The sequence below is a fragment of the Denticeps clupeoides genome, chromosome 5 (genome assembly GCF_900700375.1).
Source record: "Denticeps clupeoides chromosome 5, fDenClu1.1, whole genome shotgun sequence".
Taxonomy (NCBI): domain Eukaryota; kingdom Metazoa; phylum Chordata; class Actinopteri; order Clupeiformes; family Denticipitidae; genus Denticeps; species Denticeps clupeoides.
The window spans coordinates 1,090,877-1,162,965 of NC_041711.1; the positions used below are offsets into that span (position 1 = coordinate 1,090,877).

At 44.4% G+C, this 72,089-nt stretch overlaps 1 pseudogene; it reads right to left on the minus strand.

Annotated features, from left to right (window-relative positions):
• Positions 1-10,009: 10,009 nt before the first annotated feature.
• LOC114789811 (actin-related protein 6-like) lies at positions 10,010-55,668 on the minus strand (annotated as a pseudogene).
• Positions 55,669-72,089: the final 16,421 nt, after the last annotated feature.

The window sequence follows — 72,089 nt, forward strand, 5'->3', positions numbered from 1 at the left end:
TCATGTCATGGTCATCAATATTTCGCATATTCACAAACCTAGGGATGTCAATTGGTTAAAAAGAAACTTATTAATCACGGTGTAATACTGGGCCATTGGTTGGCCTAGCGGGTTAGGAAACCGGTTGCCGGTTCGAGTCCCGAGTCGCCAAGGTGCCACTGAGGTGCCACCGAGTAAAGCACCGTCCCCACACACTGCTCCCCGGGCACCTGTCATGATGGTTAAATATAGAGGACACGTTTCACCATGACACCGTGTTCTGTGCTGCAGTGTTTCACGATGACAATCACTTCACTTTCACTATAGCATCCACCATTCATAAACTTCTAATTAACTAACACATTTGTCAGGGAAGAAAGGGCACAAATGAAAGGACACACAAATAGGGGGTTTTAATGAAAACATGGACATCTATGCACAGCGCAAGGTGAAATACAAATACTGGATGAGGATGAGACACAATCAGGATACATTTATACACTTAACAACTGGCGATTACAATCAGGGCATCAGGAACACACGCAAGGAACATCAAACTCCGGCCGGGAACGTGGAGCTGGAGCACCCAGAAAAGTCAGGCTATGACTATCATCATATGTGAATATGATTTGGCTTCATGCCTTTTGTAAAGTCATCAGACTACCTGAGTTTTTACAGCTACAGCAGCATGTAACTGATGGAACAGTAATGCATGAACCCAGAGGTGTTTGGGGTTAAATTGTCCAGACATGAAGAACATTCAGGCGTTCCTCATATCTGGACGATTTTAACGTTCAAGACAGCTTGAAGACATACGAAATCCCCGCCACCCATACAATCAATATTGCCACCCAGCAACTAGGATACGCCCAGCCCGGGTTAATCATATTGCAGGATAATATTAGATGCCACATTGAAATGTCAAGATCTTTAGGAGGCAAATATCTTTCAAATGTCAGTGGAGGGGGATCACAAGCTACTTCAAACTTCATCCAGAAGAGTTATTCTTTCCATTTCGTCATTACAGACCAATTTTTTTTTATTATTATAAAATATTAGGTTTGGACTCACACAGCAGTCATGGAAATAAAAACTAGGGGCTGTATTTCATAAAATGTGGGGCATGTTAACTAATGGTTATTTACAGCATTTATCAGACGCCCTTATCCAAAGCGACTTACAATCATTAGTTACATAGGTGTATGTACGTGTCTAGTGGGCATGGTCATGTTCACTAGGAATTAAAGTGCCTGACAACTTGCATGTCGGTGTTGGTAGTGGGCGTGGTCACGTTGCATGTTGGTGTTGGTAGTGAGCGTGGTCACGGTCGCTGGAATTAAAACGCCTGTGTAAGAATGGACATCACAGGAGCCTGCTTTTGCCTTGCATAACAAATGTCTGCAGGGGGAAGTGTGACATTCCTTTGTCGATGGTTGTACGTGAAGATTCGACACCTCTGTTTTACATGTCTTTTGTCTGACGGTTACGTGTGAAGTATCAGCCGTCAGGATCGCCCACCCTCTTTGTCTTCCCCAAATGGGAGGCACCGGGGGCGTGACATCAGAAACAACTGATTGGTCAGTGACAACTTCCTGTAGGCCAGTGACAACTTCCTGTAGGCCAGGGGTATAAAAGTCTGCTCACATGTGAAAAAGGACCTCTGAGCTTCTTGCTCAGTGGGGTTTTCCATCGGAAGCCGGGAGGCTTCTGAGCCTTTCTCTCCCCCTCTCTTTCTCTTCTCCCTCTTTACTCTTTCTTCTCATTTTTATGTTCTCTGTAACCTTGGTACCTTTTTACATTCAATATTCACATGTAACTACAATAATTATTTACCGGTGTTAATAAATTAGAAACTGTTAATTTTTAACCTCTATTGTGCCATGTAGTGGGTGTGGTCACGTTGCATGTTGGTGTTTGTAGTGGGCGTGGTCACGATCGCTTGAAAAATTAAAACACCTGATAACCTGCATGTTGGTGTTGCTAGTGGGCATGGTCACGTTGCATGTTAGTGTTGGTAGTGGGCGTGGTCACGGTCGCTGGAATTAGAATGCCTGATAACCTGCTTGTTGGCTCAAACCCCACCTACTATCATTGTGTTCCTAAGCAAAACATTATTTACATTTACATTTATGGCATTTGGCAGACGCCCTTATCCAGAGCGACTTACAACGTACTTCGATGTTACATTTACATTTACAGCATTTATCAGACGCCCTTATCCAGAGCGACTTACAATCAGTAGTTACAGGGACAGTCTCCCTGGAGCAACTTAAGTTAAGTGAAGTGATTGTCACATGTGATACACAGCAGCACAGCACACGATGCACACAGTGAAATTTGACCTCTGCATTTAACCCATCACCCTGAGTGAGCAGTGGGCAGCCATGACAGGTGCCCGGGGAGCAGTGTGTGGGGACGGTGCTTTGCTCAGTGGCACCTCAGTGGCACCTTGGCGGATCGGGATTCGAACCGGCAACCTTCTGATTACAGGGCCGCTTCCTTAACCGCTAGGCCACCACTGCCCCAACTTAGTGTTAAGTGTCTTGCTCAGGGACACAATGGTAGTAAGAGGGATCTGAACCTGGGTCTTCTGATTCACAGGCGAGCATCTTAACCACTAAGCTACTACCACCACACCACATGTTACCATGGATGAAGTGGTCAGTTCTGGTTCACCAGGACCCCCAACTATGAATACAATCTTTTTATTCACTCTGATCTAGTTTCTATACAGAAGTCAGACAAGAAGCAGGTTACAAGTTCATCTAAATCTTCTCTAAAGAGGAAGGTCTTGAGCTGCCGTGTGAAGGTGCTCAGTTAAAGTGAAGTGATTGTCACATGTGATACACAGCAGCACAGCACACGGTGTACATGGTGAAATTTGTCCTCTGCCTTTGACCATCACCCTGAGTGAGCAGTGGGCACCATGACCGGCGCCCGGGGAGCATTTACATTTACATTTACATTTACGGCATTTATCAGACGCCCTTATCCAGAGCGACTTACAATCAGTAGTTTCAGGGGACAGTCTCCCTGGAGCAACTTAGGGTTAAGTGTCTTGCTCAGGGACACAATGGTAGTAAGCGGGATTTGAACCCGGGTCTTCTGGTTCATAGGCGAGTGTGTTACCCACTAGGCTACTACCACCCAGCAGTGTGTGGGGACGGTGCTTTGCTCAGTGGCACCTCAGTGGCACCTTGGCAGATTGGGATTCGAACCGGCAACCTTCTGATTACGGGGCCGCTTCCTTAACTGCTAGGCCACCACTGCCCCCTCAAGGGGAAGTTCATTCCACCACCGAGGGGCCAAGACGGAGAAGAGTCTAGATGAGCGTCTTCCTTTTACCTTCAGAGATGGTGCAGTGTGAGGTGTAATATGGGCTGTGAGGTAGGATGGTGCTACTCCATGTTTGGCTTTGTAGGCCAGCATCAGTATTTTGAATCTGATGTGCAGTTACTGGGAGCCAGTGGAGGGAACGTAGCAGAGGGGGGGTGTGGAGAATGTGGGAAGGTTGAAGATGATATATATAACCCTGAATGTCTCCAGGGGGACTGTACCTGTCATTACTAGTTGTAAGGTTGTCTGATAAATGCTGTAAAAATGCAAATATGTAAATATAAATGACAGGAGGAGCTTTAAATTGTCCAGAATGAGAAAGTAGGGTGTGTGAGAGCTGTCAATCATGCCTAAAGGCTTTAACATTTTTGATAAAAACATCATTAAATTTCATCCTCTGGGCGCCAGAAATAATTACTCACCAATAAACCTGTCTGGGTAGGTAGCTAGTTCCTCCTCTACAACAGTCAGCCAGTTCCTGTTTCTATTTGATTATATCTGGAAATACTGACATAAATGTTTATATATTAGCGAACATGAGCCATTTCATACATTTTACAGGAAAAGATTCTTACATGCACAGCCTTGACCAGACGTCCTTAACCAGAGCGCCTTACAATCAGTAGTTACAGGGACAGTCCCCCCCTGGAGACACTCAGGGTTAAGTGTCTTGCTCAGGGACACAATGGTTTTTGAACCAATGGGGTTTGAACCTGGGTCTTTGTGGTTTCTGGTTTGTAGGCAAGTGTCTTACTCACTAGGTTGTGAAACATGGCTAAAAATGACAGATCTTTCTCAGTGGTGGCCCTTCCGTAATCAGAAGGTTGCCGGTTCGAATCCCACACACTGCTCCCCGGGCGCCTGTCATGGCTGCCCACTGCTCACTCAGGGTGATGGGTTAAATGCAGAGGACAAATTTCACTGTGTGCACCGTGTGCTGTGCTGCTGTGTGTCACAATGACAATCACTTCACTTTCTGACTTTCTGAAAATGCTGCTTTCAGGATGCAGAATAAACACAGATCTGAAGAACAGTGCAGCGGTGCAGGAAAACCATCCCCTGCATCACCCCCTCAAACATGGAGCAATTGGACAGCGTTTGTATTGTCCCTGCAGAACCTGTGACGTCTCAGCTTGGGTTCTCCATTCTGCACATTAGTCATGGCGAGTGTGCTGCCCCCGCCACAACCGTCACACGTCTCTCTGAAGGCCACATTAGAGGAGCAATTAACACGGTCGAGCTCAGGCTTGGGTCATGATTAATGGCTGGTGACATCACAGGGGCAGTTTTTCCATTGTGGGGGCTGTCTAGCATCTACTACAAGGCAGGACCTCAGTAAAATGTAAAAATGAAATGTTCCAGGAAGGTACGGTCTTTGGGTGCGAGTACTGATAGACAGAGAGAAATGAAATGATCGTCCCCAAAAAGATGGACCTCGATGACACCGTCTGATTGAGAGTTGTAATAATTATTAGATCTGTGAGAAGAAGCAGGACGCATCTCCTCAGGTGATCACTTCCATTGCCATAGAAACCAGAAGCCATCAGTAAAATCTTGTCTAGTGGCTTCCTGCCTCCAAAGCACTCTGCGCTCTTTAGGCAATTTGATATTCTTGAGTGAGCATCTGTGCCATGTTGCCAGGTGACAGGACCCCTGCACGCTGAGATATTTGTCTGTCAGTGTCCATAAGCATGAGGAATTCTGGTAGACTGCTCTCCCACAGGAAAATCCTGTTTGAAATGGAATAGTCACATCACAGGGAACGCCGGTGGGTCCCGAATGAAGTTCAGCGGCTGTGGACATTTTCCTGTCCACTTGCTCATCGTGGGTTCGATCCATGAGGGACAGCATTATTATTATATAATGTACCATCAGCTCGCTGTTTCTAAACACTGGTTATTATTTCACTGCAATCTTTATTCCTCCTTTTCCTGTTTGTGTCACTGTCAGTGTACTGCGACGCCTGCTGTCACACAGTGCCACCTATTGGTGACAGCTGTTCTTTTGCAGAAGCTTCATGCCTGAATAAGAGCAAATCACTTCTGAACTGGCTGGGAGTGCAGTGGTACCTGGCCAAAATAAAGACGCGCTGAAGGAAAGTCCAATAAATGTGGGGCGGCGGTGGCCTAGCTGGTAAGGAAGCATAATCAGAGGGTTGCCGGTTCGAATCCCGAGCCGCCGAGGTGCCACTGAGGTCCCCTTGATTCCCTCGTCCCCACACACTTCCCCCCGGGCACCTGTCATGGCTGTCCACTGCTCACCAAGGGTGATGGTTAAATACAGAGGACACGTTTCTCCGTGTCACCGTGTGCTGCGCTGCAGTGTCTCATAATGACAATCACGTCACTTTCTTTCAAAAATCCAAAAGAAAGGCCATTACTGGCTACATAGTCATAATCTGAGGAGCTGCAAAGAATGAAGGCCCACACACAGCAGCGTCTGCACATCCGCCCGCTCCGCCCGTAACCCAATCACAGGCGTCTCCTGATAAATCACTGCCTGGCTGTTTATTAACCAAAATGCTGCTGATCCAATTACTGAAGACAGAGATGCATTCAGGTCGCGCCGTGGACCCTGTATTCTGTAGCGTGAGGTAAATGACAGCTGTGTGTGTGTGTGTGTGTGTGTGTTATCAGGTGACAGCCTGTACAGATGATGGCCGACACCAAATCAAACAAGTGGCGATTCCTTCCTGGTCTTCATCAGACCCAGTCTGAAATAATTTCTCTAAATGTCTGTACTGACGAGAGAGGAGGTTTAGAGTCCCCCACGACTGGCCACTGCCACCACCACACGTCCAACACAGACCTTTAATTTACTATACTTTACTTACAAGAGGACACCAGCAATTCTCATGCGGTTTCTATAGACTTTGAGTTACAAAACTAAGAGCCCCGATAAGGAATAACTTGTCAGGAATAGAACATGCTGGGAATTGTTAAGTGCTGGACGAGATTATTTTGTGTGAGTGTGTGTGTGTTAGATTCGTCTGAAATACTTTTTGAGGATGTTCAGCTGCTTCTTAAAGGTAGTGGTAGTCTCGGCTAGTCAAATGGAGCAGGACAAGTTGTCCCACCAGCCAGGGACAACAAAGGAGACCAGAGTGGATTGGGACTGGAGACCCCGTGAAGAGGGACTTTTTAGTCTCGTTTCGTGTGCAGATCTGAGAGGACGTGCAGGAGTGTAGCTGGCTAGTAGTGTGTTGGTGTAAGAGGGAGAACTTCCATTTACAGCCCTGTAGGCAGCATCAAGGATTTAAACTCGATGTGAGCAGCTACCGGGAGCCGGTGGAGAGAGGTGAGAAGAGGCGGGACGTGGGTGTGTTTCGGCTGGTTGAAGATGAGACGGGCTGCTACGTTTTGGACCATCTGGAGGGGTTTTATGGTGACCGCAGAGTCTCCAGCCAGGAGAGAGTTACAATAGTCCAGTTTAGAGATGACCATCACCTGGACGAGGAGCTGCGTAGCCTGTTGTGAATGGAGTTGCTGCTTCTCCTCGCTAAGTGTGCGTGTTTAGTGTTTTTTGTCCCTGTGTGTATGATGCATGTCTTTAATAACCGTACATTGACACTTCTGCTCCTCTAATCCAGTAGAAACGTCTGCTGATGGATGGTGAATCAGGGCCTTGGTTTATTATTCCGTCTGTTTCCCGGGAGACGGCTGGCATCAGGCGCTGCCTTTTCCCTGCTCTCCCTCTCTAGGTTCTTTTGTATGTTCTTGACTCCATCTCTGCTTGTCGGGTTCTGCTTTTCTTTGAAGCCACATATGTGTAAAACCATCTGCGGATTTCAGGCTTCCTCCCCATGATGCATCCTGCCTCCAGACTTCTTCGTCTCACATCAGCAGGAAGTGCCATAAAAAATCTTGTTCCGGCTGCACCAGCAACACAAAGCTCGAGGAGATAGGCCCTTGTGTGTTAAGAATTAGAAATTAAACCTAGTGATGGAACTCATGAGAAATATGAATAATATGTGGAATGACCCAGGCGTGAGCTGCTTCTCATAAAGTCACAGAATAGGTTCTTCATCAGGGGGATTCGGGCTCATTTCTCACCACGTTTCACCAAGGCGAGGAAAGCACTAGACTCAGACTGAAATCTTTAGATGAAACAGAGACTGAGAAACTGAGGAGTAAAAGGTTGGACCCTGAGTGTGGTTTTAAGGCCATGAAAATGTCGATTTGAAACAATAGAAAGTGGAAGGTGCAGCCTGTTCCTCCAGCTGGTGGGGGGCCGGGCGGGGCTGACGTATACCTGGTTTTGCCGCCCGGCGACAGATGGAGCCTGTTTATTGGAAACGTAGCCAGACGCCGCCAGTCCCCTCCCCACGGGCCAAATTAGAGGCCATTAACCAAGTTATATTGAAAATGGAACAAGGGGAATTATGGGCACCTGTCTTCTCACTCGTCTTTTCTGTCTAAATGATAATCATGGCAGCACAACACATGCATGACAGAGACAACGACAAACCGCCCCTCAGCTGTAGGCTTTGCTCCACCACTTCACTGCAGAACCTGAAACTCGACTGTCCGGTGCGGTGGGATTTTCCATCGATCATTTTGCATGAATGTAAGTGTAGGTGTACATCCAGCACGTTGAAGTGATCTCGCCTGACCCTGGTCGGTGTAGACGGGTACGTGGACGAGTTTGGAAGTTGGGTTCTGCTCAGGGTTCTGTTGCTGTTGTAAGACTGCAGCTGTCTGTGCCGCTTTTTGTCTTTCAGGATTTACAGCTCATGCCTCTTCTGCCTCTCCTCTTTACGGGTCTGTTATTGACCATGTGCATCCGACACCAGATTTAAAAAGGAATGTCATTAGACTGGTAAATGATTTGAAATGCCTGTGTTGACCTGGAAAGACCTACAGCCAGGTAGATGTTGTGTATCTGTGCTATCATTATTCATGGCCTTTTTCAAAATGAATTCTTCTTATTTAACTTGCTACTTTCATGACAGACATGACTGGAGGACAGAGGAAAAGGGAGAGAAAAAGAGTATAGTCAACACATAGAGTGGCCACAGACAGTATTCAGACTCCCTTAAATTTGGATTTACTGTGTGTATTTTGTGCAATATTAGTGTATAGGTAAGATACTTTAATTTAAAGGTTTCCATTTGTAGGATGCAGGGCCATGTGATATTTCACTTTTTCTTTGTTAATAAATGAGGAAAAAAAATGAAGGCAGAAGAGGACCTACCAATCCCGTCATCAACAGGAGCCCAGTGGAGAGAGTGGACAGCTTCTGATACCTCAGTGTTCACATCACGCAGGACCTGTCATGGTCCTGTCACATCAACACTGTGGTGAACAAGGCCCAGCAGCGTCTCTACCACCTCAGACGCCTGAGAGACTTCAGACTGCCCTCCAAGGTGCTCAGGAACTTCTACTCCTGCACCATAGAGAGCATCCTGACAGGAAACATCTCAACCTGGTTCGGGAACAGCACCATGCAGGACAGGCGAGCCCTACAGAGGGTGGTTCCATCAGCTGAACGCACCATCTGTACCAAGCTCCCTGACCTTCAATCCATCTACAGCAAGCGGTGCTGTACCAGGGCCAGGAAGATAGTGAAGAACCTCAGCCAGTCCAACAATGGACTCGCGCTTTCGCTCCCTGAAGTCCAACACAGAGAGAATGAGGAGGAGCTTCTTCCCGCAGGCTGTCTGAGCTCTCAACAACAACACTACATAGAACTCCAACACACTCCAGCACTTTCACCTTCAAACACTCTGGACTCAATCTCAATTTTTGCACTAAATCTTTATTCTTTGTACTTGGACTTCACTCATTTGCACACCTTCACCCTACCTGTTACACATATTTTATGTTTTATGTTAAATACATAAAAGTGCAATATTTGCATATTGGTTCATTGTATACTTGCAATATTGAGGTCTGTACAGTCACTAAAGCATTTCACTGCATATCATATCGTGTAGGACTGTGTATGTGACCAGTAAAATTGGAATTTGAATTTAAACAGACGAAAAAAAGAAACAGCAGGAAAAACAGCAACAAGCAGCATCTGCTTAAAACCGAAGCACAGAAAATAACAAATATTAAGCATTATTTAACAGCGCATAGTACTAATGATACATTTACATTTACATTTACAGCATTTACCAGACGCCCTTATCCAGAGCGACTTACAATCAGTACTTACAGGGACAGTCCCCCTGGAGCAACTTAGGGTTAAGTGTCTTGCTCAGGGACACAATGGTAGTAAGTGGGATTCGAACCCGGGTCTTCTGGTTCATAGGCAAGTGTGTTACCCACTAGGCTACTACCACCCCAAGACATGAATATGTGTCTGTGAGTATGTGTTTGTGCACCTGTGTGAGCCCTTATGTGTAGCCCTGACTGCACACCTGAGTGTGTGAATGCGCCCACGAGGTTTCTCCATGTAAGTGGTTAATAGTGTTTGTGTGGAGCCACAGCCCCGCCCACCACAGGTCACAGGCCAACAGGTAGGAGGCCCAGGCAATAGACATCCAGAGACCACACTGCACAGAGAGGGCCACTGCAGGAACAATTGCGACCCCCACCTAGAAAAGGTCAGAGTTGAACCCCGGACACACCCAGGCAGACCAGGTAATGGGCCCATCGACCCAAAGATCCAAGGACCCCGCCGCCTGGCAGTGACCCAACAGAGCCAGGAGGGCCAGGGCCCACCAAGCAGTTCCCGGGAGTGAGCCAGTCTACCACTGGGCAGCCGACCCCAGATGCTGAGAACCACCAACGCACTGGCGGTCAGGGGCATCATCCATCGGCACGGGGTGCCATCCCATGGGGAAGCCTGAGATGGGGAGTCCAGGACCCGACTTGCCAAATAATCCTAGACAAGCAGGCACCCACAAACACAAGCAAATGTTCCCACCCACATTCACACTGGGCAGTGGTGGCCTAGTGGTTGACGTTGAAGAAGCAGTCCCATAATCAGAAGGTTGCCGGTTCGAATCTCAATCCACCAAGGTGCCTAAACATATATACATATTTACAATTTTACAAACAAACAAGAACCCCCATTTACATTTTGTCCGTTGTGAAACTGATAAATGTGAGTCTTTTCCTTTTTGTAATGTGAACTCCAGCTCCAGCCACGTACCTCCCTCCAGACAGGTGAACTCAGTCTGGCCGGAAAACTAGACTGACCCAATATCCTCCCCACATTCCCGACATTTCCGACAGTTTAAGCCCTTACAAACACTAAAAAACAGATTTTGGTCAAATAAAATTACACAGCATATTTAAAAGGAAATAAAAACCAAAAATACATTACTTACATTTCTTCCCTGCAACATAGACATTCATACTTACTCTAATCTCCCACAGATGGGCAGTTTACTCTAGGTCAAGGAGACTGTCTCTCTTCACCCAGAGGCCCTTCACGTACCAGAGAGTCACCACAGCCACCACCACCGTTTCGGCTTAAGCCTCATGGATCTTCAAATGGACCAGTAGCATTATACACGTAATGTATACCATAACACTGGACTAAAACCTACTCTGCACTGTCCAGGACCTCCAAACATGGACAGATGCTCTACTTTGGAGTTTGGACTTTTTTTTCTTTCCTTGGGAAAATCAATTACATTTACAGCATTTACCAGACGCCCTTATCAAGAGCGCCTTTCAGTCAGTAGTTACAGGGACAGTCCCCCCCCTGGAGACACTCAGGGTTAAGTGTCCTGCTCAGGGACACGATGGTAGTAAGTGGGGTTTGAACCTGGGTTTCTGGTTCATAGGCGAGTGTGTTACTCGCTAGGCTACTACCACCCTCTTCCTCCCCTGAATTATTGTAATATATTCCAATTCCTGCAGCTCTTGAAGGTGAAGCTGCCTTTGGCACAATCACCGTCCAACAGAGACCATCTACTGATCAAATGAAGACATCAACTCAAGTTCAGGAATCTCAATCAATATAAAAGTTTTTTAAATATATTGATCCACTCCGTAAATAACAGCAAAATGTATTTCTTTTTGGCCTAGATCGTCCACTTGAGGTGATGGTGGGGATAGTGGACCTCATGGTTGGTCTCATAATGTTTGGGTGTCTCTTACACTGTACAAACAAACAATGCAAGATTAACGTCATCATAATTTCCTGAATAATTCATTATACAATAAAAACAAACCTAAACATGTGACTTCCGAATGAAGATTTTGTTTAAGACAAAAAATGTATTTGAATATGACATATGGAGAAATGCGTGTGGTCAACTAGTGTAACCTGATTCAATATCAAGCACGCCTTGTTGACCACGGCCTTTGTTTAGTAACGGGACAACATCCGAAAAGGAGAAGAACCAACTTTAACAGCAATAAAGGGATTCCTGTTTGCCCCGCGTACGCGAGCTGGCCCGGAAAACCCATGACAGTCCCAGATGTCGGCGTCGCCGAGCTGGACAGATGATGGAGCATAGAGGTCGGCCTGTTACTTGAGTCGAGGTGAGCCGTGCCAAACAACGACAGAGCACCGATCACTGGTGCTTTCTGAACGCTCCACACCAGAACACTGCTTTTCTGCAGGTGGTAAAGATTTTACTTAAAAATGGAATTTTTTTAACGACCAGATCGTTTTTGAATGTCCTGGCGTGAGACCCGACAGAAACAGGACGTCAGAAACAGTGGTGGCCTAGCGGTTAAGGAAGCGGCCCCGTAATCAGAAGGTTGCCGGTTCCAATCCCGATCCGCCAAGGTGCCACTGAGGTGTCACCGAGCAAAGCACCGTCCCCACACACTGCTCCCCGGGCGCCTGTCATGGTGCCCACTGCTCACTCAGGGTGATGGGTTAAATGCAGAGGACAAAATTCACTGTGTGCACCGTGTGCTGTGCTGCTGTGCTTCACTTCACTTCTGCATTGTAAACTTTGATTCTGTTTGGATCCAGTAGTGCATCGTGAAACGTTGCTGACCTCTTTTTAAACCCCAATAATGATAAGGATGAAAAAACTGCCGGTGGACTCGATTATGGACCCCAAATTCCCGGCTGGCGCTGCAGCCCATGAGCCAGAGAAGAAAAGTGGATGTAATTAAAGAGACTCGTAAAAGTCTCGCCAGCCGCCTCATTCGTGTACAAGTGTGACACTGTGTTTTAATGGAGTGTTGGTCTCCACCATCAGCACTTCGGAAGGCCTGGCCTCTTAATAAAACCCGTCTGATGAGCCTGGCACCAAAAAAGACGCTTTTCTCTAACGTTCGTGTAAATGCTGAGATTTCATATTTCGTATTCGGAACAATGGACAAAAATATTAAACGTTTCTGGCATGCGCTTTCACGGCCTGAATAGTTTGATTTGTGAGTTTTATCTGCCTGAAGGAGAACCTGCCGTTTAATCCACAGTAAGTTAACAGCCCGCCCGATGACCGGAGGTTCTGCCAAATGCTCCACAGTCACATTTTACAGCATTTACCAGACGCCCGTATCCAGAGCGACTTACAGTCAGTAGTTACAGGGACAGTCCCCCCCTGGACACACTCAGGGTTAAGTGTCCTGCTCAGGGACACGATGGCAGTAAGTGGGGTTTGAACCTGGGTGTTCGGGCTACCACCACCCTGGATGGGAGTAAAGACTCTGGAGAAGTGTCAGGGCATCACGTTTCACAGCAGAGAAGGAACGCGCCGGAACCCTCATTAGGATGAAGGTAGACAGGCCCGGCGTAAACAGGGAATAAGTGGCTCCTGTCAGAGACGGAGACGGCTCCTGTCACAATTACCCTCCCTAATTAAGATCCTGGTCAACAAAAAAATCTTGATGACTGAGGAAGCGATTTAATTAGCCATGACTTACAGCTCTTAGTTCCAGACAGTCAGGAAACAATTAAGTCCTTCTTAGTCCACGTAATGGCTTCAGAGAGCCTGGGCTATTCAAACTTATTCTATTAATAACACATAGATTATGATTAATCACCAACTTGACTCATTCAGGATGAAAAAAATGAACTTAGGAAATGACGTACAATCCAATTGCTTAAAACTCGATATCTATTGACGTTAATCATGGAGCCCAATAAAAAAAAAAAAACGATCAATCAAAATACAGTAAAAATACCAGAATGCAAGGAAAGGGATTTCCTCCCAAACCTGGGGTCACACTGTCCATCTGCTCCCTGGTCTAGGTCTTCCTGAGGGACGCAGGAGAAGTACTGCAAGCGGATTCCTGACCTAGAAAGCACAGAGTTGTACCAGACGTTGCACCTTTACTAACGTTACAGTATTCCCACAAAGAACTGGACAGAAACAGGACGTGTATCTGCAGTTCTACACGACACTGCCTGGTACGGAGCAGCCACGCAACAGACAGACTAAAAAAGGACTGTCCCTCTGTCCTCCATCCGGGACCTGTTCCTCTCAAACACCAGAAAAAGGGAAGGAAGATCATCGGTCTCCCCCTGTCCTCCATCCAGGACCTGTCCCTCTCAAACACCAGAAAAAGGGAAGGAAGATCAACGGTGTCCCCCTGTCCTCCATCCAGGACCTGTCCCTCTCAAACACCAGAAAAAGGGAAGGAAGATCAACGGTGTCCCCCTGTGCTCCATTCAGGACCTGTCCCTCTCAAAGACCAGAAAAAGGGAAAGGAAGATCATCGGTGTCCCCCTGTCCTCCATCCAGGACCTATTCCTCTCAAAGACCAGAAAAAGGGAAAGGAAGATCAACGGTGTCCCCCTGCGCTCCATTCAGGACCTGTCCTTCTCAAAGACCAGAAAAAGGGAAAGGAAGATCATCGGTCTCCCCCTGTCCTCCATCCAGGACCTGTTCCTCTCAAACACCATAAAAAGGGAAAGGAAGATCATCGGTGTCCCCCTGCGCTCCATCCAGGACCTGTCCCTCTCAAACACCAGAAAAAGGGAAAGGAAGATCATCGGTGTCCCCCTGTCCTCCATCCAGGACCTGTTCCTCTCAAACACCAAAAAAAGGGAAAGGAAGATCATAGGTGTCCCGTTGGGCTCCATCCAGGACCTGTCCCTCTCAAACACCAGAAAAAGGGAAAGGAAGATCATTGGTGTCCCCCTGTCCTCCATCCAGGAACTGTCCCTCTCAAACACCAGAAAAAGGGAAAGGAAGATCATCAGTGTCCCCCTGAGCTCCATCCAGGACCTGTCCCTCTCTAACACCAGAAAAAGGGAAAGGATGATCATCGGTGTCCCCTTGGGCTTCATCCAGGACCTGTCCCTCTACACAGTTATCTATACTTGTGGCATTAATTCTGTAATATTGGTATTTCCTGTACTAGCTCTGATGGAAGATAGTTGTTCAGATTTCTGTGACTTCAGGTTCTGGGGCAGATGGGGACATGCTGAGGGTCCTTGACTGGCTGCACAGCATGGTTCTGAGGTATCTGTATTGGATGCATGGTGTTTGTTGTTTCACATGTGCAATTTGGATGAAATTCTTTTCATAGATCTCACTGATCTACACATATCAGAACTGACATGAAAAACCGCTAGTGGACATTTGGGAAACCCCACAAGAAGAAGGTCAGAGAAGCTCTAGCACTACAAGCACCTTGCACAGTTGAGCATCAGTAACACGTAAAGGAGTAACAGCGCCACCTGGCGGCTCAGATATTCAGTACACTCATGATGTGACAGTACGTTTCACTTTGCTTCTTGAGATCTTGAGTATCATTTCATGTCAAATAGACTAAATAATGCATTCAGTGGTCTGTCTTCAAAGTGTGGCCCCCCGATGTACCAGCTGGTGGCCTGAAACTGAATCCTTCTTTTTCCTTTAGTCCCACTTTCCACCTCTTTCTTCTTCTCTCTCATTCTTTTCTTTTTCGATATTTAAGATATTTGTTGGTTATTATGGATTGATCATTGTTGTATGCCTAAGCACACACCCACACCCACACAGAGGAGACGAGGTCTGTCCTTGAGGCCTCACTTAGCTGGTGCCCACACGGGTCCTGGGAGTGAACATGCAGAAAAACACAGATAACACCGATAATCACACATATTCTTAAGGAAGATTGGTTAAGCACACACACAGTTGCCAGTCTTTTCGGTCTTCTTGATGTTTCCTGTGCATGTGAAAGAGAAATGCAGAGTTATGCAAATAGTCAAATGCAATGATTAAATCATGTAATGTATATATATTTGTATCTATATATGATTGCATTATACATTATTTAACCTGATTAACGTGACACTCATTGTTTCATAATAATTTCCTGAATAATTCATTAAACAATAAAAACAAACCTAAATATGTGACTTCCTAATGAAGATTTTGTGAGTTATGCAGAGAGTTATTATTAAGTGACAGAGTTATGCAAATAGTCAAATGCAATGATTAAATAATTTAATCAGGTTATATAATATAAAATGCAATCATATACAGATACCAGCAATTCGAACCAGCAACCTTCTTCTCAACCGCTAGGCCACCACTGCCCTACTGCCTGCTGCAGTAAACACCAGTAAGAATCGTGTGGAAATGCAAGGCAAGGTCAGGGAGGCTGATGGCCTATAAGATGCTGGTCTAAAACACATTTCGATTGAATTCTTTTATATTACGGTTATGTTTACTGAGTCTCTATTTGTGTATTTTCAGCCTCCTCCAGACCAGACTTTAAATAATAATACAAATGATTTAACTTTCATTTTATAATTTACCTTCCTAAATGTGGTCGGGATGTTATGGGAAATTGTATATATTTCTTATGTGAACTCCAGCTAAACTTACTGTTGTTCTATAAAGCTGTTGTTTTTTCCTGGGTGGGAACATCATTGACTGTGCAGTCAGGGTCGAATTAATGGGGTACCCTGTGGCTCAGTTCGCCTCAGTGTGCTGCAGGACCAGGGAGGGGAGAATTCTCCATATTATCGGCTGTATGTCTTGTCAGTTAAAAACCAAACTGATACCCTAACCTGAATGGGCGCAATAGACGTGGATGGACGCCTGAAACCTGGGGCCGGAGCGTCCTCTGTCCTCCTTAACTCCACCAGAAGGGAAAAAACCCGCAAACGAAAGAAGAAGGGATAAAACATGCATCCAAATGGAAAAAAACTAACTGGGAGGAAAAAGGTACACCCAGAGGCCAAACTGGGGAAGATCCACAACCATGTTTAACCATAAACCAGCCATCCCCCTTAGCTTCTCCTCCAGCCTCTATTACGGCCCAGCTTCAGGCCTGAAAACCTGGGAGCAATCTGGTGCCCCCTTGTGGATGGGATGTGATTGTGAAAGTGTTCTGTCTAGATACTCCACATCCTAACATCCTATGTAGAAACAGAGTAAGGTGTTATGTTACAGGCATAAATTATTGATACGAGTTTAAATGTGTTCATTTATTTCACGTGAGATTAAAAAACTGAAACTGTGCTGGACGGATCAGAGCTGAGAGCTTCAGGAATTTAATCTCAGTAGGCCAGAAACTGGGTGCGGCACATAAAGAAGCAAGACGACGAGTCTTTTCTTCCTAGATACAATATTAATTATCCAAAAGATTGTATTAATACAAAATGATATAATAAATCATTTTAATGAATGTACGTAAAAAGATCTATCTGCCAAAAGTGAGTCTTTTCACCCATAATTAGCCAATCAAGCAAGAGCCCTCTTACAAAACGAACATTAGAACCATAATAAATGACTGTCTGTGAAGATTCTCAGTCATCCAAGTGAAATTGTCTGAGAGTTGAGTCGTGGCCACTGGACTTCGTTCTTCAAGGTAGATATGTTTCATTCTGCATCCGCAGAAACTTCATCCAGATTCACAAAGCTCAACGTAGGAGTACTGAAAAGTAAAAGGATCTTTACTTTGCTTAAATTCTACTCAAGTACAAGTACCCATCTAAAAATCTACTTAAGTAAAAGTAAAAAATTACTTAATTTAAAATTTAGTAAAAATTACTTAGTCATAATTTCAATACAACTCTAGTCATTTGTATTCAACTTTTAGGTGGTATAATGTACAAGTTGTGTTCAGACCACCCTATAAAACGGTTTTAAGCACAGTTGGCCACAAAAGCCCCAAAATTGTGAATAGTACAGGGAGTGCAGAATTATTAGGCTAATGAGTATTTTGTCCACATCATCCTCTTCATGCATGTTGTCTTACTCCAAGTTGTATAGGCTCGAAAGCCTACTACCAATTAAGCATATTAGGTGATGTGCATCTCTGTAATGAGAAGGGGTGTGGTCTAATGACATCAACACCCTATATCAGGTGTGCATAATTATTAGGCAACTTCCTTTCCTTTGGCAAAATGGGTCAAAAGAAGGACTTGACAGGCTCAGAAAAGTAAAAAATAGTGAGATGTCTTGCAGAGGGATGCAGCACTCTTAAAATTGCAAAGCTTCTGAAGCGTGATCATCGAACAATCAAGCGTTTCATTCAAAATAGTCAACAGGGTCGCAAGAAGCGTGTGGAAAAACCAAGGCGCAAAATAACTGCCCATGAACTGAGAAAAGTCAAGCGTGCAGCTGCCAAGATGCCACTTGCCACCAGTTTGGCCATATTTCAGAGCTGCAACATCACTGGAGTGCCAAAAAGCACAAGGTGTGCAATACTCAGAGACATGGCCAAGGTAAGAAAGGCTGAAAGACGACCACCACTGAACAAGACACACAAGCTGAAATGTCAAGACTGGGCCAAGAAATATATCAAGACTGATTTTTCTAAGGTTTTATGGACTGATGAAATGAGACTGAGTCTTGACGGGCCAGATGGATGGGCCCGTGGATGGATTGGTAAAGGGCAGAGAGCTCCAGTCCAACTCAGACGCCAGCAAGGTGGAGGTGGAGTACTGGTTTGGGCTGGTATAATCAAAGATGAGCTTGTGGGGCCTTTTCGGGTTGAGGATGGAGTCAAGCTCAACTCCCAGTCCTACTGCCAGTTTCTGGAAGACACCTTCTTCAAGCAATGGTACAGGAAGAAGTCTGCATCCTTCAAGAAAAACATGATTTTCATGCAGGACAATGCTCCATCACACGCGACCAAGTACTCCACAGCGTGGCTGGCAAGAAAGGGTATAAAAGAAGAAAAACTAATGACATGGCCTCCTTGTTCACCTGATTTGAACCCCATTGAGAACCTGTGGTCCATCATCAAATGTGAGATTTACAAGGAGGGAAAACAGTACACTTCTCTGAACAGTGTCTGGGAGGCTGTGGTTGCTGCTGCACGCAATGTTGATGGTGAACAGATCAAAACACTGACAGAATCCATGGATGGCAGGCTTTTGAGTGTCCTTGCAAAGAAAGGTGGCTATATTGGTCGCTGATTTGTTTTTGTTTTGTTTTTGAATGTCAGAAATGTATATTTGTGAATGTGGAGATGTTATATTGGTTTCACTGGTAAAATAAATAATTGAAATGGGTATATATTTGTTTTTTGTTAAGTTGCCTAATAATTATGCACAGTAATAGTCACCTGCACACACAGATATCCCCCTAAAATAGCTAAAAATAAAAACTAAAAACTACTTCCAAAAACATTCAGCATTGATATTAATGAGTTTTTTGGGTTCATTGAGAACATGGTTATTGTTCAATAATAAAATTATTCCTCAAAAATACAACTTGCCTAATAATTCTGCACTCCCTGTATGGTGCAACTTGAATACTACAATGAAAAAGATAAGAAAATAAAGCCAAAATCAAAGGATCCAAAACTGTGAAAATGTTCAAGGACTTATTAATAAACTGCGCTTTTTGTTCTTTCTACAGCAAATATATCAGTTGTCTTTACTGACAAATGAGCTCACTGACTGCAGATATAAAAATGAAATAAAGCGTCCTGCCCCACAGAATACTACAGTATTAGACTGTAAAGCTCTTGTTCAGATTGAGTAATGTAATGTATGGAATAGTGGAAAATTGATCAAGTTCATTTTATCACCTCAGAATTCAACATACAACACCCCATAATGACAAAGTGAAAAAAGTTTAATCAAAGTTTTAGTAAATATTTAAAAAAAACAAACTTGAAAAGCACATGACAGAAACTGAGCTCTGGTGCCTCCTGTCTCCCCTGATCATCCTTGAGATGTTTCTGCAGCTTAATCGGAGTCCCACCTGTGGAAAAACCACTCGATTGGACCTGATTTGGAAAGACACACACCTGTCCACATACGGTCCACGTCAGAGCACAAAAGCCAAGGAATATTGTAGACCTCAGAGACTCTGGATTATGTTGAGGCACAAATCAGGGGAAGGTTGCGGAATATTTCTGCTGTTTTGAAGGTCCCAATGAGTACTGTAGTGCCGCTCGAATTTGTTCTTCTGTGCCACTTCTTGAAGACAACAAGCATTTGAAACGCGAGTAAGTCCAGATATTTTGTACAAAAAACGCGTTTAATTAAATGAACACGAAATAAATCACTCTGGCAACTCGTTAAAAACTGTGCTGCTTTCAACGTTTCTAGCTTCTAGCTTTCTAGCTATTTACAAGTGACGGACGGGTCTGTCTACCGGAAGCTCAGAAATAAATAAACCAATGAAAATACAGCAACAAATATTAACCAAATCATGCACTTCAACAAATACAATCACTATGCACTCCTACAAACCCCCCCCCCTTGATGCAATTATCACCCCAAATTAATTAAACAATAAATTGGCTCTTACATCACCCAGTCCCTAATTGGTTATCTAGAGGGCTAAGCACTCACAATTTAAAGAGCCAAACCATCATAGCATCTACGTCCATGAACCAGTCACTTTTTCCTTTTCACTCTTCCAGCGCTGCTTCTTCCAACAAGAAGCACAGCTTGTTCACAGGTCTTTCTAGAGTGCTCGTCTTTGTATTTATCTCTACTTTTCGCACCATTCCACTGGAATCTGGTAATCTGGTGTCTTCTGTGTTTTGTTGAGCTACTTCCTGATGGGTCCATTCACAACTCAGCCAAAAGAGGACATGTGGCTATCTCAGCCTGGCGATCTATGAAGTTCACCAAATCAGCAAATTTTGCTCTTGTACCTTTTTGGTCTTTAATCTCATAAGCATCAATATGCCAGCGTTCTTTCATTTTGTGGGGTAGTTTGCATATCGCTATCCGTAAATTTGTAGGATTATCCAAAAATTCCATGTCCTCCATGGAATTGCGACATATTGCAACTAAAAACATTGCATATGCATTTAATGCCTTTCCATCATCGGTCTTCACCTGTGGTCATTTGAGGGCTTTGTTGATGTATGTACTGGCAATCCGTAGCTCATTCCCATAATGCCGATAAAGTAGGCTTTTTGCTTCATGGTATCCTTTACTAGGCATCATATGCACACAACTTGCGCTTCACCAGCTGTAAACTGCTCCAAAAAATTAAGCCTTTTGTTCAATTGCATGCTTGAATGCCCTAATGAAGGACTTGTAAGGCAGTGCATTGCCCTTAAATATAGGAATGTCCTTTGTTGGTAGCTTTAACATGTGCAATAACAGTAGTTTGTTGTGGTAGAATCTCTCTTTCTTTTTATTAATTCTCACTGAAGGCATCAAAACTAGGGCTGCAACTAATGATTATTTTATTAATCGATTAATCTGTCGATTATTTTGATTAATCATAGAAAAAAGAAAAGCATTCATTTCCAACCCTTTATTCAAAAACAGAACCAAAATCTTTAGAAAGTGCACAAATATGTTGCTCCTTGAGCTGTTATAATAATAATAAAATAAAAATGGACTAACACTAGCAGTGTAGCTATACATGACAACAGATTGAAAAGTGAATGGTCCAAAAAAGGCTAGTGAATAAAAACATGTCTTTAGTCTTTTAATGCAAAGTAACTATAGCACCCCTGCTTTACTACTGTTATTAACACGCTAACGCTAACTTGTCATGCCTGTCAATTTATCAGACAACAACAACAACAACATTTATTTCTTATATAACCCAAAATCACATACAGTATGTCTCAATGGGCTTTGACAGGCCCTACAGTTGACACCCCCCACACTTGACCCTTATGCACACAAGAAAAAACTCAACACAAAAAAAACTCTAGGAGAGAGAAAAAAAGAAAGGAAGAAGTGATAGAGAGGGACCCCCTTCCAGGGTAGTGTGAGCCTGCAAATGGTGTCAGTGCAGGGTTTGGGATGATATAATAATAAGTCATACAGTTGTAGGGTTGGAGAAGTCCAGGATGTAGTCAGTGTCATGGTATAGATTACGTGTCCATAATGATGTTACTGGTCCATTTGAAGATGTCACATGACTCAATCATGTGACTAGGAGCAACACGGAAACGAGGTAACGTGTGCCCTATAAATTGACGAGAGAGCAGCTGCCGGCTGCTCGGTCATTGATTGGCACTCGTTGTCAGACCCTGCTCCGCACTCCTCGAACCAAGTAAGCCCGTTCCAGTTTCCCTGTAACCCCGACACCTGATCTCCGTCCTGTCGCCCTGTTCTGTCCTGTCCTGTCCGTTTTGCCTTAGACGCGAACGACAACATCAGCGTGGTGTTGCGGCTCGTGCCGCCCGCGTTCGCAGAGTAACGCGGAGGAGCTTACCTGCCTCCGTGCGTCCCGCCGCACCGAGGTCTCTCGTCTCCTCCTACACGACTCTCTCATTCTGGTCCCGGTTCGCGTGTCAGAAGATCCCTATAGCTGTAGTTGTAACGGTGGTGGTGGCTGTGGTGACTCTCTGGTTTGTTTCATATTTTGTCCTTGTTAAGCAGTTGTCAGGAACCAGGATGTATCTGCTGGTCTGATCACTGGGGTCTGCCAGTAGTCTGGACGCTTGATTCCGTGTCTCGGAGAAAAACAAACAGAAGCAGCGGCAGACGGTTGCACTGTACAACCGATACTGAAATATGTGGTTATAGTGGTATATTGGTGCTACAGTGGCCCGGTACCCTCACTAGGACAGCCTAACTGGTGAATTTAACTTTTGGACTTTATAATTGACAAAAAGAAGTGAAATGAGGAGAAAACAGATAGGTTTTGAGATTGGATTTAAACACTGAGACTGTGTCTGAGTCCCGGACACTGACAGGCAAGCTGTTCCACAACTGCGGAGCTCTATAAGAGAAGGATCTGCTCCCAGCTGTGACCTTCTGCACCTTTGGTACCAGTAGTGACCCCGCACCCATTGATCGAAGGGGGCGTGGCGGTTCGTAAAGAACCAAAAGTTCACTCAGGTACTGTGGGGCGAGACCATTTAGAGCTTTATAGGTTAAAAGTAGGATTTTGTAGTCAATCCTAAATTTGAGGGGTAACCAGTGCAGTGATTGTAAGACTGGGGTGATGTGGTCAAATTTCCTGGTTCTGGTTAGAACTCTGGCTGCAGCATTCTGTACTAGCTGGAGTTTACTCATGCACCTACTAGAGCATCCAGACAATAATGCATTGCAGTAATCTAACCTTGATGTAATAAATGCATGGACCAACTTTTCTGCATCATGCATTGAAATGATATTTCTTATTTTCGCAATATTTCTAAGGTGAAAGAATGCTATCCTAGTGACATTATCTACGTGCGAATTGAATGAGAGACCTGCATCAATGATGACACCTAGATCCTTCACTTCAATACTCGGTGAGATATTGTGTAGTCAGCCAGTTTATGCCTGGCTGCTTGAGGCCCAAGGACAAACGCTTCTGTCTTGTCAGGGTTTAACAGGAGAAAGTTGGTGAGCATCCACTGTCTAATGTCCTTCAGACAATTCTCTATATTGTTCAGCTACTGTCTCTGATCTGGCAATGCTGACAGATACAGCTGTGTGTCGTCAGCGTAGCAATGAAAGCTAATACCGTGTTTGCGGATAACGTCGCCTAAAGGTAACATGTATAGAGAAAAAAGTAACGGACCTAGGACAGAACCTTGTGGAACACCAAACTCTACTTTACTATGTGAAGACGAAACACCATTGATGTCCACAAACTGATATCGGTTGGTCAAATATGATCTGAACCAATCAAGGGCTGTTCCCTTAATCCCGATAACATTCTCTAACCTGGCAAGGAGAATAGCGTGATCAATATTGTCAAACGCTGCACTCAGATCAAGCAGGACAAGCAGCGAGATGCGTCCCTGATCAGAGGCCAACAGCAGGTCATTAACCACTTTAACCAGCGCTGTCTCAGTGCTATGATGAGGTCTAAATCCTGATTGATATACTTCGTGGATATTGTTACAGTCTAGGTATGCGCTCAGCTGCTGGGCTACGACTTTTTCTAAGATTTTTTATATGAACGGAAGGTTGGATATCGGTCTATAATTTGAAAGCTGACTGCGATCAAGATCTGGCTTTTTAATCAGGGGTCTAATGACTGCTACCTTGAACGAACTTGGTACGTGGCCGGTGCTAAGCGACGAGTTAACAATTTTGAGGATAGAATTTATAATATTGGGTGCTATTTGCTTAAGGAACCTTGTTGGAATCGGATCCAAAGCGCAAGTACATTAATTTGACGACGAGATTAATTTGATTAATTCATGCTCTTTAATAAGGTTGAATCGTTCTAATCGGTGGTCGTCTATTAGAAGATTATTATTATTATTATTATTATTATTAACAAACCGTGTGTGAACTTGGCCGCAATGTCGCTCTGAGAAGAAACCGCGTTAGAACCTGGCCGCAAAGTCGTTAGAACCTGGCCACAACGTCGCTCTGCGAAGAAAGCGTGTTAAAACCTGGACGCAACATCCCTCTGAGAAGAAACTGCGTTAGAACTTAGCCGCAACGTCGCTCTGAGAAGAAACCGTGTTAGAACATGGCCGCGCCGTCACTCTGAGAAGAAACTGCGTTAAAACCTGGCCGCAACGTCGCTCTGAGAAGAAACCGTGTAAGAACCAGGCCGCAACATCCCTCTGAGAAGAAACCGTGTTAGAACCAGGCCACAACATCCCTCTGAGAAGAAACCATGTAAGAACATGGCCGCGACGTCCCTCTGAGAAGAAACCGTGTAAGAACATGGCCGCAACATCCATCTGAGAAGAAACCATGTTAGAACCTGGCCGCAACGTCGCTCTGAGAAGAAACTGCGTAAGAACATGGCCGCAGCGTCGCTCTGAGAATAAACCGTGTGAGAACCTGGCCGCAACGTTGCTCTGAGAAGAAACAGTGTTGGAACCTGGTCACAATGTCACTCTGAGAAGAAACTGTGTTAGAACCTGGCCGCAAAAAGTCGCTGTGATAATAAACCATGTCCCTCTGAGAAGAAACTGTGTAAGAACCTGGCCGCAACACCGCTCTGAGAAGAAACCATGTAAGAACATGGCCGCAACATCCCTCTGAGAAAGAACCGTGTTAGAACCTAGCCGCAACAGAAAAATGTGTAAGAACATGGCCACATCGTCCCTCTCAGAAGAAACCATGTTAGAACCTGGCCGCAACGTCGCTCTGACAAAAAAACGCGTGAGAACCTGGCCACAATGTTGCTCTGAGAAGAAACCACGAGAACCTGACCGCAATGTTGCTCTGAGAAGAAACCGTGTAAGAACCTGGCCGCAAAGTCCCTCTGAGAAAAAACCATGTGTGAACTTGGCCGCAATGTTGCTCTGAGAAGAAACCGTGTTAGAACCTGGCCACAACGTTGCTGTGCAAAGAAACCGTGTGAGAACCTGGCCGCGACGTCGCTCTGAGAAGAAACCGTGTTAGAACCTGGCCACAACGTCGCTCTGCGAAGAAAACCGTGTTAGAACCTGGCCGCAACGTCCTTCTGAGCAGAAACCGTGTTAGAACCTGGCCGCAACGTCCCTCTGAGCAGAAACCGTGTTAGAAACTGGCCGCGACGTCCCTCTGTGAAGAAACCATGTAAGAACCTGGCCGCAACGTTCCGTCTGAGAAGACACTGTGTTAGAACCTGGCCGCGATGTCACTCTGATAAGAAACCGTGTTAGAACCTGGCCGCGACGTCGCTCTGAGAAGAATCCATGTTAGAACCTGGCCGCAACGTCGCTCTGAGAAGAAACCGTGTTAGAACCTGGCCGCAACGTCGCTCTGAGAAGAAACCGTGTTAGAACCTGGCCGCGACGTCGCTCTGAGAAGAAACCGTGTTAGAACCTGGCCGCAATGTCCCTCTGAGAAGAAATAGCGTGAGAACCTGGCCGCAATGTCCCTCTGAGAAGAAACCGTGTTAGAACATGGCCGCAATGTCCCACTGAGAAGAAACCGTGTAAGAACATGGCCGCAACGTCCCTCTTAGATGAAACCGTACAAGAACATGGCCGTAAAGTCACTCTGAGAAGAAATTGTGTTAGAACCTGGCCGCGACGTCACTCTGAGAAGAAACTGCGTAAGAACATGGCCGCAGCGTCGCTCTGAGAATAAACCGTGTGAGAACCTGGCCGCAACGTTGCTCTGAGAAGAAACAGTGTTGGAACCTGGTCACAATGTCACTCTGAGAAGAAACTGTGTTAGAACCTGGCCGCAAAAAGTCGCTGTGATAATAAACCATGTCCCTCTGAGAAGAAACTGTGTAAGAACCTGGCCGCAACACCGCTCTGAGAAGAAACCATGTAAGAACATGGCCGCAACATCCCTCTGAGAAAGAACCGTGTTAGAACCTAGCCGCAACAGAAAAATGTGTAAGAACATGGCCACATCGTCCCTCTCAGAAGAAACCATGTTAGAACCTGGCCGCAACGTCGCTCTGACAAAAAAACGCGTGAGAACCTGGCCACAATGTTGCTCTGAGAAGAAACCACGAGAACCTGACCGCAATGTTGCTCTGAGAAGAAACCGTGTAAGAACCTGGCCGCAAAGTCCCTCTGAGAAAAAACCATGTGTGAACTTGGCCGCAATGTTGCTCTGAGAAGAAACCGTGTTAGAACCTGGCCACAACGTTGCTGTGCAAAGAAACCGTGTGAGAACCTGGCCGCGACGTCGCTCTGAGAAGAAACCGTGTTATAACCTGGCCACAACGTCGCTCTGCGAAGAAACCGTGTTAGAACCTGGCCGCAACGTCCTTCTGAGCAGAAACCGTGTTAGAACCTGGCCGCAACGTCCCTCTGAGCAGAAACCGTGTTAGAAACTGGCCGCGACGTCCCTCTGTGAAGAAACCATGTAAGAACCTGGCCGCAACGTTCCGTCTGAGAAGACACTGTGTTAGAACCTGGCCGCGATGTCACTCTGATAAGAAACCGTGTTAGAACCTGGCCGCGACGTCGCTCTGAGAAGAATCCATGTTAGAACCTGGCCGCAAAGTCCCTATGAGAAGAAACCGTGTGTGATCTTGACCGCGACGTCGCTCTGAGATGAAACCGTGTTAGAACCTGGCCGCAACGTCGCTCTGAGAAGAAACCGTGTTAGAACCTGGCCGCGACGTCGCTCTGAGAAGAAACCGTGTTAGAACCTGGCCGCAATGTCCCTCTGAGAAGAAATAGCGTGAGAACCTGGCCGCAATGTCCCTCTGAGAAGAAACCGTGTTAGAACATGGCCGCAATGTCCCACTGAGAAGAAACCGTGTAAGAACATGGCCGCAACGTCCCTCTTAGATGAAACCGTACAAGAACATGGCCGTAAAGTCACTCTGAGAAGAAATTGTGTTAGAACCTGGCCGCGACGTCACTCTGAGAAGAAATTGTGTTAGAACCTGGCCGAGACGTCGCTCTGAGAATAATCCATGTTAGAACCTGGCAGCAAAGTCCCTCTGAGAAGAAACCGTGTGTGATCTTGGCCGCGACGTCGCTCTGAGAAGAAACCGTGTTAGAACCTGGCCGCAACGTTGCTCTGAGAAGAATCCGTGTTAGAACCTGGCCGCAAAGTCGCTTTGAGAATAAACCGTGTCAATCTGAGAAGAAACCGTGTTAAAACCTGGACGCAACGTCCTTCTGAGAAGAAACCATGTTAGAACCTGGCCGCAACGTTGCTCTGAGAAAAAAATGTGTTAGAACCTGGCCGCAACGTCGCTCTGAGGAGAAACCATGTTTGAACCTGGCAGCAACGTTCCCTCTGAGAAGAAGCCATGTTAGAACCTGGCTGCAATGTCCCTCTGGGAAGAAATCGTGTTAGAACCTGGCCGCGACGTCGTCCAGAGAAAATACCATGTTTGAACCTGGCAGCAACGTTCCCTCTGAGAAGAAACCGTGTAAGAACCAGGTTGCAACGTTCCCTCTGAGAAGAAACCGTGTTAGAATCTGGCCGCAACGTCCCTCTGAGAAGAAATGGCGTGAGGACCTGACCGCAAGGTTATTCTGAGAATAAACTGTGTTAGAACCTGGCCGCAATGTCGCTCTGAGAAGAAACAGTGTAAGAACATGGCCGCAATGTCCCACTGAGAAGAAACCGTGTAAGAACATGGCCGCAACGTACCTCTTAGATGAAACCATGTAAGAACCTGGCCGTAAAATCCCTCTGAGAACAAACCGTGTTAGAACCTGGCCGCAACGTCCTTCTGAGAACAAACCGTGTTAGAACCTGGCCGCAACGTCCCTCTGAGACGAAACCGTGTTAGAACCTGGCCGCAACGTCCCTCTGAGACGAAACCGTGTTAGAACCTGGCCGCAACGTCCCTCTGAGACGAAACCGTGTTAGAACATTGCCGCAACGTCCCTCTAAGAAAAAAATGTGTAAGAACATGGCCACATCGTGTAAGACCCTGGCCGCAACGTCGCTCTGAGAAGAAACCGTGTTAGAACCTGGTCGCGACGTCGCTCTGAGAAGAAACCGTGTTAGAACCTGGCCACGACGTCGCTCTGAGAAGAAACCGTGTTAGAACCTGGCCAAAACGTCCCTCTGAGAAGAAACCGTGTTAGAACCTGGCCGCGACGTCGCTCTGAGAAGAAACCGTGTTAGAACCTGGCCACAACGTCGCTCTGAGAAGAAACCGTGTTAGAACCTGGTCGCGACGTCGCTCTGAAAAGAAACCGTGTGTGAACCTGGCCGCGACGTCGCTCTGAGAAGAAACCGTGTTAGAACCTGGTCGCGACGTCGCTCTGAGAAGAAACCGTGTGTGAACCTGACCGCAACGTTATACTGTGAATAAACTGTGTTAGAACGTGGCCGCAACGTCGCTCTGAGAAGAAACTGTGTTAGAACATGGCCGCAATGTCCCACTGAGAAGAAACCGTGTAAGAACATGGCCGCAACGTCCCTCTTAGATGAAACCGTATAAGAACCTGGCCGTAAAGTCACTCTGAGAAGAAACTGTGTTAGAACCTGGCCGCGACGTCGCTCTGAGAAGAAATTGTGTTAGAACCTGGCCGCGACGTCGCTCGGAGAAGAAACCGTGTTAGAACCTGGCCGCAAAGTCGCTTTGAGAAGAAACCGTGTCAATCTGAGAAGAAACCTTGTTAAAACCTGGACGCAACGTACCTCTGAGAAGAAACAGTGTTAGAACCTGGCCGCAACGTCCCTCTGAGAAGAAATAGCGTGAGAACCTGGCCGCAACGTTCCCTCTGAGAAGATACCGTGTTAGAAACTGGCCGTGACGTCCCTCTGTGAAGAAACCGTGTAAGAACCTGGCCGCAACTTCGCTCTGAGAAGAAACCGTGTTAGAACCTGGCCGCAAAGTCGCTTTGAGAATAAACCGTGTCAATCTGAGAAGAAACCTTGTTAAAACCTGGACGCAACGTCCATCTGAGAAGAAGCCGTGTTAGAACCTGGCCACAACGTCGCTCTGAGAAGAAACCGTGTGTGAACCTGGCCGCAACGTCGCTCTGAGACGAAACCGTGTTAAACCTGGCCCCGACGTCGCTCTGAGACGAAACCGTGTTAGAACCTGGCCGCGACGTCTCTCGGAGATGAAACCGTGTGTGAACCTGGCCGCGACGTCTCTCGGAGATGGAACCGTGTTAGAACCTGGCCGCAAAGTCGCTCTGAGAAGAAACCTTGTTAGAACCTGGCCGCGACGTCGCTCGCAGAAGAAACCGTGTTAGAACCTGGCCGCAAAGTCGCTTTGAGAATAAACCGTGTCAATCTGAGAAGAAACCTTGTTAAAACCTGGACGCAACGTCCATCTGAGAAGAAGCCGCGTTAGAACCTGGCCGCAAAGTCGCTTTGAGAATAAACCGTGTCAATCTGAGAAGAAACCTTGTTAAAACCTGGACGCAACGTCCATCTGAGAAGAAGCCGTGTTAGAACCTGGCCGCAATGTCCCTCTGAGAAGAAATAGCGTGAGAACCTGGCCGCAACGTTCTCTCTGAGAAGATACCGTATTAGAAACTGGCCGTGACGTCCCTCTGTGAAGAAACCGTGTAAGAACCTGGCCGCAACTTCGCTCTGAGAAGAAACCGTGTTAGAACCTGGCCGCAACGTCGCTCTGAGAAGAAACCGTGTTAGAACCTGGCTGTGACGTCACTCTGAGAAGAAACCGTGTTAGAACCTGGCCGCAACGTCCCTCTGAGAGGAAATAGCGTGAGAACCTGGCCGCGACGTCCCTCTGAGAAGAAACCGTGTTAGAACCTGGCCACAACGTCGCTCTGAGAAGAAACCGTGTTAGAACCTGGTCGCGACGTCGCTCTGAGAAGAAACCGTGTGTGAACCTGACCGCAACGTTATTCTGTGAATAAACTGTGTTAGAACGTGGCCGCAACGTCGCTCTGAGAAGAAACTGTGTTAGAACATGGCCGCAATGTCCCACTGAGAAGAAACCGTGTAAGAACATGGCCGCAATGTCCCTCTTAGATGAAACCGTATAAGAACCTGGCCGTAAAGTCACTCTGAGAAGAAACTGTGTTAGAACCTGGCCGCGACGTCGCTCTGAGAAGAAACCGTGTTAGAACCTGGCCGCAAAGTCGCTTTGAGAATAAACCGTGTCAATCTGAGAAGAAACCTTGTTAAAACCTGGACGCAACGTCCCTCTGAGAAGAAACCGTGTTAGAACCTGGCCACAACGTCGCTCTGAGAAGAAACCGTGTTAGAACCTGGCCGCGACGTCGCTCGGAGAAGAAACCATGTTAGAACCTGGCCGCAAAGTCGCTTTGAGAAGAAACCGTGTCAATCTGAGAAGAAACCTTGTTAAAACCTGGCCGCAACGTCGCTCTGAGAAGAAAAAGTGTTAGAACCTGGCCGCAACGTCGCTCTGAGAAGAAAAAGTGTTAGAACCTGGCCGCAACGTCGCTCTGAGAATAAACCGTGTTAGAACCTTGATGCAATGTCCCTCTGAGAAGAAACCGTGTTAGAACCTGGCCGCAACATCCCTCTAAGAAAGAACCATGTTAGAACCTAGCCGCAAAGTCGCTGTGAGAAGAAACCGTGTTAGAACCTGGCCGCAAAGTCACTGTGAGAATAAACTGTGTCCCTCTGAGAAGAAACCGTGTTAGAACCTGGCCGCAAAGTCGCTCTGACAAAAAAACGCGTGAAAACCTGTCTACAATGTTGCTCTGAGAAGAAACCGCATGAGAACCTGACCGCAACGTACCTCTTAGATGAAACCGTATAAGAACCTGGCCGTAAAGTCACTCTGAGAAGAAACTGTGTTAGAACCTGGCCGCGACGTCGCTCTGAGAAGAAATTGTGTTAGAACCTGGCCGCGACGTCGCTCTGAGAAGAAACCGTGTTAGAACCTGGCCGCAAAGTCGCTTTGAGAATAAACCGTGTCAATCTGAGAAGAAACCTTGTTAAAACCTGGACGCAACGTCCCTCTGAGAAGAAACAGTGTTAGAACCTGGCCACAACGTCGCTCTGAGAAGAAACCGTGTTAGAACCTGGCCGCGACGTCGCTCGGAGAAGAAACCGTGTTAGAACCTGGCCGCGACGTCGCTCGGAGAAGAAACCGTGTTAGAACCTGGCCGCAAAGTCGCTTTGAGAAGAAACCATGTCAATCTGAGAAGAAACCTTGTTAAAACCTGGACGCAACGTCCCTCTGAGAAGAAACCGTGTTAGAACCTGGCCGCAACGTCCCTCTGAGAAGAAACAGTGTTAGAACCTGGCCGCAACGTCCCTCTGAGAAGAAATAGCGTGAGAACCTGGCCGCAACGTTCCCTCTGAGAAGATACCGTGTTAGAAACTGGCCGTGACGTCCCTCTGTGAAGAAACCGTGTAAGAACCTGGCCGCAACTTCGCTCTGAGAAGAAACCGTGTTAGAACCTGGCCGCAACGTTCCCTCTGAGAAGACACTGTGTTAGAACCTGGCCGCGCTGAGAATAATCCGTGTTAGAACCTAGCCGCAAAGTCCCTCTGAGAAGAAACCGTGTTAGAACCTGGCCGCAACTTCGCTCTGAGAAGAAACCGTGTTAGAACCTGGTCGCGACGTCGCTCTGAGAAGAAACCGTGTGTGAACCTGGCCGCAACGTCGCTCTGAGACGAAACCGTGTTAGAACCTGGCCTCGACGTCGCTCTGAGACGAAACCGTGTTAGAACCTTGCCGCGACGTCTCTCGGAGATGAAACCGTGTTAGAACCTGGCCGCAAAGTCGCTCTGAGAAGAAACCTTGTTAGAACCTGGCCGCGACGTTGCTCGGAGAAGAAACCGTGTTAGAACCTGGCCGCAAAGTCGCTTTGAGAATAAACCGTGTCAATCTAAGAAGAAACCTTGTTAAAACCTGGACGCAACGTCCCTCTGAGAAGAAACCGTGTTAGAACCTGGCCGCAACGTCCCTCTGAGAAGAAACAGTGTTAGAACCTGGACGCAACGTCCATCTGAGAAGAAGCCGTGTTAGAACCTGGCCGCAACGTCCCTCTGAGAAGAAAAAGCGTGAGAACCTGGCCGCAACGTTCTCTCTGAGAAGATACCGTATTAGAAACTGGCCGCGACGTCCCTCTGTGAAGAAACCGTGTAAGAACCTGGCCGCAACGTTCTCTCTGAGAAGAAACCGTGTTAGAACCTGGCCGCAACGTCGCTCTGAGAATAAACCGTGTTAGAACCTTGACGCAATGTCCCTCTGAGAAGAAACCATGTAAGAACATGGCCGCAACATCCCTCTAAGAAAGAACCATGTTAGAACCTAGCCGCAACGTCGCTGTGAGAAGAAACCGTGTTAGAACCTGGCCGCAAAGTCGCTCTGACAAAAAAACGCGTGAGAACCTGTCTACAATGTTGCTCTGAGAAGAAACCGCATGAGAACCTGACCGCAACGTTATTCTGTGAATAAACTTTGTTAGAACGTGGCCGCAACGTCGCTCTGAGAAGAAACCGTGTTAGAACATGGCCGCAATGTCCCACTGAGAAGAAACCGTGTAAGAACATGGCCGCAACGTCCCTCTTAGATGAAACCGTATAAGAACCTGGCCGTAAAGTCACTCTGAGAAGAAACTGTGTTAGAACCTGGCCGCGACGTCGCTCTGAGAAGAAATTGTGTTAGAACCTGGCCGCGACGTCGCTCTGAGAAGAAACCGTGTTAGAACCTGGCCGCAAAGTCGCTTTGAGAATAAACCGTGTCAATCTGAGAAGAAACCTTGTTAAAACCTGGACGCAACGTCCCTCTGAGAAGAAACAGTGTTAGAACCTGGCCACAACGTCGCTCTGAGAAGAAACCGTGTTAGAACCTGGCCGCGACGTCGCTCGGAGAAGAAACCGTGTTAGAACCTGGCCGCAAAGTCGCTTTGAGAATAAACCGTGTCAATCTGAGAAGAAACCTTGTTAAAACCTGGATGCAACGTCCCTCTGAGAAGAAACCGTGTTAGAACCTGGCCACAACGTCGCTCTGAGAAGAAACCGTGTTAGAACCTGGCCGCGACGTCGCTCGGAGAAGAAACCGTGTTAGAACCTGGCCGCAAAGTCGCTTTGAGAAGAAACCGTGTCAATCTGAGAAGAAACCTTGTTAAAACCTGGACGCAACGTCCCTCTGAGAAGAAACCGTGTTAGAACCTGGCCGCAACGTCCCTCTGAGAAGAAATAGCGTGAGAACCTGGCCGCAATGTTCCCTCTGAGAAGATACCGTGTTAGAAACTGGCCGCGACGTCCCTCTGTGAAGAAACCGTGTAAGAATCTGACTGCAACGTTCCCTCTGAGAAAGAACCGTGTTAGAACCTTGCCGCAACGTCGCTGTGAGAAGAAACCGTGATAGAACCTGGCCGCAAAGTCGCTGTGAGAATAAACCGTGTCCCTCTGAGAAGAAACCGTGTGAGAACCTGGCCGCAACGTCCCTCTGAGAAGAAACCGTGTTAGAACCTGGCTGTGACGTCACTCTGAGAAGAAACCGTGTTAGAACCTGGCTGTGACGTCACTCTGAGAAGAAACCATGTTAGAACCTGGCCGCAACGTCCCTATGAGAAGAAATAGCGTGAGAACCTGGCGGCAACGTTCCCTCTGAGAAGAAACCGCTTCAGAACCAGGCCGCGACGTACCTCTGAGAAGAAACAGCATGAGAACCTGGCCGCAACGTTCCCTCTGAGAAGAAACCGCTTTAGAACCAGGCCGCGACGTACCTCTGAGAAGAAACCGTGTTAGAACCTGGCCACAACGTCGCTCTGAGAAGAAACAGTGTTAGAACCTGGCCGCAACGTCTCTCTGAGAAGAAATAGCGTGAGAACCTGGCCGCAACTTCGCTCTGAGAAGAAACCGTGTTAGAACCTGGCCGCAACTTCGCTCTGAGAAGAAACCGTGTTAGAACCTGGCCACAACGTCGCTCTGAGAAGAAACAGTGTTAGAACCTGGCCGCAACGTCCCTCTGAGAAGAAATAGCGTGAGAACCTGGCCGCAACTTCGCTCTGAGAAGAAACCGTGTTAGAACCTGGCTGTGACGTCACTCTGAGAAGAAACCGTGTTAGAACCTGGCCGCAACGTCCCTCTGAGAAGAAATAGCGTGAGAACCTGGCGGCAACGTTCCCTCTGAGAAGAAACCGCTTCAGAACCAGGCCGCGACGTACCTCTGAGAAGAAACAGCATGAGAACCTGGCCGCAACGTTCCCTCTGAGAAGAAACCGTGTCAGAACCTGGCCGAAACGTCCCTCTGAAAAGAAATAGCGTGAGAACCTCTGCCGCAACGTTCTCTCTGAGAAGAAACCGTGTAAGTATAAGTATAAATGTGCAAAACGAGCAGAGATGTGCAATCGTTAGGAGGTCCATAAGGCTTGAAGTGTATTGTTATCCAGGTTAACAGGTTGTTGTAAAGATTATAAAAATTATTTGTCGGAAGGTTAAAAAATGCTGACTTTTTGTATCAAAAAATTGTAAAAAACTAAGAATTAAATAAAAAACTAGAAGCCAAAATTCCAGGGGAAATTTTGATGGGTCTGTCCAGGCATTGGTCACAGCTGCGGGCATGGGATTTGTAAAATGGGGCTTCTTTACTGTGGTACTGCAGTATCACTTCAAAGAAGTTTTATTTTACAAATCCGTTGTTTCTTTACGTTTGACTGTCTTCGCGTGGCGGTCTTTAACGTAAGACATGTTCTTTTTTGCCATTCATAGCACAATAATAAATGGTCTGTCTTCCTGACAGACCCAATAATAATAATTTTCTGCTCAGGCGAAGTTTAAACATCCGTACCAAACAGATTTCAGCTCTTTAAATGACCTTGTGGGAGGAGCAATCGGGTCTTTTCGGATTTAAAGCCTCACGTCGCTTTATTTAAAGTAAAACCAAAAAAATCTTTTAACAAAACCATATGAATAAAATATGAATTTTTTTGAGTCTTTAAAAAACAACGAGCCTATGCAGATAGTTTTCCATTATGCCTGTAAATTCGAACGTTGTGGATTTCTTCCTGCAATCATTTATGGACACTATGAATTCTGTAAATTTGTTTGGAAGATATGGATGAAAACCGAAACTCCCAGTGACATAGTAGCAGTCATGAAAAAGGTAGAAGAGTTTACTTTATTAACAAAAGATGACCAACGTCACGAAGCCATAACCTACTCAAAGTTACTGAGTGACATGCTATAATGTACATCAAACAAACCTTCGCAGTATTTGATTGAAATTATGAATTATGGTTGTGACCCATTATGGTATTTAAAATTTCTCCTTGGATATATGTGGCACTGTACTTATATGTTTTACGAATACAATGATTTTAAGGTCTGGCTGCTGTTACCCCAGTTGGACGTCTTGCTAATGTTCACTCACCAGTCTGACTTATTATCATGTAAAAAGAAGCTGGAGGAGCATCAGGACACCTGGATACAGATACTGGGAAAGGACAGATTCCTGTACCTCACTGGGAAAAGTCCTGGACCACCGAAGTTCCGCACCATGCAGCAACTCCTTCAGTGTCCTCAATACAGGGAATTTATCGATATCCTGAATATTCAACCAATCTTTTTCAGAGGAGAAGAAGAACTCATCGTCTTCCAGATGAATTTTTAGTTACATTAAATTTCCTTAAATGAAACCGAGGAGGGACGTCACAGGGATGTATATAAATATGTTTCCCTACATTCTCCCGAGGAAACGAATCCTACATTGTTTAGAGTTGCGCGGATTGACTGAATTTGTGTTAGTTGTCGCGATCTCAACATCGTTGATAGTTGAAACGAGCTAGTAAAAAGTGCATTAGAAGTAGTCATTTCAGTTGCAGTTGACATTGATTTGCCAATAAGGTTCAAAAGTTAAAGATGCTTTTTATTACGAGGAAAGGAATTGTTCATGAAACAGAGCTGAAACTAATTTGGTGTCGCACAAAGCAGGCCACTCTTAAAACCACGGAAGAAAATTGTGGTGTGAACCCGAGGAACCAATTGGAGGCTCGAGTTTTGGTCATGTGACCCAGTACAGAGACGTTCTGAACTTTGTCTGTAGGTTCCGGTGTTTTACGGGAAATTCAGTTCCCCAATATTCCCCCTGGCGCGCTGATTTCAAATCACACACCACTTTATTTACACGTTTTCGCTTTTTTAATGTCTTTATTCAAAGCGTCTTTGCTTTTTACAGATTATATTCGAGACGATTGAAGTCGCCGGACAGGATATGCGGTAGTTTAGTTGTAAATGTAAATTATGAGTGACAGTTTTCTGTAATCACATGTAAATTATGTAACCGAGTGAATTCCTGACATGTCACATCTAGTTTACACACACACACACACACACACACACACACACACACAATATTCTTATATTACACTGTGCTCCTGTACAATCATTTTCTGGACTAATAAATTATAATATTTATTATCTTATGTGACGTCTGGTCACCCTACCTAAAAATTACCCAGGATGTAACCACCCCTCCTCCAATACTACATCACCCCTGTCCGGGTCGCGCAGTCGTGGAAATAAAAATTATTTGTTTAGCAGAAGAACAATCTCAGCCAAATGGTTCAGAGGAAAATAACAAAGTTTATTGAGAGCTTCTGCTGCACAGATACCTGACTAAGGTACCTTACACACTCTTTCTGGGGCGAAACCCCGATTAGTATGTTTTTCCATCCTGTTGATCAGGGGTTTGATGTACTGTGTCTGACCGAAACTTGGTTAAAACAAAACTAATTTGTCGCATTAAACGAGTCTAGTCCTCCTGGATACAGATATGTACCCCAACCTCGCTTAACTGGAAGAGGAGGTGGCGTCGCAGTCATTTATAATGATAACCGCGGTATTACTCATAAACCCGGACATGGATTTAACTCTTTTGAGATTCTACATACCAATATAACTCATGTAGTCTCACAAAATAAAAATCATAAATTCTGTCCATTGATTATTATTTATAGACCCCCTGAACCTTCTTAGTGAATTTACAGATTTGGTCTCCAACTTTTAGTTGTATCTGTGGATAAAGCCCTAATTGTCTGCGACTTTAACATCCACTGTGATCAATTAGAAGACTCTCTAAAAGCGGTTAAGGAAGCGGCCCCGAAATCAGAAGGTGTCACTGAGGTGCCACTGAGCAAAGCACCGTCCCAACACACTGCTCCCCAAGTGCCTGTCATGGCTGCCCACTGCTCACTCAGGGTGATGGGTTAAATGAAGACAAACTTCACTGTGTGCACCGTGTGCTGTGCTGCTGTGTATCACATGTGACAATCACTTCACTTTAGCATTCCTGTCTATTCTAGACTCAGTTGGAGTTAGTATAATGAAGGTGGTCACACGCTCGATCTTGTACTGACCTTCGGTTTAAATATAGAAGACAGTTATTCTTCCGCAATCTGAAATAATCTCAGATTCCTCATCGCTTTTAAAATATGTCTCAGACAATAAACTCAGCTCCCCTCGTTTTAGAGAAAAATGGATAATCAAGTACAGTGCAGAGGTTTATTAATACCTTACCAGATTTATCAACGCTGATAAACTCACCGTCAGACCCCGCTGAACTCGACCAAGCGACCAAATGTCTAGAATTAACACTGCGTAGTACGTTAGATAATGTCGCTCCCCTCAAAAGGAAGATAGTAAGAGATAAAAACTTAATTCCTTGGTATAATGATCACACGCGCTCGCTTAAGAAGACCGCCCGGAAATTAGAACACAAATGGCGTCAAAGTAAATTAAACATATTCCGAATAGCTTGGAAGGAGAGCCTACTTAACTATAAGAAGGCTCTTAGCGCGGCTCGATCAACGTATCTGTCCTCGTTAATAGACACAAATCCCGGATTCCTGTTTAAAACTATAGCCAAACTAACCAGGAATAAGACAGAAACGGATACTACCACTCAATATCATCATAGTAGTGATGATTTTCTTTAATACTAAAATAGCCACGAATAGAGAGAAGATTAAAAGAACAAAAAATAGCTCCGCCGATATTTCAATGGAAAATAATCTTCAAATAGACGACCACCGATTAGAACGATTCAACTTTATTAGAGAACATGAATTAATTAAATAATCTCTTCGTCAAATCAATGTACTTGCGCTTTGGATCCGATTCCAACAAGGTTCCTTAAGCAAGTAGCACCCGATATTATAAATTCTATCCTCAAAATTGTTAACTCGTCGCTTAGCACCGGCCACGTACCAAGTTCGTTCAAGGTAGCAGTCATTAGACCCCTGATTAAAAAGCCAGATCTTGATCGCAGTCAGCTTTCAAATTATAGACCGATATCCAACCTTCCGTTTATATAATATCTTAGAAAAAGTCGTAGCCCAGCAGCTGAGCGCATACCTAGACTGTAACAATATCCATGAAGTATATCAATCAGGATTTAGATCTCATCATAGCACTGAGACAGCGCTGGTTAAAGTGGTTAATGACCTGCTGTTGGCCTCTGATCAGGGACGCATCTTGCTGCTTGTCCTGCTTGATCTGAGTGCAGCGTTTGACACTATCGATCACGCTATTCTCCTTGTCAGGTTAGACAATGTTATTGGGATTAAGGGAACAGCCCTTGAATGGTTCAGATCATATCAGACCGATTGGTATCAGTTTGTGGACACCAATGGTGTTTCGTCTTCACATAGTAAAGTAGAGTTTGGTGTTCCACAAGGTTCTGTCCTAGGTCCGTTACTTTTTTCCCTATACATGTTACCTCTGCAAACACGGTATTAGCTTTCATTGCTACGCTGACGACACACAGCTGTATCTGTCAGCAATGCCAGATCAGAGGCAGCAGCTGAACAGAATAGAGAATTGTCTGACGGACATTAGACAGTGGATGCTCACCAACTTTCTTCTGTTAAACCCTGATAAGACAGAAGCTCTTGTAATTGGATCTCAAGCAGCCAGACGTTAGATGTCTGACTACCCTGGATAGCCTTTCTATTTCACCAAGTATTGAAGTAAAGGATCTAGGTGTCATCATTGATGCAGGTCTCTCATTCGAATCACATGTAGATAATGTCACTAGGATAGCATTCTTTCAATTTAGAAATATTGCAAAAATAAGAAATATAATTTCAATGCATGATGCAGAAAAGTTGGTCCATGCATTTTGTTACATCAAGGTTAGATTACTGAAACGCATTACTGTCTGGATGCTCTAGTATCAGTAAACTCCAGCTAGTACAGAATGCTGCAGCCAGAGTTCAAACTAGAACTAGGAAATGTGACCACATCACCCCAGTCTTACAATCTGCACTGCACTGGTTACCCATCAAATTTACGATTGACTGCAATCGTAAACCACAGCCACCACCACCATTACAACTACAGCTTCATGGATTTTCAAATGGACCAGTAGCATCATAATGGACACGTAATGGACACCATGACGGTGGACTACACTCTGGACTTCTTCACCTCTACAACTGTGGGACTTATATTTTTATTGGACAATCACCAACCCTGCACTGACACCACTTGCAGGCTCACTCTACCCTGGAAGGGGTCCCTCTCTGTATCACTCCTTCCCAACGTTTCTTCCTTTCTTTTTTCTCTCTCTCCTAGAGTTTTTTTTTTGTGGATTTTTCCTTGTGTGCAGAAGGGTCAAGATGAGATGGCCTTCTTATACCAACTCCATCTCTGAAAGGTTCGGTTTCTTATATTTATAATCAAATTTGAAATGTATGTGCTAATTCACTAGCCCCTCTGAAGACACTTTTGGAGGAGGATTATGGGACAGGAAATTCCTGAAGAGATTTGGGAGGAGGTTCTGCTGCGAGGTCATGGATCATCTTTTCGCGCTAAACTTGGCTTCATACACTTTAAAATCCCACACCATTCATATTATACTACGGTGCGGTTGTCACGAATCTGTGAGGGCATTTGTGTGACCGATGTCAGCAGTCCTCTGCCAATATTAATCATATGTTCTGGCTTTGCCCTTCTTTACACCAATACAGGACTGAGATATTTGACATGTCAGAATTTGAGGGGAAAAGAATAGAACCCAACCCACATGGGGCATTGTTTGGGGTTTTCTCCTCACTTCCTTCATTGTCTGCTCATCAAAGGGACGTGCTGGCCTTTTACTACCTTACTGGCAAGAAGATTCACTGGATTCGAGATATTCTTTATTTCATTAAACTGGAAAAGATAAGACTTTCACTTAGGGGCTCCCTTAAGACCATTTGGAGTCGTCACCCAGGTAGGTTCTTGATCTCTAGATCTAAGCACCGCCCCCTAAATGTATATAAAGTACATTGCATCCCTGTCTTAGACGACTTTTTGATGACTGCAGTGCCAAGCAGCGAGTGTCTGAATAAAGAGAAACTTCTGCTTCAAGATGTCCAAAAACGTCTCCTGGTCTCTAAGGAAAAATTCACAACAGGTTCTACAAAAATTATTTTTAAAGAATTTAAAGGCTGTAACAAATTCCCGAAATGAAACGTCACTACTTCTCTGTGCACTTTTTGAAGTACATATTAACACTACAAAAGTAAAAGTATTCCATGTTAGAAATACATTATATTTACAACATAAAAAGCTGCAATTCATTGTCACATGCTGCATCATTAGATTTTCCGTCTTTAAGGAAATTAAATAGAACTTTTCTTCACATATATAATGTCCATTCTCTTCGTAGTCCTCTCAGGTCACCACCATCTGTTAGAAATCAGGATTTTCAGCCAAAGGTATCGCCTCCTTCCCATGAGTAGCAGATAGGACTGAGGGTGTGGAAGGACATGAGGTCAACTTTGGTAAACCTTGACCATGTACAGACATGTGCCTTTGTCTTTTTGATATTCACTTTTGACAGACACTTGAAACTCAGTAGGCGTGTGGGCACGAACCTCCTGGTAGACACAGCCCCGGAACCCCAGGAACAGGGCATTGCCCCGAGTGAGCACAATGGTTCTTGAAGAAATGGTGCTGCATCTCTGCAGAAAGAACAACATGGAAAAAGTTCAGCTGTGTCCAAAGAATGACACTTTGTACTGAGAAGGTCTTCCACCTTCTGATGGAGCTGATCAGAGCCTCTGGAATGACCATCTCCTGAATTCCAATGTCTGAGGAGTGGACGAGCATTTCAGCAAAAGCAAAGTGCTTGTTGATAAGATGCAGGATCTGCTCGGTCGTCTTATACGGTGAAGTTCATGTCCTGTCGTGGCTTCAGCGTAAACAAAACCATACGACTGAAACATTATCATCATCATCAAAACATATCTTATATGTATCTTACAGAAAGCGCTGAAATCTCTCATCATCTTCTCTTCTACATTCAACCTTCAGCCCAAGTTACATCTGAAGCCAGATGGGATTCTGGTTTGGTCGAGTGAGATGCACTTACTCTGCTGTCTCCACGTCCACGTCCACACATCTTTCTTCACCTGGTTCATCACATGGGTTTCATCCATGTCATGTGGTTGCCTGTAATGGGAACATCAATGTCAGGCAAGAAAGCTACAAGCAAACAGACTATAGCCATTATTCTGCTCTGAATACCTTACCTATATTAAATAATCCCTGATTGGTGATTGGTGAGCAGTTTACCACCATCATTAATTCTGTCGAGTACCACAAGCGAACACAACCAGTTAAAACTAGTACAGACATGCATATCCCGTCCTTCATCTTCCCGCCCCGGCAGTAGGGGACAATGTGAGTGAAGGAGAAGCTTCTGCCCACCACAATGCAGCACAGATCCGAACTGTTCTCACAAAAGTACCGGTGAGCGCTCAAGAATCCAGTTTTAAAAAAGAAATGTGTTTAAGTAGTACCAGCCAGACATTTTTAATAGTTGATACGAAGGGCTGCCTGGAACTGGTATTCTTCTAACAGGATCTCACTCATGGACTCCTGGGTTGAGGTGAAGTTGAAGTAGGGCTCTGTAATCACTATACTTGTATCTGCAAAGTCAACCAGGAAATAAAATGAGCGTAATATGCATAATAAATGTACAGTGTGTAGAAGTACCGTTCCTTTGTGCTTGCAGCATGACAACATTGCTGAATACAAAATTCCAGTGTGTATCGCAAGATAGGGATACACTAAAATATGATGGTAGTAATAAACAGAAGATGTGTTCCATTTTTAGGTCAACAACAATGACTGCAGCACCTTAAATGTTTCTTATCCAAAGAGTTGGTCCCATCCCAGCTTACCAGGTGGCCCTAAAACAGGTCAGATGTTGCAGTCAGCAGAGGTACAGAAGCATCATCAGTGTACGTACTGACACAGGCCCAAACAAAATGACCTTCTGAAAAGGAAGAATGTAGAAAAGTCCCGATCAGGTCCTTGCTGGTTGGCAGTAGACGTCTTGGGATATTCTGGGATAACGCTGGGGAGGAAGCAATTAAAAAAAAAGGAATAAGTAACACTACAGAGTGCATTAATAATAGTATTAATAATACAATAATAACAATAAGGTACATTTGCTTTATTATTAGACACGCAAGGATTTAAGTACTTTACTATTATTCAATATTTTAGTTTAATATACAGTTTAACATCATTTTTAAAAAAATCATTATTAGTCTACTTACCTGGGTTTACCGTGGCTGTAACACATTTTAGCCAAATACGCCCCGTTGTCTAGAATAAGGGTTGACATTTGCAGAGATTCTTAAACTTATATTTGACTGTGAGCTCAGGGCAATTCACACAAAAGGGCCGAGCGTGTTAATCTGCGAAATCTTCACGGTCCCTCTTATTAACAATACAGGGTCACACGGGTCAAGACAAGAACACATATTCATATATCAATATATAAAAAATGTGGTGCATGAGGGGTAATAATGTTGCTCCTTTTCCACTTTCACTTATTGGGTCTGTCAGGAAGACAGACCATTTATTATTGTGCTATTAATGGCAAAAAAGAACATGTCTCACGTTAAAGACCGCCACGCGAAGACCGTCAAACGTAAAGAAACAACGGAGTGGTCAGGCCGAAGGCCTGACCACTCCGCACACGATGATATATTTTTTGCTTTGGTAGGTCGTACGGCCCGGCCACAAATCGGGTTAAAACGTGTAAAAAGTACCGTTTACCATCGTGCCGGGAACGCGTTTTTGGCTCCCTGAGGCTAACCGTTGAAGCTAGCGACCCGAAAATCGAGGCGGGGCCGAAGGCCTCGCCGAGTCTTACGATCCGACGTATGGGACGAGTCGGTGGCACCAACGGGGGTTTGGAAAACCCGGAAAAAGCCGGAAAACCGGGAAAAAGGCAATAAAAGGACACGTCTTACGTCCAAGGCCGCCACGATAAGACCGTGAAACGCACAGAAACAACGGAGTGGTCAGGCCGAAGGCCTGACCACTCCGCACACGATGATATATTTTTTGTTTTGGTAGGTCGTACGGCCCGGCCACGAATCGGGTTAAAACGTGTAAAAAGTACCGTTTACCATCGTGCCGGGAACGCGTTTTTGGCTCCCTGAGGCTAACCGTTGAAGCTAGCGACCCGAAAATCGAGGCGGGGCCGAAGGCCTCGCCGAGTCTTACGATCCGATGTATGGGACGAGTCGGTGGCACCAACGGGGGTTTGGAAAACCCGGGAAAAGCCGGAAAACCGGGAAAAAGGCAATAAAAGGACACGTCTTACGTCCAAGGCCGCCACGATAAGACCGTGAAACGCACAGAAACAACGGAGTGGTCAGGCCGAAGGCCTGACCACTCCGCACACGATGATATATTTTTTGTTTTGGTAGATCGCACGGCCCGCCCACAAATCGGGTTCAAAGCGTAAAAAGTACGGTTTACTGTTGCGCAGAGGAAGAGGTTTTCAGCTCCCTGTGACCAGCCGTAAAAGCTAGAGACACGGGAGTCGAGGCGAGGCCGAAGGCCTCGCCGAGACACACGATCTGACATATTGGATGTGTTGCTAGCGCCAACAGTGGTCAGGAAAACATGGGAAATAGGGAAGGAGGCCAAAAAGGCCATGTCTCGCATTTGTGGCTGCCACGTTAAGGCCGTGAGACGCACAAAAAAAACGGAGAGGTCAGGCCGAAGGCCTGACCTCTCCACACACAATGACGTATTGGTTGCTTCTTTGGGGATTACAGGAGGGCCACAAATCACGTCCAAAACATTAAAAGTGTGAAAAAATCTTGTTTCCAAGAATTTGCGATGAAACGCTTCACAGCACACACACGACTCTCATATCAAATCGTGCGGCTTGTCGTTCCGCACGGTTTGACGTATGGCTCGGCTCGGCCGGATTTACGGTCCGCGCGCAATTAGCCAAAAAGCGTTTTCGGAACGCGTTTATTATTCTAGCCCAAAATTGGACTTTTTTGGAGTTTGTGTCCAGACGGTTTGACATACAAAGAAGATATTGATGTCGTCTCGTAGATCTCGCCAAGGCCGACGATTTGACGTATGGTTTATCGCCGTCTGACTTACGGATCATGCACAAATTTGGGAAAACAAAAAAGTGTAAATGGGCGAAAAAAAATTATTTATTTATTATTTCAGCCTTTTTTCGGCAATTAATGCGGGTCGTACCGAAGCACGCACACCCGCGTGTTATATATCAAAAATTAGAGCTTTGTTGCGTGAGGTGTGCTATTACTTTTATAAGCGATCGGACTGGGCCTGGCCGAGCTATTAACGCTGAAACAGGGTAATTTCCCATTGGAATGTATTGATCGCTAGTTTTAGCATTGGTAGCATTTGTAAAAAAAAACTTCTTTGAAGTGATACTGTAGTACCACATTAAAGAATTCCCATTTTACAAATTACATGCCCGCAGCTGTGACCAATGCCCGGACAGACCCATCAAAATTTCCCCTGGAATTTTGGCTTCTAGTTAATCGTTATTATTTGTGGGTTTTACATTAATAAATAGCCCCTTCCTGAACTATTTCAGGGTAACGGTGGGCAAGAATTTCACTCGCCTCCATCTGAATACTTTGACAGTTATCTACATATTTTTATGTTCGGCGCCACAACACAGACGAAACGAATGTTCTGTGTCGAGTGTTTCTTGCGGATTCCGGTTGGCGAGCAGCAGACGTGCTAAAATAGATCATCTCAATATGCCAACGCATTTTCAGAGACACGATAGTGACAGAAAAAACTACACTTGTTTTAACAAGTTTTTCATAAAGACCAAAAAAAGAAGCTCAGACATGACAACCAGACAGACAGACACACACCCCCATTTCAGACAGACACGATAGTGTACAAGCATGTACTGACAAATACTAACAAGATTAGCCATGTGAAAGGGAAAGTGAAGAGATTGTCATTGTGAAACACTGCAGCACAGCACACGGTGGCACCACAAAATGTGTCCTCTGTATTTTAACCATCACCCTTGGTGAGCAGTGGGCAACATGACAGGCGCACCAGTATGTGGGGACGGTGCTTTGCTCAGTGGCACCTCATTGGCACCCTGCCGGATCGGGATTCGAACCGGCAACCTTATGGGGGGGTGCTTCCTTAATCGCTATGCCACCGCTATCAAACAGGACACAAGACAAAAATGAGCAGAAATGTGCAAAAAGAGCAGAGATGTGCAATTGTTAGGAGGTGCATAAGGCTGGAAGTGTATTGTTATCTAGTTTAACCAGATTATTGTAAAGATTAAAAAGAATATTAAATGAGCTGTTTGCTGACTTTTTGGATCCAAAAATTGTAAATAACAAAGAAATAAATAAAGAAAAGAGACCGAAAAGAACATTAATATAATAAAGAATTTAACAAACTTTATTTTTTTGCTCAGGCAAAGATTAAACATGCGTCATGTGACACAACTCATAATTTATTTAAACTACAAAGAATATATATATATATCAAATAAAGCTAATAATTTTATATTTCTTTAAAAAACAAAGACAAATTTATCCATTAATCCTAAGAGGTCCCTTATCAGTATTGGGACTATTAAAAACGTTCTGATCTTCTTTCTGCAATGATTTATGGACACGATGAATTCTGTAAATATCTTTTGAAGAGATATATGAAAGGATGGAGCAAACCTCCCAGTGACATTCTAGCAGTCATAAAAAAGATAGAATAGTTTACTTTATTAACAGACAATGATTGTCTTCAGAAAGCCATACCCTACACAAAGGCACTGAGAGACATACTAAGATAGACATCAGACTCGCAGGATTTGATTGAAATTTTAAATTATGGTTGTGACCCATTATGGTATTTTAAATTTGTCCTGGGATATATGTGGCACTGTGGTTATTGGTTTCACTATTACAATGATCATTTGTGCGAACTGCTCTTTCCCCAGTTGGACGTCTTGCTAATGTTCACTCACCAGTCTGACTTATTATCATGTAAAAAGAAGCTGGAGGAGCATCAGGACACCTGGATACAGATACTGGGAAAGGACAGATTCCTGTACCTCACTGGGAAAAGTCCTGGACCACCGAAGTTCCGCACCATGCAGCAACTCCTTCAGTGTCCTCAATACAGGGAATTTATCAATATCCTGAAAATGGAACCAATCGTTTTCAGAAGAGAAGAAGAACTCATCGTTTTCCAGGACAGTCTTTAGTTCGATTCCAGTTCATTAAATGAAACCGCGGAGGACAGAAGGCACAGAAGACAATACAGGGAACGTTTCACATGTTAAATATGCTGGGATCAGAGGAGAAACGCACAGATAATCTCGCAGAGTTGAATGTAGCGGTGGAATTAAAGTTAAAGTTAAAGAAGACCTTGCCGATTTAGTGAAAAAAGAAATGATTGTCATCACTCTGCAACCTTCCGATTACGGGTCCACTTCCTTACTCGCTAGGCCACAACTGGTTTCTAATAAAAATGTCAGATCTTATAATTCATAAATAGTTCATACACTGTGTCAGATAAAAGATTTTACATTACACCTGCATCCACGATGGTTTAATTCAAATGTATGAATACAAAAATAAATGTTATTTCTCAAAAAGTATTTTTGCTGGAATTAATTCTGAACATTTTGAATCGACACAGGAGACCAAATAGTAACAATGTAACAACCGGCGTTGTGTCTAATCCTCTAATGTTACTCTGAGTTAGTGATTTCTTACCTTTTAAAAAGGTGTGGAGCTATATAAACCCAAATAAAGTGAAGCATTCATGCTTTCCCAGACTGTGATGGGAAGCTGCTGGAGACAGAGAGCTGTCCACCAGGGTGCAGTAAAGTACTGTGCGTTGGCCCATTTAACTGGTTTACACATGACGCAGCGCCCACTTAAAGCAGCACTCAGGACAGAGTCCTTCAGGCTGCCACGCCGCTCGCTCATGGTCCGGCAATATGAGGCGCTGATAAGGTACAAACTACAGGTCCCACGATGCAGTGCGCACCTTATTCACAAACTCAGCATCCTAACTGCTGACGGCGGAGAACTTGGACAGTGAAGATCTGCTCGGATCCGAGACCTTCTCTTCAATGGAGAGTATGGACGTGTTCATAGGTATAGCTCCACACTTTCCAACGTTAAATTAACACTTTTTTTTAAAATGGTTAAATCTTCAACACTATTTCAGAGATTAACTTCAGTGTTCTTTATCTCATAAAACATTAGAGGATTAGAAACCACACTGGTTGAGTTGGGCAGCCATTTATTTAAATTCAAATATACCTGCATTCATATTGATTTAACTTTTGAATGCCGACGAGGAGTTGATGGAGACCTTGGAGGAGAACCAAGTACAGCTTCAGAACCTCTCGTGACCTTTAAACACAATGCTCACAGTCTAGAGCAGACTTCACACTTGCAGCTGCGGTTCTCCACAGCTCAATCAGTCATCTCCATTTGGTTGGAGGTAAAGAGGACCTTGTCCCACCAGATGAGCAAATTCATTGGCTCTGAAGACATTTGTTCCCAGTTAGCTGAGGTTAGAACACGATGTTTGATATAAACTGACTGTGCAAACCTCATTTCTTCACTCTTCTGTGTTTCTACGTACGTTTTTCTTCCCATATTAACTGTGTCATTTTTACACAGGACCCCAGATGCATCGACACAGATTTTAAAAAGCTGGCTGACAACCTTCAAAAAGCACCCGATATTATTGAGGCCACAAACAAACCTGGACTATTACCCACACCAGAGGACCTGAGGGAGCGGTGTGGACTAGTTTATTACATTTTTTAAGCAGTGCTAGGTGTATAATTATCATGGACATATTCATTCTTGTTATCATTGATTGGGTTTTTTGTTTAGCCCTATAAGCAACATTTCTTTTCCTGTGTGAGAATTGCTCTTCCCTGTCTAAACACACACACACACACACACACACACACACACACACACACACACACCTGACCTATGTGTTGCTGCAGGCTAGCTCGGAGTGAGGAAGCACTGCTTTACTACCTGGAGAACAAGAGGAAGGTCTTCCCTCGGTTCAACTTCATCTCATCTACTGACTTGCTGGACATACTGTCCAACGGCAACGAGCCACAACAGGTAGAATAAAACTGCAGCATAACACCTGCATTAACACAACTGATTCAGATTCGTAATATGCTAATAATGCCATTTTTTCCAATGCACCCCCCATGTTGAACACAAATTCAAAGAAATTGAGTGATTAATTTCATCAATGCTTGATTATAATCCATAAGAGATGCAATGAAATTGTTACTGTTGCATTGGACTGCTTGATCTGTGATCAACTGCTTTTCTTGTAGTCAAATAAGAATTTGTATTGATTTCTATTTATTTATTTATTTAGGTTCAGAGACATTTGTTAAAACTTTTTGATAATATAGAAAAAAATTTGAGTTCTCCCGCGACGCTGAGGGGATCCCCAGCAAGACAGCTGTGGGTATGACCAGTAAAGAGGACGAGTTTGTCACCTTCAACGAGAACCCTGTGACTGCACTGGCCCCACCTTGTCTGTATTAACATTTTACATTTATGCCATTTAGCAGACACCTTTATCCAGAGCGTCTTAGAATCACTTGTTATAGGGACAGGCCCTCTTGTCAAGGTTAAATGTCCTGCTCAGAGACACAATGCTGCTGAGTGGGATTTGAACCTGTAACTTTGTGGTTTTATGGGTTACAGGCAAGTGTCTTACCCACTAGGCTACTACCACCCTGTATTACTGAAGAGAATGTGTGTGTGTGTGTGCACAGTGTCTGTTCATACGTTCCAGCCTGTTCTCTATGTGTGTGTGTGTGTGTGTGTGTAGGTTGAATTCTGGCTGGAAAGTGTGCTGGTCACTATGAAGGCCACAGTGAGACATGAGATGTCTCAGGCGCTCCGTGCCTATGAGGACAAGCCCCTGGAGGAGTGGATAATGTGGCATTTTGTGGCCAGTATAGTGTATTTGTGTATCTGGGATTGGGATCTTTGCATCCGTGTTTGTATGTATGTTGATGAAGGGTTGCATGTGTGTTGTGTGTATTCCAGGTGGCTCTCACGTCTTCACAGATAAGGTGGGCATTCGAGGTAGAGTTGGTGTTTTCCCGACTGGAGGAAGGCATGAAGCAATACAACGAGAAGCAGGTCCATCAGCTCAACACACTCATCTCCAAGCTGACTGGCCAGCTCTCACCAGGAGACAGACAGAAGATCAGGACTGTCTGCACCTTTGGTCTCCACACCAGAGATGTGGAGGCCAAGATCATTTCAGAGAAGGGAATTCTGTTTTCCTTGAGCATGAATGAAAATATGGAAGTCACCGCACTATTCAGGATGAATGATGACTGCAGTTTATGCATCTGCCCCCATTTATGAGTTCATTCCAGTGGTTGGTCATTGGTTATATTTGTGCAGTGTCTTGTGCATTTTGCCAGTTTAGTTGCCTGAATATAAATACAGGAAGTGCAGAATTATTAGGCAAATGAGTATTTTGTCCACATCATCCTCTTCATGCATGTTATCTTACTCCAAGCTGTATAGGCTCGAAAGCCTACTACCAATTAAGCATATTAGGTGATGTGCATCTCTGTAATGAGAAGGGGTGTGGTCTAATGACATCAACACCCTATATCAGGTGGGCATAATTATTAGGCAACTTCCTTTCCTTTGGCAAAATGGGTCAAAAGAAGGACTTGACAGGCTCAGAAAAGTCAAAAATAGTGAGATATCTTGCAGAGGGATGCAGCACTCTTAAAATTGCAAAGCTTCTGCAGCGTGATCATCGAACAATCAAGCGTTTCATCCAAAATAGTCAACAGGGTCGCAAGAAGCGTGTGGAAAAACCAAGGCGCAAAATAACTGCCCATGAACTGAGAAAAGTCAAGCGTGCAGCTGCCAAGATGCCACTTGCTGTCACATGATTCCATCACGTGACCGGGAGTAACACGGAAACGAGGTAACGTGACTTCTATATATTAGGCTAGAGAGCAACTGTCAACTGCTCAGTCATTGAATGACGCACGTCATTTGACTCGGCCCCGAAATCCTCAACCCCAGTAAGACCGTACCTGTCCTCTCTGTTCTCCTGATTCCCGAACTCCTTCCTGTCGCCCTGTCCTGCCCTGTCTTGTGTCTCAAAACGCGAACGACAACATCAGTGTGGTGTTGCGGCTCGCGCCGTCCACGTTCGCAGATAAGCGCGGAGGAACTTACCTGCCTCCCTGCGTCCCGCTGCACCGAGGTTCCTCGTCTCCTCCTACACGTCTCTCTCGTTCTGGTCCCGGTTTGTCTGACACTTGCCACCAGTTTGGCCATATTTCAGAGCTGCAACATCACTGGAGTGCCCAAAAGCACAAGGTGTGCAATACTCAGAGACATGGCCAAGGTAAGAAAGGCTGAAAGACGACCACCACTGAACAAGACACACAAGCTGAAACGTCAAGACTGGGCCAAGAAATATCTCAAGACTGATTTTTCTAAGGTTTTATGGACTGATGAAATGAGAGTGAGTGTTGATGGGCCAGATGGATGGGCCCGTGGCTGGATTGGTAAAGGGCAGAGAGCTCCAGTTCGACTCAGACGCCAGCAAGGTGGAGGTGGAGTACTGGTTTGGGCTGGTATCATCAAAGATGAGCTTGTGGGGCCTTTTCGGGTTGAGTCCTACTGCCAGTTTCTGGAAGACACCTTCTTCAAGCAGTGGTACGGGAAGAAGTCTGCATCCTTCAAGAAAAACATGATTTTCATGCAGGACAATGCTCCATCACACGCGTCCAAGTACTCGACAGCGTGGCTGGCAAGAAAGGTTGATGGTGAACACATCAAAACACTGACAGAATCCATGGATGGCAGGCCCTGCGCTCATACTTCCCCCCACACACACTCGCACACTCGGACTAACTCTGTTGCACCTCTGCACTTTACACCTCATTGCTGCAATTATGCACACGCTGCTATACGGACTACCTCTTCATGTTGCACTGAAACCAATAACTGTACTATCATTACTGTTTGCACAGTCTAAACATGTATATATCACTGGTCACTTTTTTAACACTTAATTTTTAGCTAAAATGTATAATTTGTATCTTATTTATTTATATATTGTATTTCATGTGACGCATCTGTTTTTTGTTGTCTACTTTTATGTTGCACTGTGTAAACTGGAGCCACGTCTTCTCGTCTCTCTGTATATCTGTACAATATATAGAAGAGATGACAATAAAGTTTACTTGACTTGACTTGACTTGACTTTTGAGTGTCCTTGCAAAGAAAGGTGGCTATATTGGTCACTGATTTGTTTTTGTTTTGTTTTTGAATGTCAGAAATGTATATTTGTGAATGTGGAGATGTTATATTGGTTTTACTGGTAAAAATAAATAATTGAAATGGGTATATATTTGTTTTTTGTTAAGTTGCCTAATAATTATGCACAGTAATAATCACCTGCACACACAGATATCCCCCTAAAATAGCTAAAAATAAAAACAAACTAAAAACTACTTCCAAAAACATTCAGCTTTGATATTAATGAGTTTTTTGGGTTCATTGAGAACATGGTTCTTGTTCAATAATAAAATTATTCCTCAAAAATACAACTTGCCTAATAATTCTGTAGAATAAAGGGCTCAACGTGTCCTTGGTCTGCAGGTGGAGAACTCTCAACACTTTCTGTGGCAATCTGAGCTCAGACACCGCTGGGATGAGACAGATCAGGAATGCTTTGTTAATATTTGTTAATCATCATTTTGTGTTTGTGTGTGTGTGTGTGTGTAACAGGTGCTATATAACTCTAACTCAGTCACTTCATCTTGACATGGGTGGAGCCCTAGTTGGACCTGCAGGCAATGGCAAAACAGAGACCATCAAAGATCTGGGTCTGGCCCTGGGCGTCATGGTTAACGTGTTTAACCGCTCTGAGCAGATGGACTACAAGGTAACACTGCTGCACTTGCTCAGCTTCCTGGTGGAAGTTACTGCATTTGTTCACCCCTGAGTACACGAAACAGTTTACTGCATAGTAACGACTGGTTTATTTCTCTTGATTTGTCATTTCCAATTAATTCAGTTCACAAATAATTAATATTTTGTCTTTCCTTCAGTGCTGTGGAAACATCTTAAATGCTCTGGGCCAGGATATGGGGCTGCTTTAAGTTCAACTGGATCTCTGTAGAGGATCTGTCAATAGTAGAAGAGCAAGTAAGTGTTAATCCCTGTTCTATTCCATTTTATGCCGTCCATGCACACATGACGAATGGAATTCTTTTATGAGTTACCAGTCAAATGTTGCTGATATTGAATGCCCATTGTTGCTATTACTGAAGCCTGTGGAACCAGGTTCATAGTGGGTCATTTCATCAGCTAAACTGAAGCCAAAAAATGTGTAGATGATTCACTGAGCAACTTGATCCTGGTCAGAGTTAAAGCAGGAGTTTATGTGCAATGGTGGACCCAGACTTCGAGCTCATTGTGGCCGAAGGCTTCCAAATCGAGACCAGAAGGTTGGCTAAAAAGCTTAACACCCTGTACAAACACTGCAAGGAGCTGCTCTGGAAGCAGGTACTCTGAACCATCATTTACACACATGCACATGCTAACCAGTTTACTGCATTACCTGACATGGCAGTAGCCTTGTGACTAACTTCCATATGAACCAGGTGGACACAAAACCAGTAGTAGCCTAGTGGGTAACACACTCGCTTATGAATCAGAAGACCCAGGTTCAAATCCCGCTTACTACCATTGTGTCCCTGAGCAAGACACTTAACCCTAAGTTGCTCCAGGGGAACTGTCCCCTGTAACTACTGATTGTAAGTCACTCTGGATAAGGGCGTCTGATAAATGCCATAAATGTAAATGTAAATGTAAAAACCACGGGTTAAAATACTACTGACTACCCTTGTGTTCCTGAATAAGACAAATATCCTTGAGCTCGTTTAGGTCCAGTAACTAATCATTTAAAATCATGAAAAATATCTCATCTGCCAGTTTGGATTGTGTGTGTGCTAAATGACGTAACATCATACTCAACCAGTGTCATAAAAGGTAGATTTGACAAGCCTATTAGTAATGAACAAGAAATACAGGTAACTCACCACACTCAGTATAGCAACAAAACCTGTTCGTAAGTTGGTAGAAAATGAGAGAAAACATGTATTTGCCACTGTAAAAAAGACCATGTGGTGTGGGAGAAGAGAGTGTAGAAAAACTCTTTCTCCCTCCACTCAAAGCACTGTATTCAAACCACTCCAACTTGATGTTACCTGGCAGAAAGAGGCATGGCACAATAGAGGTTAAAAATGAACAGTTTCTAATTTATTAACACCGGTAAATTATTGTAGTTACATGTGAATATTGAATGTAAAAAGGTACCAAGGTTACAGAGAAAATAAAAATGAGAAGAAAGAGTAAAGAGGGAGAGAGAGAGAGAGAAAGACTCAGAAGCCTTCCGGCTTCCGATGGAAAACAACTGAGCAATAAAGCTCAGTCCCCTTTTCCACATGTGAGCAGATACCCCTGGCCTACAGGAAGTTGTCACTGACCAATCAGAACCTGTTGTTTCTGATGTCACGCCCCCGGTGCCTCCCATCTGGGGAAGACAAAGAGAGTGGGCGGTCCTGGCGGCCAACACTTCACACGTTGCCGTCAGACAAAAGGCATGTAAAACAGAGGTGTTGAATCTTCATGCACAACAATTGGCACAGGAATGTCACATATCTTCTTGTAGACGGTCGCTATGCAAAACAAAGGCATGGTCCTGCGACGGCCGCTAGGCAAAACAAAAGAATGCTCCTGTGATGTCCAATCTTACACCACTTTGGCTGCATGACACATTTGAACCAGAAATAGCCATAGACCAAAAAAATGTATTGAATTGCACTATTTTTTAAATAGATTGGAAAGGTGGGTGGATCAATCCTCAAGGCCAGTTCCAAAACATCCTCAAGACGTCAATCCAGGCAATCAGAGACTTCAACATTCCAAAGATTGTGGCAGATGACATATCGCCCTTCACGGACCTTATTGGAGATGTATTCATCCTGGACCCTTCCCTGGTGACTGAGTACCGGCAGCGTACCGCATCCACTCCGGGGCCGTTGGGGGTCAGCCCTGGAGGGGGAGGGGGGTACTGTCACATGATTCCATCATGTGACTGGGAGTAACACGGAAACAAGGTAACGTGACTCCTATAAATTGGCTAGAGAGCAGCTGCCAGCCGCTCAGTCATTGAGTGACTTATGTCATCACGTCCCGGCTCCTCTCTCTTCGAAACCCAGTAAGACCGTTCCTCCCCTTCGGTGCCTCCTGAACTCTTCCCTCTCGTCTTCCACCGCACCGAGGTTCCTCGTCTCCTCTGAGTTCTGATTCCGGTGGCCGTAACAACGGCAGATGATAGAGCAGATACAGACCAAAGTCAGACAACATTTTCTAACCTGTTTATGCCATGTTTTAGAAAACCGATTTGGCGGGAAAAGAAGATATTAAATTAACAGCAAAGTCATCACACACATTACATCATACACATTTTCAGTTATCACAAGACATGCACACCATCTTTCCACTCGCGTGTGGCAGAGCTCCTGATGCTGAACAGCTTGTCGTTGGTGACAGCTTTGGGGTTCAGGTCAGCCCACACTGGTTGGCGCTTCATGTTTTGGTAGGTCTTATACAGAGACTTTAGAATCTGTGACTTCCCTGTGCCAGCGCTGCCCACAACAAGCACTGAGTGGTGGACGGACAGCAACTCCTCAAGTTGAAGCACCTGAAAGAGAGAAAAATAAGGACATTTGAAACATAAGTAATGAACATTATACTGTCTCTAAAACCACAAAGTTACAGGTTCAAATCCCACTCAGCAGCATTGTGTCTCTGAGCAGGACATTTAACCTTGACAAGAGGGCCTGTCCCTATAACAAGTGATTCTAAGACGCTCTGGATAAAGGTGTCTGCTAAATGCCATAAATGTAAAATGTTAATACAGACAAGGTGGGGTGGAGTACCGGGCCAGTGCAGTCACAGGGTTCTCGTTGAAGGTGACAAACTCGTCCTCTTTACTGGTCATACCCACAGCTGTCTTGCTGGGGATCCCCTCAGCGTCGCGGGAGAACTCAAATTTTTTTCTATATTATCAAAAAGTTTTAACAAATGTCTCTGAACCTAAATAAATAAATTAATAGAAATCAATAAAAATTCTTATTTGACTACAAGAAAAGCATATCACAGATCAAGCAGTCCAATGCAACAGTAACAATTTCATTGCATCTCTTATGGATTATAATCAAGCATTGATGAAATTAATCACTCAATTTCTTTGTATTTGTGTTCAACATGGGGGGTGCATTGGAAAAAATGGCATTATTAGCATATTACGAATCTGAATCAGTTGTGTTAATGCAGGTGTTATGCTGCAGTTTTATTCTACCTGTTGTGGCTCGTTGCCGTTGGACAGTATGTCCAGCAAGTCAGTAGATGAGATGAAGTTGAACCGAGGGAAGACCTTCCTCTTGTTCTCCAGGTAGTAAAGCAGTGCTTCCTCACTCCGAGCTAGCCTGCAGCAACACATAGGTCAGGTGTGTGTGTGTGTGTGTGTGTGTGTGTGTGTGTGTGTTTAGACAGGGAAGAGCAATTCTCACACAGGAAAAGAAATGTTGCTTATAGGGCTAAACAAAAAACCCAATCAATGATAACAAGAATGAATATGTCCATGATAATTATACACCTAGCACTGCTTAAAAAATGTAATAAACTAGTCCACACCGCTCCCTCAGGTCCTCTGGTGTGGGTAATAGTCCAGGTTTGTTTGTGGCCTCAATAATATCGGGTGCTTTTTGAAGGTTGTCAGCCAGCTTTTTAAAATCTGTGTCGATGCATCCGGGGTCCTGTGTAAAAATGACACAGTTAATATGGGAAGAAAAACGTACGTAGAAACACAGAAGAGTGAAGAAATGAGGTTTGCACAGTCAGTTTATATCAAACATCGTGTTCTAACCTCAGCTAACTGGGAACAAATGTCTTCAGAGCCAATGAATTTGCTCATCTGGTGGGACAAGGTCCTCTTTACCTCCAACCAAATGGAGATGACTGATTGAGCTGTGGAGAACCGCAGCTGCAAGTGTGAAGTCTGCTCTAGACTGTGAGCATTGTGTTTAAAGGTCACGAGAGGTTCTGAAGCTGTACTTGGTTCTCCTCCAAGGTCTCCATCAACTCCTCGTCGGCATTCAAAAGTTAAATCAATATGAATGCAGGTATATTTGAATTTAAATAAATGGCTGCCCAACTCAACCAGTGTGGTTTCTAATCCTCTAATGTTTTATGAGATAAAGAACACTGAAGTTGAACTCTGAAATAGTGTTGAAGATTTAACCATTTTAAAAAAAAGTGTTAATTTAACGTTGGAAAGTGTGGAGCTATACCTATGAACATGTCCATACTCTCCATTGAAGAGAAGGTCTCGGATCCTAGCAGATCTTCACTGTTCAAGTTCTCCGCCGTCAGCAGTTAGGATGCTGAGTTTGTGAATAAGGTGCGCACTGCATCGTGGGACCTGTAGTTTGTACCTTATCAGCGCCTCATATTGCCGGACCATGAGCGAGCGGCGTGGCAGCCTGAAGGACTCTGTCCTGAGTGCTGCTTTAAGTGGGCGCTGCGTCATGTGTAAACCAGTTAAATGGGCCAACGCACAGTACTTTACTGCACCCTGGTGGACAGCTCTCTGTCTCCAGCAGCTTCCCATCACAGTCTGGGAAAGCATGAATGGTTCACTTTATTTGGGTTTATATAGCTCCACACCTTTTTAAAAGGTAAGAAATCACTAACTCAGAGTAACATTAGAGGATTAGACACACCGCCGGTTGTTACATTTTTACTATTTGGTCTCCTGTGTCGATTCAAAATGTTCAGAATTAATTCCAGCAAAAATACTTTTTGAGAAATAACATTTATTTTTGTATTCATACATTTGAATTAAACCATCGTGGATGCAGGTGTAATGTACAATCTTTTATCTGACACAGTGTATGAACTACTTATGAATTATAAGATCAGAATTTTTTATTAGAAACCATTCATATCTTCGTTCTAATATGAACGCATGGTGGTGATCATCAAACTTCTCTGTGAAGAGCTTTTGCGTCCAGAATAAAATGTGATCAACCAAAACGCTGGAATACATTTAAAGCGGCCGTTCCAAATCACCTTCGGCGGATTTGCTCCAATATACAAACGTTTTCTGCTACTGGAGGGCAGCTCCAGTCCCGTGTTGGGCCCTCAGAAAAAGAGACAGTTTAAAAATATAAGTAACATTTTTTTTTTTATTAGAACAGCTTTTTTTTTTAACACTGGACTCCACAGTCTTATTAAATAAAAAAGGTGATGGCTGCGCTACCAATTCAAATCGGGCAGTTGTGGCCTAGCGAGTAAGGAAGTGGACCCATAATCGGAAGGTTGCAGAGTGATGACAATCATTTCTTTTTTCACTAAATCGGCAAGGTCTTCTTTAACTTTAACTTTAATTCCACCGCTACATTCAACTCTGCGAGATTATCTGTGCGTTTCTCCTCTGATCCCAGCATATTTAACATGTGAAACGTTCCCTGTATTGTCTTCTGTGCCTTCTGTCCTCCGCGGTTTCATTTAATGAACTGGAATCGAACTAAAGACTGTCCTGGAAAACGATGAGTTCTTCTTCTCTTCTGAAAACGATTGGTTCCATTTTCAGGATATTGATAAATTCCCTGTATTGAGGACACTGAAGGAGTTGCTGCATGGTGCGGAACTTCGGTGGTCCAGGACTTTTCCCAGTGAGGTACAGGAATCTGTCCTTTCCCAGTATCTGTATCCAGGTGTCCTGATGCTCCTCCAGCTTCTTTTTACATGATAATAAGTCAGACTGGTGAGTGAACATTAGCAAGACGTCCAACTGGGGAAAGAGCAGTTCGCACAAATGATCATTGTAATAGTGAAACCAATAACCACAGTGCCACATATATCCCAGGACAAATTTAAAATACCATAATGGGTCACAACCATAATTTAAAATTTCAATCAAATCCTGCGAGTCTGATGTCTATCTTAGTATGTCTCTCAGTGCCTTTGTGTAGGGTATGGCTTTCTGAAGACAATCATTGTCTGTTAATAAAGTAAACTATTCTATCTTTTTTATGACTGCTAGAATGTCACTGGGAGGTTTGCTCCATCCTTTCATATATCTCTTCAAAAGATATTTACAGAATTCATCGTGTCCATAAATCATTGCAGAAAGAAGATCAGAACGTTTTTAATAGTCCCAATACTGATAAGGGACCTGTTAGGATTAATGGATAAATTTCTTTACAGAGTCTTTGTTTTTTAAAGAAATATAAAATTATTAGCTTTATTTGATATATATATATATATATATATTCTTTGTAGTTTAAATAAATTATGAGTTGTGTCACATGACGCATGTTTAATCTTTGCCTGAGCAAAAAAATAAAGTTTGATTCTTTAAATTCTTAAATTCTTTATTATATTAATGTTCTTTTCGGTCTCTTTTCTTTATTTATTTCTTTGTTATTTACAATTTTTTGATCCAAAAAGTCAGCAAACAGCTCATTTAATATTCTTTTTAATCTTTACAATAATCTGGTTGAACTAGATAACAATACACTTCCAGCCTTATGCACCTCCTAACAATTGCACATCTCTGCTCTTTTTGCACATTTCTGCTCATTTTTGTCTTGTGTCCTGTTTGATAGCGGTGGCATAGCGATTAAGGAAGCACCCCCCCCATAAGGTTGCCGGTTCGAATCCCAATCCGGCAGGGTGCCAATGAGGTGCCACTGAGCAAAGCACCGTCCCCACACACTGGGGCGCCTGTCATGTTGCCCACTGCTCACCAAGGGTGATGGTTAAAATACAGAGGACACATTTTGTGGTGCCACCGTGTGCTGTGCTGCAGTGTTTCACAATGACAATCTCTTCACTTTCCCTTTCACATGGCTAATCTTGTTAGTATTTGTCAGTACATGCTTGTACACTATCGTGTCTGTCTGAAATGGGGGTGTGTGTCTGTCTGTCTGGTTTTCATGTCTGAGCTTCTTTTTTTGGTCTTTATGAAAAACTTGTTAAAACAAGTGTAGTTTTTTCTGTCACTATCGTGTCTCTGAAAATGCGTTGGCATATTGAGATGATCTATTTTAGCACGTCTGCTGCTCGCCAACCGGAATCCGCAAGAAACACTCGACACAGAACATTCGTTTTGTCTGTGTTGCGGCGCAGAACATAAAAATATGTAGATAACTGTCAAAGTATTCAGATGGAGGCGAGTGAAATTCTTGCCCACCGTTACCCTGAAATAGTTCAGGAAGGGGCTATTTATTAATGTAAAACCCACAAATAATAACGATTAATAAGTGAAAGTGGAAAAGGAGCAACATTATTACCCCTCATGCACCACATTTTTTATATATTGATATATGAATATGTGTTCTTGTCTTGACCCGTGTGACCCTGTATTGTTAATAAGAGGGACCGTGAAGATTTCGCAGATTAACACGCTCGGCCCTTTTGTGTGAATTGCCCTGAGCTCACAGTCAAATATAAGTTTAAGAATCTCTGCAAATGTCAACCCTTATTCTAGACAACGGGGCGTATTTGGCTAAAATGTGTTACAGCCACGGTAAACCCAGGTAAGTAGACTAATAATGATTTTTTTAAAAATGATGTTAAACTGTATATTAAACTAAAATATTGAATAATAGTAAAGTACTTAAATCCTTGCGTGTCTAATAATAAAGCAAATGTACCTTATTGTTATTATTGTATTATTAATACTATTATTAATGCACTCTGTAGTGTTACTTATTCCTTTTTTTTTAATTGCTTCCTCCCCAGCGTTATCCCAGAATATCCCAAGACGTCTACTGCCAACCAGCAAGGACCTGATCGGGACTTTACTACATTCTTCCATTTCAGAAGGTCATTTTGTTTGGGCCTGTGTCAGTACGTACACTGATGATGCTTCTGTACCTCTGCTGACTGCAACATCTGACCTGTTTTAGGGCCACCTGGTAAGCTGGGATGGGACCAACTCTTTGGATAAGAAACATTTAAGGTGCTGCAGTCATTGTTGTTGACCTAAAAATGGAACACATCTTCTGTTTATTACTACCATCATATTTTAGTGTATCCCTATCTTGCGATACACACTGGAATTTTGTATTCAGCAATGTTGTCATGCTGCAAGCACAAAGGAACGGTACTTCTACACACTGTACATTTATTATGCATATTACGCTCATTTTATTTCCTGGTTGACTTTGCAGATACAAGTATAGTGATTACAGAGCCCTACTTCAACTTCACCTCAACCCAGGAGTCCATGAGTGAGATCCTGTTAGAAGAATACCAGTTCCAGGCAGCCCTTCGTATCAACTATTAAAAATGTCTGGCTGGTACTACTTAAACACATTTCTTTTTTAAAACTGGATTCTTGAGCGCTCACCGGTACTTTTGTGAGAACAGTTCGTATCTGTGCTGCATTGTGGTGGGCAGAAGCTTCTCCTTCACTCACATTGTCCCTGCCGGGGCGGGAAGATGAAGGACGGGATATGCAGGTCTGTACTAGTTTTAACTGGTTGTGTTCGCTTGTGGTACTCGACAGAATTAATGATGGTGGTAAACTGCTCACCAATCACCAATCAGGGATTATTTAATATAGGTAAGGTATTCAGAGCAGAATAATGGCTATAGTCTGTTTGCTTGTAGCTTTCTTGCCCGTGTTTAAATTTCGCTTAAAAATCTCACTTTTACACCCTGGCTTTTAACCCAGAGTGAGGTGGCTCTTATACGCTGTTGTTATGCTGTCATAACTCTTTTACTAAGTTGTTGTGAATGTTTGTGCTACCTCTTGCTTATCCCAGGGGCAGTGGTGGCCTAGCGGTTAAGGAAGCGGCCCCGTAATCAGAAGGTTGCTGGTTCGAATCCCGATCCACAAAGGTGCCACTGAGGTGCCACTGAGCAAAGCACCGTCCCCACACACTGCTCCCCGGGCGCCGGTCATGGCTGCCCACTGCTCACCAAGGGTTATGGGATAAATGCAGAGGACAAATTTCACTGTGTGCACCGTGTGCTGTGCTGCTGTGTATCACATGTGACAATCACTTCACTTTATTTTTTTTTTTAATTTAAATTGATGCATGTTCTCTTTTTTTTTTTTTATTTAACTTTTTTTACTGAACATTTTGTCCATGACGGTCCTGTCCCTTGCAATATTTTTTTTTTATTTTAATGTCCAGCACTGTGGTCAGCTCCTTGTTGTTTTAAAGTGCTTTATAAATAATTGTGGTATGGTAAGTTGTGATGAAGTGCAGGTGGCCACAAGGGGACAGAAGAGGAACATCTCCCCTGCACCCCAGCGCTCTATGTGCATGTTGGTATGACGGAGTGCGTGGGGGGAGGCATTTAGGGGTGGAGAGGAAAGGATCAGTGGGCAGCTCCCCTAAGGCACCCCCACTCCCTGAAATCCACCCAGGGCACTGAACCATCCAGACTGGGGTCCATGTTGGCAGTACCACCAGACAGGTGCAGCTGTTGGTAAGATGGTAAGATTATGCAGCACCATCATGCGGCCACGTAGAACAAACATTGTCTGATGATTGTGGAAAAGTAGGAAATGACAAAGACATTTAACTTTTTCACATCCGCATCAAAGAAAAGTAAAAAAAATGGCGAAAATTTATGCAAATCCTAAATTGAACCCGGTCCTAAACATCGGGCCAAAGCATCTCCAAACCGACAGACAGAGAACTCACAGACGAAACTTAAAACTGGGCTTGAAAATGAACACACTCTCCAGAACACAACCGAGGACGGGAATGCCGGTCGCCATTCATAAGAGCTTAACTCCGCCTCACTTGACTGTGGACAAATTTCCGGTAGGCTGAGGGCGTCACTGGGGGAGGAGCCTGAAATAAATAAATAAATAAATAAAATGACAGCCCACAAGAAACATCTAGCAGGCACGGTGAGCATTACAAATATTCGTTATTAATAAGAAACTTGATTTGGAATGACTTTCTTTGGTTGAAATAATTGAAACCAGTACAGGTTATGATCTACTGTCATTCGTCTCCACGGGACAAGAATAATGTTCCCGTGAGCCAAAATTTATCTGCATTTCGGTAATGCTCGGCTTTTTAATTATCCTCTCGTTGCCTGAGAAGGTTCCAGTTTTATGGCTAAAGGTTCCTTGTCTGGGTTTGGTTAGGCTCTATATCTTCACAAGATGGAATTAATGTACTATTGATATAACCATTAGTCCACCAAGTTAAAGTCCCTGCTGATGGATTGGTTTCTGCTGAAGCATCAGACATGAAAGGAATAATTAGTATTCATTACCTTACACTCCGCAACATTCCAATTATTAATGAACTTCAGCTTTGGAGACCCAAAGTATCCATCATGGTGGCCACAGCCTGGAGCATTAATCACATGCACAAACTGACTGGTGGCAACATGGCAGGAACACACTTATTATGATCATATTAACCACAGAACACTGCTCCCAGTCGACCCAGATACCTCCAGAACAGGAGAATGGCAACACGCCGACGTCCTTCAGCTTTCTTCTCAGGGAGAAATCTTCCCAAGTGAAATCCAGCTTTTTAAGAAATGACTTGGTGTCATATTGGCTGGACATGGCGAGGAAGGAGGACGCTATTGCACGAAGTCACGAGACGGCTTTAATACATTGTACACAGGACAGGGGAAGCATCACCAGACAATGACCTGGCGGCGAACAGACACGAACAGGATAGTTTTATACAATGATACACAGGTGATAACAATCAGGGAACATTACACAGGACCAACATGAAACTCCGGACCCGGATCATGACACTTGGTCTTTAGATGAGGTCGAATTATGTGGAATATTACAGATCTTAATAAGCAGTAATGCAGAGAACCGCCAGAGAAGCACAGAAGCTGGTAAGAACTGCAACATGCAGCGCACATAAATGTGGCCAACCTGCATCCATCAGCAGGTCCAAAAACGGATCAATACTCCAACCCCACGGATTCAGCACAAGCACAACAAATGTATCTCCGACCGGCCTAACGTATCCTCATTATCTCCACCACCATCATCAGACCACTTAATGAAAACTTGTTCCTTTCCCCAGACATGATAAGTACGAGTTTAGTTGAATGTCCCTTAGAAAATCTGACCTTTATTCGGTAGTTAGACCTCCCACTGAGCTGAGATGGTCCATGATGGGCCACCACAGTCATTCTGAAAAACCAAGAGAAATATGCAAACCTGTAAAATATTCACTTCCAATGGCGCCCACACATGGAACAAATGAATTCCCTGACAGTAAAAAACCACGATCATTCCACCCTAATGCATTATGTAGTAATGTAGTATCCCTCAAGTGAAGTGTTTGTAATTTCCAACAGCTGCTGAGGCTTTGATGCGAGTTCATGATTAAATATGGATGCTCTGATTTATTCGTCTAAACTCCATTGCTTACAGGTCAATGCCATAAAGACGAATCATTTATCTTAATACGTTAAAAGCCAAGCTGTCTCGCCCTAATTGGATTTATTTCGCTGGAAATATATGAAATACAATTTAACAAAACTCACACTGCTTAATATCTCACTATGTTGAGCAATTAAAACTCCAATCCTGCTTAGGACCCTTTTTTGGTGTTTTTTTCCTTTTAATATTTTTTTTATACAGAGAAATTTTAGATCTTGTGACATTTAAGTATAAATACAAGAAAGCTGCTCTACTTTATTTGTTACTACTTTAATTATTGGTCCCCCTGCATAAAACAGCAGAAGGACCGTGGACGCCGCAACACGGGGCCACTGTAAAAGGCAGTTAAGCATCAGAGATTAATGGTTTCTCCCGAAGCCACCAACATCCATGGCGCCGGATGAAAGAAGCGATAGCAACGCTCGCTCAATGAGGTATTGAAATATTTTCACAGGCCCTTTAATAGAATCTGACAATAATTCCTTCGACAGTCAGTGAAGTAGGTGAACGGGCCTAAATGAGATCAATAGCCTGCAGCAGGCAGGGGTTATTGATCCGGGAAACGTCTAAAAGAAACCTTGATCTCTGTTAATTAAATCAAAGCCATGTGAGATTTGGCTGAGTGCTGCTGAAGGTTGACTCTACCTCTCAGCACAGATGCTATCTTTCCCAGCTCGGAGCAGGAAAATGCACATCGGTCCATCATTTCAGTTATGAAAATCTTTTTTCACAATTACAAAATTCCATGTTGAATCGTTTTATTGCAACCTATTAAATACATTTTGTAGAGAGTAAATGGGAATATGTTCGTTTTAATGATTTTCCCATGAAGATCTCGCATCCTGAGGGGGGCGCTGTCTGGTTAGTTCACCGCTCCTCTTCTAAACTTTATCCTGGAAAGAAATAAAAAATCGTGCCAAGTACTGCGACTGGATTGGACGTAAAACAATATGAATAGTTAATTAATATCTACATTCACAGGCGTTTGGAAGGATTCTCGTGGTTCTTTAAATGTGCTGCTGAACTACAGGAACAATTTGTTCCCCTCGCCTCTGGAGGGTTGGGGGGGGGGGTTCCTCGTGTGCTCAGCCAATCACAGCACAGCATTCGCCCGCTCGCTGGACCAGGGGTTCTGGTGGAGAACTGGGTGGTTCTGAAGTTCTCCAGTTCCACAGATGGCATGTGAACTGAGCCTAGGCTGAAAGCTGTCCAAGACAGAGCGGTGTGTGTGCGTGAGAGAGAGTTTTTAATCCTGCTCTTCTGGTCTCCTCAAGCTGATGAGTTGTGCGACTCCCCCTTCCGTGATTTATGTGTCTGTTCTGCAGCCCGCTGAGGAGTCCAAAAACTTTTAATATTCACACCCAGCGCTGCCACCACATCTTCAAGCCGGGGTGGGTCAATAAGCACTTAGCATGCTCCTCCATGCGAAATGCACGCGTGGAGATGGAGGACCAGCAGGAGACCAGGGCGACACAAGAACAAATTCTTCTACACTACAAAACAAAACCAAATGCAAGACTACTTCGTAATGCACACGGAAATAAAATGATAATAATCTGAGGGTGGGCGTCATGTGTCCCCCTCTGAAGTGTTGACCCTCTTCTCCTGTGTAAATACGGCCGTGAGACACCATTCAGCCATGAAGTGCCAACACTCTGGATTCTTCTTCCTCCTCCTCCTCCTCCTCCTGGCTGGGTGAATGGATGCATGCGTGAATGAGCGAATGGTTGAACTCAGGTTGTGGCTGTCATCTCTCAGGGACTGTGGATTGGACGGGGTGTCCAGGGTCGGGCCTTTTTGTCCTGGTCTTTGTTGGGGTCGCAGCGTTTTTACTCCTTTGTTAGGTGGGTGAGTAAAATGTGTGGATTACCCTCGCTGGACTCCCTGAAAGGCCTTTTCACCCATGTCCTTTTCTTATTTTGGACGAGTGGTGACAGGACTAGGCTGGACTAGCAATAAGATAATAAATGATTAAAACCTTTCCTTAAATTCAGCCTCATCGGCTGTCACTCATAATTCTGCTCTTCTCTGACTTCTGAAGTTCCCCATTAACCCTAATTGCAGTTCATTTCGTCCTGGCCTGTCACAGAAGCGACTCGTAAATCCAGTCGCTGAAACAAGCCGCTTCTCCTCCATGTCCGGCGCCCATTAGAGCTCACGGACTAATCGAGCAGCACCAATTGCTCCCGCCGCATGGTCATTAAGTAAATTATTTAAAGATCAAACAGCCAGGAGCCACAATGAAGTACTGTGTGCCGGTAAAAGCCTGCAAGGTCCCCGGTCCCCCCCGGCTCAGGTGGTGTCGCCGCCATTAGCAGCAGGCCAAGCTCCCAGGAAGCTTTCCGCTTTATTCATCGTTTGAACTTTTGATGTCTGCAGCCATTCAAGTGAATCTAACTGGCTGCTTTTCTGTTTTGGATGGTCAGTAACATTACTTTTAGCCACAGAGGCTCAAACTTTGCTTTCATGTCAGGTGCTTTGTGGGTTAGTTCCAAAAACTGCTGTAGAGGATGTGACGAATCCATCAATCTGCGGTGGTAAAGACGTGGGGGGGGCTTTAGAAAGTTGGTTCCATCTCTTGTTTCATTGCAAATGGACTTTTGTAATATTCTATGTGTAGGTGTTGGTGGGTCTGTGCAGTAGCTGCAGCTCCACGTCTGAGAACAGAGATTTAAAAGGCTTCTGCCTTGCCGATCTCATCGCTGTTACGGGTTTTTGTTGACACAATGTGTGTTTGTCTGTGTCATTTTTCTTTTATTCTTTATTTGCGGTTACATTCAATCATGCTTGTTTGAACTATTTTTAGTAAGAGTTTTTTAATAAATCAGAACTTCTGCCCAATCTTTTGGATTATCGTCCAGAAATAAATTATGCTAAAATGATCTCTGGATTTACAACTAAAACGTCAAAATATGAGAAAGGGGCAAAAAAGGGAAAATGCCCGAATTCAGGCCCACAGAGCCATCATGAGATGGAACCTACATGCTCAGGATTCAACTCCGTTAATGCTCATTCGCTGCATAAATTCAGCCGCTCACCCTGCTTCTAAACATTGGGACGGATTTTATATTTGCTTTATGACACCACGCAGTGTTGCACTACACCGCCGAATGCGTTCAGGTCAAAGTTCAGACAGAGAAATGAGTAGCGCAGAGGTGTTAATGGCGGACCTTTCCCTCCAGAGGAGGCATTAAAATAACAGTGAGGACAGAAAGAGCCCAAAGGCCCTGATTCACAAAGCCAGGTCCACTTATCCTTCACTTTAATGCTGCCACTTTGATTCCTTCTCGAGAGGAAAGCTTAATGCGGGTTGAGGGTGAGAGCAGAAGCGCAAGACAATGAGAGCTTTCAAAAGGTCAAAGTGCCCATTCAAATGCTAAGAAAGCAATGGCTAATTATATAGTTCTGAGACACTCAAAGTCTCTTATCTGTTTGAAATGGTTGTGAAGTCACTGTAGAGCTGTTTATGTCACAGTTCCTTCGCCTTCCTGATCTGTGAAAGACTGGAGGAGGAGAGGAAGAGGGACGGAAAAGCTCCTTTTGTTCCAGCAGCTGAGGACGCCCCTGTTCCATCACAAGTTTAAAAAGAAAAAAATTTTGTACTTTTAATATGACCTACAGCTTGTATTATTTAACTGGAAAACATTCATCCATCAGCCTGGCTCATCTTCACCCTGCCCTGCAGAAGCCTTTCCTGACCTGACAGATTTAAGTTCTGGTGAAGCAATCTTCTAGTTCACTTTAGCGGATGTTTGGAACTGTTAAAAAGTCCCCCAAACTTGACCAGAAAGGCCCAGTCCCAGCTGAAGAACATCAACACGGCATCATGCTTCACCATGGGGATAGTGTCCTTCAAGTTAAAAAATGTTGGTCTCCTCTGACCACAGCACAAATTCCCACATGCTTTTTGCAGACTTGGTGATTTTTTTCTGGTGCAACTCTTCCTTGTAGTTCAGAAATACGGAGAGGAGACCGGAGATTGTTGCAAACAGATTCTGGTCACATTAAAAGTGGCAAAAGTCATAAAAACCTGTACCATTTCCATCTACCTGCTCCTAGAGGTGGAAAAACTGTTGGGAAAATGTAATTAAGTAAAAGTATCTTTACTTTGCTTAAATTCTACTTAAGTAAAAGTACCCATCTAAAAATCTACTTGAGTAAAAGTAAAATATTACTTAATCTACTTGATGTAAAAAGGACTAGTACATAATGCCAATACAGCACTAGTTCTTTTTATTTAACTTTTAGGCGGTATAATGTACAAACTGTGTTCAGACCACCCCATAAAACATTTTAAAGCACAGTTGGCCAAATTCTGAATTGTATGGTCCAACTCGAATATTACAATGAAAAAGAGAAAAAACAGTCTAAATCAAACGTGGGGGAGAGAGGCGGGACGAGGACGAGGTGCGCGGGCATTCACAGAAATTACGTCCTCAACACTTCCTGTTTGGCGCAACCAAAGGAAGTAGTGCTGCCATATTTCCAGAATGATTTTTTAACCCACTGGTTCGTGTGATGGAACATTTTTTGCAAATTCAAGTCACCAAGACCGAGCAACTGCACTGCTTTGCTCGTTTGGAAGCCATGACGGCCGGTGGAGATCATGTTTTAGGGGCCGGGCGGTAAAATCTCTGGGTGGAAAAAGCATGAGAAACGGGAGGTAACCTTTCCCCTTATGACGTCATAAGGTGACAAATTCCAGATCCGACCGTCTGAGCTGCCGCTCTCTGAATGGTGAAGCAGAACAACCAAAACACTCTTTACACCGACTGCCATTTCTAGCCACTGCAGGACCATAGACAGGCTGGGGGAACTCTTATAAATGTTCAATCATCTCACAAAGTCACATTTTCATGTCAGGGGACCTTTAAGAAAAGGCACATGGAAGCCTGCCAGAGTTTGCCAAAAGCTACCTGAAGGATTCTCAGGCCATGAGAAACAAAATTGTCTGATCTTTGGATTGAATGCCAGGCATCACATTTGGAGGAAACCAGGCACCACTCATCACCAGGCCAATTCCACCCCTACAGATAAGCGTGGTGGTGGAAGCATCATGTTGTGGGGACATTTTTCACCTGCTCTTGATCTCAGACTGAGGTGACAGTTCATCTTTCAGCAGGACAACAATCCTAAGCACGCAGCCAAGATATGAAAGGAGTGGCTTCAGGACAACTCTGAACGTCCTTGTGTTTCCCAGCCAGAGCCCAGACTTGAATCTGATTGAACATCTCTGGAGAGATCTTAAAATGGCTATGCACTGACGCTGCCCATCCAACCTGATGGAGCTTGAGAGGTTCTGCAAAGAGGAACGGACCAAACTGACCAAGGATAGGTGTGCCAAGCGTGTAGCATCATACTAAAAAAGACTTTAAAAAGAGGCGGTAATTGCTGCCAAAGGTGCATCGACTAAGTATTGAGTAAATGCTGTGAACACTTACATACATACATGATTTGAAGCAGCGGTGGCCTAGTGGTGAGAGAAGCGGCCCCGTAATCAGAATGTTGCTGGGCACTTAATAAGTTTGCCAAAGTAAACTTTTGTCACATTGTCATTATGTCGTGTTGTGTGTACAATTCTGAGGAATAAATGCATTTAGTCCATTTTGGAGTAAGGATGTAACATAGCAAAATGTGGAAAAGCTGATGCGCTGTGAATACTTTCCAGATACACTGTACAGGATATTCTACTTACTACCACATGCTTTCAGGCTACAGACACTCAGCAATGAGAAAATGATGCTAATTATCTGTAGGACCTTCTCTAAAAGCAGATAAGTTGTGGTTTGTGTCAAATTAATTGTGCATTTGTTATAACATTAAAAGCCGAAGATGACTTTGCCCAGATACTGTACTGCTATTTTCTGATTGGCTGTTGTGTAGGCCTTTTCTTTTCTTTTTGATTGGCTGGTCATTGACCGGCTCTAGGATCCAGAGGTGATGCCTTGCCTCTACTGGCCGCGGGAACCTGCACAATTTCCATTCAGTTCACATTTTTTATTAATTTTTTATTCAGTGACGAGGTTTTTTTTTCCCAATGTAGCGAAATAAAATACTTCAGTAAAAGTAAAATGACCTATTTCAAAAATAATTTTAAAAAATTACAAATGACTCACAAAAACTACTCGATTGCAGTAACGTGAGTAAATGTAATTCGTTACTTTCCACCTTTGCCTGCTCCCCTTCTCCAGACCTTCAGCACCTGATATTTCAGGACATTTAACACCCACCACTCGGCATTAACAGCCTTAATTGATTATATGAGTTGTTCATTGGTGCTTCTGCAGGTCATCAGTGGTCCAGACGTTCCTTCAGTCCTGAACCTCACCGTGCGCCAATATTTCAGGTGTGTGAGGAGATTGGAATGAATCGTGTCCACATGACCTGCATCCTTGGGCTCATCAGGGCCGACTGCTTCCCCTGTCTCGACCTAATGACGGCCCCGGCCATAATCACTGAGGATGCAGATGCACAGCAGAGTTTTCGAAAGAAGAGAAATTACCTCCGAACACAAAGCAAGCTTAAATTTCTTGTTGCCAAGCAACACGCTTCAAAAGGTCTGGGGCTTGAATGGAGGACGCCTGTAATTTAACACTTTGTGGTCACACAAAATCACAATCAGCCACGTCCCTCCACAAAGGTCCATGCAATCAGACCATTACTGCATCTGCACCTCCATCTGTGTACTTCCCAAAGAGCAGGAGCACTTACTGAGTTTTACGGCCCGAGCTCATTCACCATCCAGCCCTGAAAGGCAGACCTGCATCTTCCAGATGAAGCACAGTTCATGGTTTATTATCAGGAACTGGCAACAGGATTTCTGGCTCCTGCGATCACAGCCTTTCGGTGTGGATTTGGATGCCCCGTCATCATCAGAGGTGATTTGGAATGTACATTTTGGAATGTACATTTGTGATTTGGAATGTACAGTTTACATTTACAGCATTTACCAGATGTCCTTATCCAGAGCGACTTACAATCAGTAGTTACAGGGACAGTCCCCCCCTGGAGCCACTCAGGGTTAAGTGTCCTGCTCAGGGACACGATGGTAGTAAGTGGGGTTTGAACCCGGGTCTTCTGGTTCATAGGCGAGTGTGTTACCCTCTAGGCTACTACCACCCAGTTTGAAGATGTGACATTTTTAGATGAAAATGTAAAAACCTGAATGAAACTGTTAGTTCTATGTTATATCATGCAAACAATTTAGACAAAAGTGTGTTAGTGTGTGTGTGTGTGTGTGTCATTTTCACTCACATTATCACTTGTGCTGTGATGCATTCGGTAGGTGACACCTGACAGCTGTCACATGCGAGCATCAGATGAGGAACACCAAGGTCAGAACGTTCCTCTCGGTTCCTCGTGGCACATGGGAAATGAAGGCCTCCAATCAGCCGGCGGCAGGCTGCATGATTAAATCAGGGGAGGACGTTGATGCGGCCAGCTTTTCATCAGATCATCAATACTTCACGTCTTGTTGGGGTCAACAGTCTCCAAACGTGGAAAATGTCCAGACGTGCGGCCTGTTTCACACTAGAAAATTTGAATTTTAATAAAGAAGCATTCTATTAATTCTAGCAACATTTTAGCAGTTATAGCTTATAGTTGCTAAACATTGCGAGAATTATAGCTTAGTGTTTTTTTATTTATTGTTCATTATTCTACAGCTTGAATGTCGATGCTTGTTGTTTTGCATTGTATGCAGTACGTTACAGACGCGAATGACAGGACTCGGGCCAAGACGCTCTGGGCATCCAGCGGCTGCTAACGTCCGCTGTTAATCACGCCAGGTCCTCCTTTAAAAAACAGGCTGGATCGATCCAGAGGAGCAGAACATTGTGCCCGGCTACTTCAATAATCGATGGATTATCCTGTGCGTTCGCTGAGGGAAGCAGAAACAAATTAAAAACACGGCCAGTCAGTAAAACACCGATTCATAAAGAAAAGGGGGTAAAAAATGGGTGCGGGGAGGTGGCGGGACGAGGCGGTGAAAAATCTCCGCTGACCTCTCCCCTCCGTCATCCATCTTCTCCTACTGTCCACTGAGGGCTCCTCACTGTCTGATTTATGGGCCAGCGGCGCCACGCTGGAATGGCCTTTTGATAAAATTGTTCAACAGATTCCGGGCGATAAATTTTGATCTTCGGATGCTGGTTCACATCCTTTCGCCATCAGTAAGAGCCCCGCGCGCATGACAAGGAATCCATAACTCCATAAAAAGCCCCAGCAGCTGCAGCAGGCATCGGAAGCTCTGGGTCTGGTGTGTCACATCTTCATATCGTCTTTACAGCTTCTGGTGGGATTGTCTGCGAGACACGAAACGTCTTTCCGAATGAACTGGTTTTAATTTGAGCTGATGAATTGTCCACTCCCCACATGCCTTCTTTCCCCTCGTGTGCTTGTCATTCTTCTGTCCACTCTAATGGACATACTTGTAGACGCTCCGCTTGAGAACGGTGCTT